Below are 55609 nucleotides of genomic sequence, written 5' to 3'. Positions count from 1 at the left end.
AAATAAGCAAGCCGACAAGGCTACTACAACAAAACGACAATATATGCAAGCCGGCAAGGCTGCTACAGCGACAGGACATTCATAATGATCATGTAGACACAACTGATCACAGCTGAATACAACCCACATACATGTCTACAGACCTCTACGAGTTTCAATAGTGAAATATGACGGGACAGGGCCCCGTCGTACCCCTATACAACATACACATATATACACCAAAAAGGGTCTGTACCAAAATCTGGGCTCCGGAACAACGAAGCTCTCCAAGACAGCAGAAAGGGAATCCTAAGCTGGCGGATCACCCAAGCGAGTATCTGCACCTGCGAGCATGAAACGCAGCCCCCTCGAAGAAAGGGGGTCAGTACGGAATATGTACTGAGCATGTAAAGCATGAAATGCAGTAAACAGGATCATAACTGAAATAAGAAGTACAGAAAACGAGTACAATAACCAGAATACCAAAACGTTTGCCTTTGAAACATAAATCATGCATGTCAATATCATATATCATATCCGGCCCATTATGGGACTCGGTGAACATGGTCGCCACCCCGTCTTTGGCACCATAACACAGCATACTCCAGAACACAGCATAACTCCGTAACACAGCATAACTCCACAACACAGCATAACACCATAATATATATATATATATATATATATACCGTACCCGGCCCTCTAGTGAGGGACTCGATGAACAATGCAGTGAAACAGTGCACGATAACATACCCGGACCGGGACTCGGTGAAAGACATATTGAGGCATGCACGAGCAGAGTAGTGAGAAACCATATGCAATTTAAAACATTATCAAGACCTAGACAGAATAAGAAGAAGAGGTTAACATCTGAGTATCAATAGCGACAATCATATCTAGTATCCCTCGAATGTCATTATAGATCATGTCAAAAGAGCCTTAGGAATCGTAGACATGAATACAAAATAGCTTATAAAAGTCAGGGACATTAATTTTCATAGAGTCTCTAAGAACAGGACTAATAAATCACACTCGAAACTTAGGAATAGAATTACCCCAAAGCTCATATCATTCATCACCTAAATCTAAGACATGCCAAAAGAAGAAAAGGGACAGCTTTACATACCTGTTAGCGGCTATTTGTAAACCCGTTCGTCTCGTCGCTCTTTTAGCCTATTAATATAAGAGTAACGTTATCGTTAGCAGCTATACTTTCTAGTTCACAAATCTATAGCCCATTGTTTATAGGACTTATCCTTTAGCTCGCACATTCTCATTTTAAGGTTTTCTATTAGCTAAAGACTTAACGAAAATCGGGCAGCATTTCCCCTATATATCCGCCTATCCCGAATTTCCAATTACCCTCCTACTAACACAGAAACACCAACAACAACAACAACAACAACAACAACAACAACAACATATGAATATAATCATACCTTCAACTCTTGCAATTCAATAAGAATAACAACATGTTCAGATCAACACGACTCCACCCTTAACTTTCTAATTCTTTCATTCCTTCACCATATAATCCATGATAACAACAACTATAATGCAACTTAAAATTAATTTACCATGTCTAATTAAAGCAGCCCTCTACAGGGCTCAATTTACTTTTCAACATCAACATCTACAACTTCTTACATTCATCACATATTTACAAATTTATACAAGTTTGATCATCTCCAAAACGTGCTAAAAAAAAAGGATTAAATCATACCTTAATAAACTTGGCTTCTTAATATTGTTAATCCCTTGAATGTGCACAACACCACAACAGTTAATTTCTCCCTTGCCTAAGCTAACTCTCGGCTGGAATTCTCCATGGCCGAGAGCTTCCAAGTTTTTTTTTTTTTTTTTTGTGTTGTTGTTTGTTCAATTGTTAAAGAAATGACTTATGAGTCATATAGAAAATATATATATATATATATATATATATATATATATATATATATATATATATATATATATATATATATATATACCATTCCTAGGCTCTACACGTGCCCCCCCCCCCCCTATGTGTCATTTGCTTGATTTTTTTTTAATTAAAAATCGGGTAAGGCCCACTTTTGTAATTAATATTAATTAATTTAATTAATTACTAATTCCCACTTAATAATCTAATCACAATTAATTAATTCCTAATCTCCAATAATATTTTTTTTTACACTAAATGAAATTTATAAACAATTGGTTCTAATTTAGAAATTAAAAGTTAAGGGTTTCTATTCCGTGTCCGAGAATGATCCCATCTTTTAACTTGAGTCGATTCTCTTGCGAATAACTCGACGTATAAAAATACGGGGTATAACATGTTTAATGACTCTCCATCTACCCGCAATCCAAACAGGACTTTCACATCCTGAAGTGTAATCGTGGCCTCACCAGTGCGAAGATGGAAGGTATGTATCTCCGGCTTTCACCGCTCAACCATGGCCGTAATGAGCGCCCAATCATGTTGTACCCGACCAATGGACCCGCAACGATAGATACCGCCCCGAAACAATATCTCTAAGACACGGGGTGGGGGGTGGGGGGGGGCGCTCGCGTAAAAGAGCCCATGATATCTGCAGCCTACGGGGACGGAGCCTAGTCGATATCCCTATAGCACCAGTCCATAATAACTCGGACCTATGATTGTCTTGCAAAGAAAGTACTGATCTGTCATCGGGCCCCGGGTGAACATTCGGATCCATGAAGACTCATGTCTGTTGAAACTAAATTAATCATTATTCTTGAAATTAAAGTGAAATTATATCAACTAATTAATCATTTATAGGGAATATGTGAATTATGTTGTATTATTTTGTGAATAATTATATCTAATTACAATTATTCTGCTAACTACAATTAAAGAAATAACGAACTAATTTATTTAATGATTAACATGGGATAAACAAATAATTAACTTGGGATAAACAATTTCACAAATAAATAAATTAACAATTCCATATTTAACAAATATTAGGATATTACTATATTTTTCTCTAATTAAACAATTCATGAACAATTAACAAATTAACAATTCATAATCAATTAATAAATTAACAATATATAATCAATTAACAAATTAATAATTCATAATCAACAATTAACAACTAATAAATTAACAATGACATAATTAACAAATAGTTGTAGATTACTATATTTTTTCTAATTAAACAAGTGATAAACAATTAACAATTCATAAACAATCAACAAATTAGCAATTCATAATCAACAATTAACAAGTAATAAATTAACAATGACATAATTAACAAATAGTAGTAGATTACTATATTTTTTCTAATTAAAAAGTCATAAACAATTAACAATTCATAATCAACAATTAACAACTAATAAATTAACAATGACATAATTAACAAATAGTTGTAGATTACTATATTTTTTCTAATTAAACAAGTCATAAACAATTAACAATTCATAAACAATCAACAAATTAGCAATTCATAATCAACAATTAACAAGTTATAAATTAACAATGACATAATTAACAAATAGTAGTAGATTACTATATTTTTCTAATTAAACAAGTCATAAACAATTAACAATTCATAATCAACAATTAACAACTAATGAATTAACAATGACATAATTACCAAATAGTAGTAGATTACTATATTTTTTCTAAATTAACAATTCATAATCAACAATTAACAACTAATAAATTAACAATGACATAATTACCAAATAGTAGTAGATTACTATATTTTTTCTAAATAAAAAATTCATAAACAATTAACAAATTAAAAATTTATAATCAATTAAAAAATTAACAATTCATAATCAATTAACAAAAAAAAAAAAAAACAGTGCCAAAAAAGGGGCAGTCCAACAACCAACAAATACAAAAATAACAATGGTTTGCGAAATTTGAGATTATGAAACGCTAAACATGCTTAGGATTATAATATATTTAACAAAATAATTAAAAAGTTAATGGTAGAATACCTTGATTGAAGGTTGTTGTAGGGTTGTTTTAATCGAGTTGTACGTCGCTTTTTTCCAAAATTCGACCTTAGAATCTTGCTCTTTGACTTGGAATATACTGAGAATCTAAACTTTCCAAATGAAATTTGAATAGAAAATGACGTTTTTTGGAAATGGACCCTACCGGTTTTCTCTTCAATGGTGTCTTTTTTTTTTAAGTTTTGGGAGGGACCAGTGGTGGAACCCGATGGGTTTTTATAGGGGTATATAGCGCAGTATTTTACTGCGTTAAAGGTACTTTTGTGCCTCTCTTTTTTTCGGGATATTTTGGTTCGATGTGTCTTTTATTGAGTCATTTTGGCTCCGGACTCTTCAATAACACTGGTCTGTCTCCCTGATGACATTCATGTCCCCTGTTGTATACTTTTACCCTTAAAATCTAAGTCATTCCCTTTAATGTGAACTAACAGAAATTTATAATTTTCATTTGACTTTGTTGTGCATATGTTGATTATGAGTGCTAAGTTCAAGAAAAATTAGATAGTGAACTTTATGGTCAAAGTTGATTATGAATAATTTGGTAGTTCAAAGGGCAATGCACCTATGATAAGGGAAGCTATGTGAGATTCCACTTCATCACAAAAATCTTTCTTGTTTTATTAGTGCTTCATGACAAAATTAACTGAACTGAAATACCATTGTGCCCTTACCCTAACAGATTAGCTTCTAGATCTGCCACAACAAACCTGTAAGTCATGATTTGTGCAATGATCTTCTTCTGCATCAACCTCTAACCAACCATTTGTAACTTAAATCTGGGAGTAAAGACCTTTTCAACTCGGGCATAGAGTCTAGGCATACCAAATGCCTTTTGCGCACTAAATTAGTGAAAGGCATTTTGGTAAAAAAAAATTAGTGGGGTATTTTGGTACCTTTTGTCACTTTTTGGGTTATTTAAGTTGTGAACTCCATTTAAACTATCATAACGTGCCTAGATTTGGTCAAAATCAAAATTTTCTCTTTCGTCTCCATGTCAAAGTCATCATATCCTTATGATCTGATTCAGAGTCATCACGAACAATCCTATCAAACAACTTATCACCAGACCAGCATTGTGTGTATGCAACTGTTGCACATAGTTTTTATCATCAACAACTTTGTCTATCATTTGCTCCAGTTTACCATATTCCGAAGATTTTCCTGCTCCTTTTATCATGAACTGCGGTACTCCACCAATTTTGTTTTCCTCTCTCGTTTCCAACATTTTGTCCTCAAATCACATGCTGCAGGACTCAACTGGCTCGAAGTTTTAGCAAGCCCTTCAAAAGAATCCATCAGCATTCCGCACACGTCATCAACTTTTCCTGGTTCCTGTTCCCCGAAACTCAGGGCTTCCAGTTCACTTAAATCATGTTCTTTCCTACTTTCCATACTCAAATCACATGCTGTTGGACTCAACCGACTCGAAGTTTTAGCGAGCTCTTCAAAAGAATCCATCAGCATTCCGCACACATCTTCAACTTTTTCTGGTTCCTGTTTCCCTAAAGACAAAGATGCATTAAGTTGTTCCCGTTGCGTTTTCAGTTCACTTGAATCAAGTTCTTTCTGTTGCACTTTCAGTTCACTTGAATCAAACTCTTCCTGTCGCACTTTCAGTTCATTCTCTTATTGCTTCAACATTTCTTCTCTGGAATCGAGCTCATAAAGCCGCTCGTGAAATTGCTTCTCTTTTTAATTCAATTTCTCCTCAATCACATTCTCAAATTCCTCAATGATACCTCGAACCGACATCTCTTTCTCCTCCCCGAGTTTCAAGTCATCAGCATATCCTGAAAGTTGGCTTTCTTTATCCTCAATTTCTTCGCGCTTAGTGATTCTCTAACTAATTCGAGTTCGTTTGAGCTTTTGCAGATTGATTCTTGAATAGAACACAAATGCTTCTCTCTGGATTCGTGTTCAGTGAAGCATTCTTTCAAACATGTTCCGGTCATATCTAAGTGTTGTTCGAAACATTTCCATTCTAACATCAATGTTAAAAGTGCTCGACGGAAGACATCTTTGTTGCGTGCAGTCTCTTCAAAAGCATCAGAAATCCTCTTCAACTGACCATCTTTAGTTGCAACAGAACAGTTGTTTATTACTCCTGTGGCATACTTACGTACCACATTTCCTCTTTAGTTTTTCCAAAAAAGGAATCTCATATTTCTATATTTATAAATAATTTAATTTTATGATATGATTTACAACGACATTAATACCTAAGATTTAATTTGGACCACAAATCTCAAAAGTCTTCCTTTCTTTATTAAATTTCGTGTCAAATCAAATGATGCCACATAAATTGGGACCGAAGGAGTATCAAAATTTCCCTCTTAACATTCTCAACAAAAAAAACAAAGAATTTCATCATTTTGGGGAAGAGAAAATGACAAAATAGTCCCTTATCTTTGACAATAGGTTTAAAATAGTCCCTTAAGTATCATTTGAGCAATTTTGGTCCTTTAAGTTTGTCAAAAGTTAGCATGTTTGGTCTTTGTCAGCTATTTACCAAATTCTGATTGTTAAATTTAATAAAAATTGCGAAAATAAAATCTTTAACGAGAACTCACATTTGGAAAGAAATATTTTGTAGTTTATGTGTTTTTTTTAGTTTATTTCAAGAGTATGGGTCAAGGCATCGCTAACAGTCACTTGTCCTGCCATATAGCGCATGAATTTCATGTACTATATATAGGAAGACTCACTTTTTGTTTTGCACCATAAAAGGTCTAAATGGACTTTTTCCCCCTCATTTCGGTTCAGAATTCCACAAATAGCCACTTTTAAGAGGTGATTTACAAGAATGACTTAGTAGGTGGATGGTCTTGAACATTTGGGTCACCTTTCCCCATGGACAAAACTTCAAGTTTAACAAGACTTTTGACCTTGAAGATTTGTCAATGGGGCAAACGGGAGTCAAAAGTTCAAAATCACTCATTTCTAAGGTCATTGAGTGTAATTACCTAACTTTTAAGGTTGCCCTTGAAATATGGTCATTTACCTAGAAAATGACCATAGATAGGAGGTTATGGAGAACACGGATATAGGTAGAAGGTTAGTATGTAGTTGAGCGTTTTCTTGCTTGTCCTTGAATACTAGTAGTCGTAGCATTACTCTTGTAGTTTCTTGTCCTTAGATTCCTATTATTATATATTGTTTCTTGTACTCCGATTATTGTATTGTTTTGTGGTAGCTCCTGTACTTTTTTTCAGACTGCTCTTTCATGCTTTTATAGTATTTTGCCATCACTTATTCACTACTGTTATTTGTACCTAATCAAATAGACGAATTAACCTAAATAGTCATACATCCAATCGCTTAAACAAAAAATAGCAGGCGGGTTTACATAATCGTGTATAATTAATATATAATGTATGCATATCTTATAGGATAATAAATAGTGAATCTGATCGACTATTTAAACAGTGAAACAGACCGGCTTGCGTAAAAATCCCTATAAAGATCCCTGTCATATTTGTAGTCTCCATGGGATGGAACATTTGGTTTAATGATAGGGATTGTTTATTTGATTCACGGGGAGGTGATGAATCTTGATTGTCGAGCATTTATTACTACCATCATTAGTAGTACTTAATTAATTTGTAGTACTATTCAACATCTTGGTTCTTGTATCACTGTTTTAACACTATAACATAAGATTTGCGGATCCAAAAAACATAAAATTTGAATTCACCAAAGCTGTAATGCATGTGTATTTTTTGGGTTCAGACTGTATAGGGTAAAAAGAGCATATTACAGTTGTGCAAATAATGTAACGACAAGTGTCAAAAAGAACAAGGCATAGCTGAGTCAGCTGTTATTGGCTATTCAATGCATATAATTAGTAGGGGCATAATACATGGATCATGCACCCCAATCCCTAGTATAAATAGAGATCGGTGCATAATTGTGAAGGACACGAGATCCAAGTTCATATTACTTTCATATTGATACTCTTTGTACTTTTTATATTGAATATAAACAAAGAATAGGCTTCTAGCCAGTCCAGAGGCACAAGCTATTAGCTTCCCCAAGGATCAGACTACTTCTAATCCATATTTTCTTTTATTTTACTTTGTCAATAATTAATTTTTATTATGAATTACATTGTTTAATTGGTCACTTTGATCCACATGTCTCTGACCACGTACACAAATCTAACTGAATCGAAATTCTGGTAAACAGTTTGGCGCCCACCGTAGGGTCGGGACAATTATGGGTCAATTGTGACCTTTATCTTTTAAGTCTAACTCTTGTTGAATCTGTTTTGCCAAGTATCAATTTAGATACGTCTGGAGTAAATGACAACGTAGACAACACTCAGCTTGGTCTGGATGGCCTACCCTTGCGAGATTCAGCAACAGATCCTTCAATCCAGCAAATAGATAAGGTGGCGACAAGAAGTGAACATACACATGAACCGTTCCCGATGTTACATCAACAAACCTGACTAACGGGAATGGTGCCACCGATGATAAATATGCGGGGATAAGAAACCAGGATGCGTCAGGAAGTGAGTCCGCCTTAGAGAACCCATTCCAAGCACAAGTCTTGCAGTTCATAAAAGAGATCACCGGGAAAATGGACCAGAATGCAAAAAAGGCGGAGAAAAATGCCTTTGGGTTCCAGAAACGTTTGAATCAAATCCCAAGAGCTCCTCCGGTCATAGAACGACCCGACACGAAGAAATATATCCAGTTGGTATATAAAACTGAGGTTGCGCCTGTACTAATCCGAAGAGGTTCAAAATGTCGGACATTCCCAAATATGATGGAACAACAGATCCCCAGGAGCATATAATGGCCTATACTATGGCCGTTAAGGGTAATGATTTAAAAGAAAAAGAAATGGAATCATTCCTGATTAAGAAGTTAGGAGAACCACTTGCTACGGGGGCTCATCCTAGCACAAGAGATCAGAAATTTGGTGTGAGTTTCACGGAACTTCGGGGCATAAGACGATTGATTGTAGGCATCTCCGAGAGAAAGTGGCCAATATACTCCATAAAGGTTTCCTTCGGGAATATTTAAGCGAAAGAGCAAGAAAAGGCTGGAACCACGGAGGGAAATGAAGTTCCTAATGTCCCTCCTCATGTGATTAACATGATTTTTGGTGGATCCATGATCGCCGGCACCACCTTCACCGTTGCCGAGATGACGAAAATCTCGGTGACTCGGGAGAAAAGAGTTTGGGGATTCCCAGATGAAAATACAATTACTTTTACTGAACAACAACAACCCAGTGAAATCACACAACGTGGGGACTTTTATTGATGACGATGCAGCCAGAATTACCTTGCCACATAACGATGCTTTGATTATTATCGCATCCATCGAAAACTTTCGGATAAAGCGTGTAATGATCGATCCAAGAAGTTCAGCTAACATCATACGCCTGAAGGTCATCGAGGAGATAACACTGCTAGACAAAATCACTAAGAATCCTCGCAGGTTTTAACACGTCGGGTGAAACTACGAAGAAGGAAATTGATCTTCCCGTAGAAGTGGGGGAAGTACTTAAATTAACCAAGTTCTACATCATTAATGCTGACATGAGTTGTAATGCTATCTTTGGAAGGCCAAGGCTTCAAGACATGAAGGCAGTTCCCTCAACTTTGCAGTTGCTAGTAAAATTCCTAACACCAGAAGGAATTAAGAAAATCAGGGGACAACAGCCAGCATCACCAGAAATGTTTGCTATTCAGGAATCTAAAACTGGTGAAGCTATCGCAGATGCCAAATAGCATTAACAAAAGTCGTAACCCATCTTTGAAACTTTAGCAAAAAAGAAGGATGATATGGGTCCAGAGAGAGAGCCGGAGGAAAATATCATCTTCCAAGGTACTTCCAAGTACCCGACGACTCTGATGCTACTAAATCAATAGCCAAGGAGCTGGAGAAAATTGCTTTGTATCTTGATCAGCCGGAAAGAAAGGTATTCCTAGGCATGGGGCTTACCTTGGAACTCAAGAGTAATTTTTGAATTATTTAAAAGATAACAATGATTGCTTTGCATGGTCCCACAAGGATATGACAAGTATATCACCATAGGTTACGATTCACAAGCTTGGTCTGGATCTTAACTTCCTATCTGTCCGACAAAAGAAGCAACCAATTGCGAAGGTACGTAATAGATTTATTAAGGAAGAAGTTTCCAGGTTATTAAACAATAGGATCCATACGGGAAGTTAAATACTTAGACTGGCTAGCTAACGTAGTCGTAGTGCCAAAGAAAGGTAATAAATTTAGAATGTGTATTGACTTTAAAGACCTTAATAAGGCATGTCTAAAGGACTTATTTCCATTATCGAGCATAGATCAGATGGTTGATGTCACGGCTGGTCACGAGGTAATGAGTTTTCTGGATGCATACTCCGGGTATAATTAAATTAGAATGCACCCGGAGGACCAAGAGAAAACATCCTTCATTACCAACTTTGAGACTTATTGTTATAATGTAATGCCTTCTGGATTAAAAAATACTGGGGCTATGTATCAAAGACTTGTCAATAAAATGTTCGACGAAAATATAAGTAGGACAATGGAAGTTTACATTGATGATATGCTTGTTAAGACTCTCCATATAGGAGACCATTTGAGTCATTTGTAGGAAACATCTAAATTTGTCGGATATTCAATATGAAGCTGAATCTGGAAAAATACGCCTTTGGGGTAGGGTTCGGGAAGTTTCTGGGTTTCTTAGTATCTCAAAGAAGGATAGAAATAAACCCAAAAAAAAATCAAGGCAATCGAGGACATTCCCGATTCAGTGGATAATGTGAAAGCAATGCAAAGACTACCTGGCCGGATCGCAGCTCTAAGCAGGTTCATATCTCGGTCATCAAAGAAACGTCACAGGTTTTTCTCGCTACTAAAGAAAAAGAATGATTTTGAGTAGACACCAGAGTGCCAACAGGCACTTCATGACCTAAAGTAATACCTATCATCCCTTTCGCTCATATCAAAGTAGAGGGATGGTGAGCAGTTGCTGATTTACTTCGCCATCTCGGTGGTCGGAGTAAGTGCAGTTCTAGTACGAGAAGAGAAAGGTACATAATTTTCGATTTATTATGTAATTAGAATCCTGTCAGGGGCCAAAACCCGGTACCACTTTTAGAACACTTGGCTTTTGCTTTGGTAATGGCATCGCGAAAGCTACGACTTTATTTCCAATGCCACCCTAGAGCCGTGGTGACCATGTTCCCTCTACGGAATGTGTTCCATAGAACCGAGCTCCTGGGTCGATTGACTAAATAGGCTGAGGAGTTGAGTGAATTTGATATACAGTTCAAACCTCGGACTACAATAAAATCCCAAGTCTTGGCAGACTTTTTAGCTGATTTCAATCCCGGTGTAACCCCTCAAGCAGAAAAAGAAACCTCTTTGATCCCCAGGACTACCCAGAGTTTGGATACTTTACACTGATAGAGCATCTAACGTTAAAGGAACCGGTTGAGGGATAGTTTTACACTCCTACTGGAGAAATCTTTAGCAAGATATACATAATGTACCTTTAACTAACAATAAGGCCGAGTATGAAGCTTTGATTGCAGGTCTAAAATTAGCCAGGGGCTAGGCTCCGAGGTTATTGAAGTAAAATGCGACTCCGTACTCGTGGTAAACCAAGTACACAGCGTGTTCGAAGAGAAGGAGGAACGCATGTCACGGTATCTCGAAAAGATGCTAAAATTGCTTTCCAGGTTTTGAGAATGGACAGTGGTGCATGTGCCTAGGCAAGAGAATGTGGAAGTAGATGTTTTAGCCAACCTAAGTTCCTTAACGGAATCGATGGCCCAAACTCCGAGTCAGTAGTCAAGTTGCTTGATTCAGCCTTAGAATCAGTCGGGTATGATGAGATTAATTCCACAAGCCTAATTTGGGATTGGAGGAATGAATTTTTCGATTACCTGAAGCACGATAAATTGCCGGATGACCCGAAAGCTTTGAGAGCTCTTCGAACTAAGGAAGCTCGGTATTGCATCATAAATGATCGATCTACTGTGCAAGAGATGTTTTTACGGGCTAATGGCTCGGTGCTTACGGCCGGAGGAAGCTGACTACGTGATGAAGGAGGTCTATGAGGGAATCTGCGACAATCATTCAGGTGCTGAATCACTCGTGAAAAAGTTAATTAGGGCAGGATATTATTGGCCTAGAATGGATGAAGACTGTTATATCCCGTATTTTTATACATTGGGATATTTTAAGCTAAACGCGACAAGTTAAAGACAAACTATTTTAAGGTACGAGGTAGAGACTTTAACCCCCGATTTCGTTCAAGGCACAAGTTGCATATAAATTTTATTTGGTATAATAATATTATTGGAGATTGGAAATTAATTTACCATGATTAGATTATTAAGTGGGACTAAGATTTAATTAATCACTAATTAAGCCTAAGAGGCCATGTGGGCCCCACCCGAATATAAAAAAAAAGGAAAAATCAAAATCAGAAAATAATAAAATATGAAACAATGCAATGGTGACTCAACCTAGGGGGGAGTACGTGTAACCATAGAGGAAGCCATATATATACTTAAACAAGTCATGAAATGTTCATTTCATGAACTTGCTTCAAGAACTAAACAAACCCAAAAGAAAGGAGTTGAGAGGAGAGGGGTCACGGCCAGATTTCTTAGCCGAGCAGTGGAGGAATTTTTGTTGAAACTTCAAGTGTAACTAATGTCTCAAAGTGTTGTGGATATTTAAGTGATTAGCAAGGTTAAGAAACCAACTTGTTAAGGTAAGAATTGATCACTCCTTTTAAATTTAGAATGAGTTTGAATGTATTGTGAATATGTATAAATGTGAATTGAGTGTATAAAAACAATTGTGCATGAAGATATTGGATTGTTGTTGTTGAAAATTTAAAGTTAGCCGTGTGAATGGCTTATGTGAAGTAATGTTTAAATTTCTTGTACATGTATTGAGGATGGTTTGAATGTTGTGGTGTGTATGAAAGGAATGAAAATATTGGAATTTTGTATGTTTGGTATTGAAGCCGTGTAGGAGCTGATTTAGGAGAATTAATGGACTGTTTTATTTGATGTTTTAGTTGTTATTGTTATGGACATTGTGGTGCATTGTATGCATCATGAATATGTGAGTTGAGGTGTAAAAGAAATGGTATATGTTGAAGTAGGAAAACAGTCCAAACCGTGGACTGTTTTAGTAAAAAGGATGGGCTAATTTATTTTGAATGTTGATTGTTGTTGTCATGGGTTCTAAAATAAGAATAAGGATATTGATGGTTAAAAATTTAAATTGAAATAGTTTGTGGGTTGTTGTAGGAGCTAATATGATGCTAATATGGTTCTTATAATTATATAAATGATGTTGTTAGACGTGTGGATTATTGGTGCATTTCATGAAATTGAAAGAAAGAATGTGTTGTTGTGATTCTTGTAAAACTTGATAGATATGTGTTGAACACAAGGAATTGTACATGGTGATATTATGTTGCTGTTTTGGCCGTGAGTAGGGGCTGTTTTGATCAAGCATGATAGTTAATTTTAAGTAGAATTATAGTTGTTGTTGTCCCGAACTATATGACGAAAAGATTGGAAAGTTAAAGTTGAAACTGTGTTGATACGACCATATTGTCGTTTCTATTGAATTAAAGGAATTGGAAGTATAAGTATGCCCATATATATTGTTATTGGTATTTCTGTGTCTACAGGAGCACAATTGGAAATTTGGGATAGGTGAACCTATAGGGGAAGTGCTGCCGAATTTTCGCCAAAATGTTAGATAATAGAAAACTTAAGTGAGAACATATATATATAGACTGGAATGTAGGTCCTATAAAAGAATGAACTATAGAGTGGCGAACTAGAAAATATAGTTACTAACGATAACGTCACTTTTATATAAATAGGCGAAAAGAGCGACGAGACAAAAAGGATTCACAGATAGTCGTCAACAGGTATGTAAAGCCTACCCCTTCTTTCTTTTGGCATGTCCTAGATGTAAGTAAGATATGATATGATCCTTGGGGAAATTCTATTCTCTCTAATTCCAAGCATGACTCATGATTTTTATTCGTTCTTGAAGTTAGAACTTTTAGGATAGTCGAGCTATTGTTTCGAGTCTATTATATGATTGACTGATAAATGATGTATATGAATTCCTACTCTTAAAGAATTGTATAATTAGAGGTATACTTGACTTTCATAAGCTATATCATGTTAAATTGATACGTGTATATGAATCCTGAAACGTTCCTTGTTATAGTTTGTAATGACATTTAGAAAGGACTTAATATGATTATTATCCTGATACTTGAGAGCTGATTAGTTTACATATCTATTGAGTCTCAAAAGATGATTTGTATGTATGTGGTTGCTTATTACTCTGCTCGTGCTTACCGTTACATCCTTCAGTGAGTCCCGGGCCAGGACATGTTTTCGTGCGCATATTCACTGCATTACTCACTGAGTCCCTCACTAGAGGGCCGGGACACGTTATATATATATATATATATATATATATATATATATATATATATATATATATATGATATGATGACATGATGATATGGGGATGGTGGCCAGGATGGCATATGATCATTATTCACCGAGTCCCTCACTAGAGGGCCGGGACACGTTATATGTACATGTATATGATGATTTTACTTACCGAGCCCCTCGCTAGAGGGCCGGGACACGTTATATATGTTATATACAGAATGAATATTTAGCCATGATTACTAAACCCTATAATGATATGGTTATGATGTTGACACATATGATTTATGTTCAAAGCTAAGTCTTATGGTTTTCTGGTTGTTGCACTGGGTCCTACACTCCTTGTCTCAGTATAATCCTATTTACTATATTTCATGCTTTACATGCTCAGTACATATTCCGTACTGACCCCCTATCTTCGGGGGGCTGCGTTTCATGCCCGCAGGTACAGACGCTCGTTTCGGAGATCCGCCAGCCTAGGATATCTATTCAGCTGTTTTGAAGTGCTCCTTTGTTTCGGAGCCTAGCTTTGTGGTATAGATCCTCTTTGTTGTATATATATGTGTTTGTTCAGGGTACGGCGGGGCCCTGTCCCGTCATAGGATACTGTCGTTACTCTTAGAGGTCTGTGGACATATGTGTGGGTCTGTATATGGTTGCTGTTTCGTTGAGTGGACATGACTTATGTTTGGGGCGTACCCATTTGTAGTGGCAGCCTTGTCGGCTTGCGTATATATATATATATGTTTGGGATGTTGTGTGTAGTGGCGGCCTTGTCGGCTTGCGTAGATATATATATATATATTTGTTGTGGGAGCTGTGTATAATGGTAGTCTTGCCGACTTATGTGCGATATAAACTGTTGAAAGTTGTAACTCCTCATGAGACAGGTGGCTTTGATACGCATATATACGACAGCTTTAAAATAACGTTTTGCCTTTATATATAAATAAGTTCTTACTAAGCTAGCTGTAGATAATTATAGTTAACAGGTGTCTATGGGTGTCCAACTCGGGCACTAGTCACGGCCTACGGGGTTGGGTCGTGACAAAGACATAAAGTCATTCATTCTTAAATGTGACCAACGTCAAAGACAGGCTCAATTACTACACCAGCTCGGAGAAGAATTGCATCCGGTTGTGTCCCCTTGGTCATTCATGAAATGAGGCATGGACATAGTCGGACCTCTACCAGCAGGCTCAAAACAGGTACGATTTGTTTAATTGTGACAAACTAATTTTCTAAGTGGGTTGAAGCAGGTGCTTACCAAAAGATACGTTAGAAGGAGGTGATGGAGTTCATTTGGTAACATATTATCTGTCGTTTTGGGATCCCAAAGGAAATAGCATGTGATAATGGACCTCAATTCATTAAGGCCAAAGTCACCAAATTTCTAGATGATCTAAATATCAAACGTATCACCTCCACACCTTATCATAACAGAGCGAATGGTCAGGCCGAGTCTACAAACAAAATAATACTTCAGAACTTGAAGAAGAAGCTGGAAGATGCCAAAGGAGAATGGCCATAAAAATTACCTGAGGTACTGTGGGCATACAGGACAACAGCTAAATCCATTACCGGTGAAACCCCATTCTTCTAGTAGACGGAGCGGAGGCATTAATTTCGATGAAAGTTGTAACTCCAAGCTAAGGTACCTTCGGGCAGATGATCAGTCAAATTCGAAAGCGATGCTAATTCAACTAGATATGTTAGAGCAACAACGGTACCTTGCATACGTAAGAATGATTGCGTAGAAACAACGGATGGAGCGGTATTACAACCATCGTACCAACCTCAGATATTTTAAAATCGAGGACTTGGTACTCCGGAAAGTTACGCACAACACCAAGGAACTTAATTTAGGCAAGCTCGGATCGAATTGGAAAGGTCCCTACAGGGTTACTGGTGTATAAGGCAAAGGGACATATCAGTTGGAAGAATGAAGGTTCAGCAGCTTCCGAGCAATTCGAATGTCAGCATTTTAAAGAGATATTACGCTTAACCTGGGGAAATTGCGGCCAACAAGGTTGCACTCCTTTTTTCCTATGTTCAGTTTTTGTCCCAATTGAGTTTTTCCGGCAAGTTTTTAACGAGGCAATCACGTATGGTTCATAATGACGTTTTCCCCGGGGTTATTATCCAGTGTTTCGACTCTTATTCTTCACCCCAAACACTTGGGGAGGGCTATATATATATAGACTAAGTTCAAGGGCCAAAAGTCAAAAGTGAAGGCATACTATCACCGGGGACTGCCTGGATTGCCCTAAACACTTGTAACCGAACTAAGTACACTAGATGGCAATTGGACTATTTAAACATTTGCATTGCATTTGTTAATTTGAAGGAATCAATAAAAAAAAATCTTTTATGAAAAAGTTCTTGCCGCGGTAAGCAATGATCTTTAATAGACATTGTCCGTGGCATTACGAAAACCCATGCCAAAATGAAAGGAAGACGTCTTTTCTAAAGCACCCTAAACATAAGGGCCCTCTCTTATTTAAAACCTTAGAAAGAAAAAGGTTGAGTTTTATTGCCAAAATCTCTTGAACAATAAGTCAAATCGGAGTTATAAAATTATCCTGATAAAGACCACAGAGGTCTAAAAGAACACATTTGCCGGACAGATAGTGATTCAAAATTAAAGACCACGGAGATCTAAAAGAACACATTTGTCGGACAAATAGAGACTCAAAATTAAAAATCTTCAGAAAGTGTTAATTAGCAAAGTTTATTTGAAAAATTAACTTATGCTTCCTCTTCTGATAGAATTGAAAAGATCCTTCAGGCTATGCAAATTTGCTTGTAAGCAAAAAAATTCAATGGCATAAGTCAGAAGGAAGGCTTCCTTCCAAGAAGTATAATGTTGTAAGTACGAAAAATAAAATAGCAAAAGCTAAAATTTTTGTGCCAACGGAACGAAGGAGGAAAGCTAAAAGCTCGAACGGGCCGAAAAATCCATCACCATAAATCCGTTTGGGCCCATAAGTGACCCGGAAGTAAAAGAACAATATAGAAAAATGAATAGTTGTTCAAGAAACAAAAGCATAGGAATGCAGGACTGGAAGGAATAGGGTTAAAAATTAAGAAGAGTTTGTTCTCGCATCCGAAGGACCTGCCAAGTTATCACTATTGGAGCTATTCTCATCAGAAGTAGGCAGATTGACCATCGCGGATTCTGCAGCCACATAATCAACATCAGTATTCAGCATAGCCGTGGGAAGATCAAGATGGTTCTCTATAGCCTCCTCAAAGGCATCCCGGCGCGACTTTAGTATAGCCAGATCGCGAGTTAAGTTTGCTCTATGTTCATCGGTAACACGGCGGCTCTGCGATATTTCATGCTGATTCCTGAATTTGTCTCGGGAAATTTTCACATCAGCAACTCCCAGTTCACTCTCCAAACGACGAACTCAAACTTACAAATTTTGATGATCAAGAGTATTGTTCCGAAAAGCTTCTTTTTTTTGCCAGTTTCTGCCTGACCTCATCGTAGCTCAACCGTACGGATTGTTAAGGGATTCCAATTCTTGGAATCTCGGCCTAAGTTTTTGATGCAAGACGAGTTGCCTCAAGGACATTTCGAGGACCGTCCCGGGCAGTCCAAGTGTAGATGATAGCATGGGAGGACAGATTGGAGATAGATGAGCATTGAAGTGGCCAAACCAGTGAAGGAGGGCTATGATAGCAAAAGAGGCTACTTCATAAATTCAAGACTTTCATCTCCAAAGGAAGACTAGCCAAACAAGGCCCTTACTTCATTATGGATAGAATTGTAATAGCATAGTTGTCTTCGTTATTTTCTTAGTATAAATAGTAGGCTAAACATTTCATTACTTAGCTTTTGATGAATTGATGAATATTTTGAGCATTTTAGGGTTATCTCTAGAGAAAGAAACTTGTGAGAGGCCTTTGGTAGGCTCTTGTTGATTATTATTTGTCGAGAGGATCGGTTGCTTGGGAATTCAATTCCCTTGAGGTCATCCTAAGAGTTTGGTGCTAATTAGCATGTAATTAGGAGGTCTTGGTTCATGTAGAACCTTGGTTGCCTAATTGTGTCTAAGTTTCTGTCAAATTATCTATCCTTTATTTTCTCTTGTTTTCCTTGTTATTTATTGCTTCCGCGCATCCGTTCTTGTATCAATTGGTATCAGAGCTTGATTTAGGTTTGTTCCAACAAATCTAATCTTGGGTTTTGTTACTACAAAGAAAAATCTAGAAAGTTTCACCAAAAACCCAAAACAATTGTGTTTGTTTTGTTGATTTGACCCTAGAATCTTGTTCCTTAGTATTAGTAGAGTCCAAATTCCAAGTGTTGTGTCAATGGAATCATTATTAATAAATCTATCATTGTTGAGTTGAAGCTTTGAAGAAAATTTAAGAACACTTTAATGGGTCTTGAAAATTTGGTGAAATTGAAGGTTGATAATCATTGGGCTTTGTTCAACTTGATAAAGGAAGCCTAAATCCGAAGTTTGGAAAAAAAATGAGTTGATTTGGAGATAGATATAAATTTGAATATTCAAATGTTCTTGAACAACCTTCATAAATTTAAGTGAGGAAGAAGACCCAAAAGATTGGGTTTGATCCAAAGATTTTCCCAAAAAGTTTTGAAAAAGTGTTTTTCCACCCCAAAAAGGAAAATACTAAGTTGTATGGGGCCAAACAAGTCAAAGAAAGTCACAAAAAAAAATCAAGAAAAATATTTTGCTGAATTACACCATCCGTGACACAACCTGCATCCAACAGGTTGTGCAGCAGGTACTGACAGAAAGTTGAAGAAGCTTGGAGCACCATCTGCGTCCCACATCTTGTGCAGTAGATGCAACCTGCGTCCCACAAGTTGTGCACATGGTCTAGCGGGTTGCGCACTTCAGGTTTTTGACTCAAATTTCATTTCATTTCATTTTCTTTTCACTTTCTTTGATCATCTAAACTAATTAAACTCTAGTAATTATTCCTACTTGAGGTTAATTAGTTCTTTGTTCGTAATTCATTTGTACTAATTATTTTCATCCTTTTCTCATTTTTACTTCGTTGTTAATTTCTTGGATTAATTCTGTTAGTTTGTATCGAGTCGTCCGCTTTTCATTTATTAAGAATCCATTCCGACCTCAATAGAAATTGTGCATCTTGCATACCACTAGATATAAACAACAATCAACATCGACCGATCCAATTGAGTGGTAAAAGGCAAGAGAGTGTGAGTTCATTTGAGAGGTGCTAGCCGAGTACAAAAGAATATAAACACGAGAGTTGTGAGGTTTGTTTTACTACTAACGTTGTTTACTTGTTTTGTTGAAGTGTCTTAAGCAGGTACCTCTCCATGGATTCAGATTCATGTGATGGCGAATTTGATTGTTATAATGATGACGAGTGTGATTATGATGAGGAGTACTACGGGAACAACCAAGAATGTGACCAAGGGGGTTACGAGGGATATATGGGGAATGATGATATGGTGTGAATTGCTTCCTATGGATACATGTAATTTGTGTTTGGGGTTTTCTTGGTTTGAAGTACATGGGATTCCGTATAAGTAAGATTGGCATCAGTATGTATTGGATAAAAGGGAGAAACTTCTCTTTCCACATATACCTACTAGAAGGATTACAAGTGAAAAAGTGCAAGAAATCAATGTGGAATGGCCTATCTTAACTATGGAAGCTACTGGAGAAGAATATGAGAAATGGGAGCCCATGATGGATGAAATCTTTTCTAGTTACTATTACTCCCAAGGAAAGAAGATGAAATTGGCTATTGTGACTTTTGAGAAGGAGCTTGCACATTATTAGGCGTACAAGAGGGTAGATCCAATTACTACTTGGGATGCAATGAAAGAGAGCTTGAGCATTATCCTGAACCACATCAAAATATTAGGAGCAAAACCGCTTTCCAAAAGAAGAAGCTGAAAGAGAGGAAGCAAAGTGCCTCTGTGGAATGCCACAAACTCAACCTATTCGTTTATCTATGGAAACTCCAAGTGAGATTTGGGAGGCATTGAAAAGGAACTGGAAGTCTTTCTATCCCGAGTCACATATAAGTGAAAATGAGTCGTTGAAGGTTACCTCTTTTGAGGAAACCCCATGCTTGAAGTCAAGAACGTAGGCCAATACCATCTCTTACATTGGTCGAATGAGCTCACCATTGGTAGCTCAAGGCAAAAAAAAAACTTACATGAAGATTAAGGTGAGATAACTTATCCTAATACTCTTGCTTCTTTGAGTGATTTTGATATCAATTCGAGTATGAGAGTTAGTTTGCCTTGCATTGAGCTTAATGATTCTTTGCCATGTATTGATAACGTCATTGTTGAAAGTTTCCCTACACTAGTTGATCCTATTGCTTCTTACAAGGTCGATTTGTGTCCACCTAGTGCTGGCACTTGTGATTTGAATGATAGTGCATTATCAATTGCTAAGCGTGCTCATACACCAGTTGATCCTTTTGATGACCAAGTTGACTCTTCTTGTAAGATCAATTTGTGTCCACCTAGTGTTGACACGTGTGAGTTGAATGGTAGTACATTGTCAGGTGGTGATCATGTTAGATAGTCTTGTGAGCTTGAGATACTCCCAGCTAGTGTTGAAATTTGTGTTGATCAACTTGCTTGTAATGATAATTCACTACTTAAGGATCCTTGTGACGTGCTTAATGTGCCTCTAGTGAATGATGATGTTGCTATAGTTGGTCATTTGAAAGAGAGTGACACCTCATCTTTGTTTGTTTCATGTCAAAATGAGTCCCTTGATCTTGCCTTTATGTCATATGATAAGACTCAAAATTGTGATGGTGGTGTGTGTCATGTAAATAGTCATGTGAGTGAAAGTATGTCGAAAGATGACGTTTCTCTTTGTGAGAATGAAATTGCATGTTTTGACCCCTCATTGTTCATGGATTACTCTCTCTTAAAAGATAATGTCTTATTTGATGCGAAAATGACTTTTGAAAGTGAAGTATCTAGTGGAATGTTTTGTAATGTTGAAAGTGTAGCCACTTTTGGGGACTACATAGTGTTTGCAAATCCACTATGGAGTGATGACGGCCTTCCCTATGATGGATATCTTTCCTTTGGAAATGATAATACACTTGTGGGACAGAGTGTTTTGAAAAGGAAGGTGATACTTGTTCACAAATTGTTACTTCTTCCTTGTGTGTTCAAAATTGTAGTAGTATGCTAGATCTTGTTCTTCAACCTACTAGTAAGGCTACATTTGAGGACACGGTAGATGAAGTTGTTTTGCGTGACACCTTTCTTTACTATTTATTTGCATATGATGACATTCATGCGCTTGTGGGGAGTGCATCTTATGTGGGGTGGGGTCCTATAAGGATACTTAGTTGTTTCGTTGACCATAATATGTGGGTATCTTTCCCTTTTGACCTCGGTGAAGTTTTAAATTTATGTGATTGGTACAATTTGAAAATTGAGGATCATTTGTGTGTCGTGCCAACTTGGTATCTTGAAACCATTGGTTCCTTTAGAATATCCTCATTTCTTGATCTTTGGGATAGCCAAGTCCTTGGTGCTCTACTTGAGAGCTTATTTTTCATGAAAATGGCTGATACTTGGCTATATCACAAATTTATGCTTACTTGGCATGGTGGTAGATTGGTCCACCCTAACACTAACCTTCATTCTTCGAGGACTTGGTTTTTGTTTGTCTCCTTTATGGTGTTGCAAGGTTTAGATTCGAGGACGAATCATTTTAAAAAAGGGGAGAATGATGCAAGCCGAGTTGCCTCAAGGACATTTCGAGGACTGTCCCAAGGAGTCCAAGTGTGGATGATAGCATGGGAGGACGGATTAGAGATGGATGAGCATTGAAGTGGCCAAATAAGTGAAGGAGGGCTATGATGGCAAAAGAGGCTACTTCATAAATTCAAGACTTTCGTCTCCAAAAGAAGACTAGCCAAACAAGGCCCTTACTTCATTAAGGGTAGAACTGTAATAGCATAGTTGTCTTTCTTATTTTCCTAGTATAAATAGTAGGCTAAACATTTCATTACTGAGCTTTTGATGAATTGATGAATATTTTGAGTATTTTAGGGTTATCTCTAGAGAGAGAAACTTGTGAGAGGCCTTTGGTAGGTTCTTGTTGATTATTGTTTGTTGAGGGGATCGATTGCTTGGGAATTATATTCCCTTGAGGTCATCCTAAGAGTTTGGTGCTAATTAGTATGTAATTAGGAGGTCTTGATTAATATAGAACCTTAGTTGCCTAATTGTGTCTAATTTTGGGTCAAATAATCTATCCTTTATTTTCTCTTATTTTCCTTGTTATTTTATTGTTTCCGCGTATCCGTTCTTGTATCAGTTTTTCCACTTCCCTACAAAAACGGCGGTTGTCCAAAGTCAGCAAACTGTCCACCGTGGGGGTCATTGCTCTGCCGGCCGCCTCCATTTGTATGACTCTGTAGAATTTGGGCAGTCAACTGAGACAGAAGCGTAGGCATTTACCTTATGTGCCATGAGGAAAGGAACTATCTCCCGGTTCGATGGTACAAGGGTATGTTGCCAAAGGCTCGGGAAAATCAACTCCCCCACTGGGAACTTCTGGAGGTGCTTTATTATCTTGACGCGGAAAACTTTCTTCTCCCGTCTCATTATCATCAACATTTACCACACCACGGGTGGCCACAGCCTCTTTCTATGCCTAGACAAATGAAGAAGGGAAAACAGTTAATACGGGGAAAGAGAGTTATTAAATCACAACTTAGTGACTTACCGTGGTTCTTTCCCCTCCACCAGTCGGAAGTTAGGTTTTTCCATGTCCTGACAGTATCTGGAGACGCTCGAAGTAGGTCCAAGACCCAGTCAAACATCCCCTGTACGAAGCCGGGCGCTACGGGAGTGGCTAAAAATATTTGGTGACACTAAAGATCATAACTTATATATATATATATATATATATATAAGCAAAAAGGTGACCGAAAGTCTGACTTACTGGTGGCGTTCCAGGTCTCCAGGAATGGTTCCGGAGAGCCACGATGAAGACAATCAGTTCAGATCATGACAAAACGATCACGCTAGCTGCGGTCATAATCATTTTCAGCACTCGTGATAAGTCCCCGAGTCCCCCAGGGAAATAGAGTTGCATTAAGTGGTCGAGGGTGAAAGCCAAACCTGCATAGTCGGCTAAATACCGGATATCATAGACTATCCTTCACAACTGGGGGCAAGCTGGCTAAGGCAAACCTGGTATCGGCGACATAAACCTTCTACAAGGATGGGGACCGAAAGCGTGAACCTTATAGTAAAAAGGTATGTATGAATCATAGAGTAACCCTCAACATGTTGATTCATCCTTCCCTCAACACCAACTGGAAAGGCTACAACGTTAGAATCCCAATGGCAGTCCTCGTATATTGAAGAAAGTTATTCGTTGGTGATAAGCGAGTGATGCCTTCCACAGGCTCATGGTGATTGTCAACACGAATGTCTCCTCGGTACGCACAATCGAGACGGAGAATGTCGGTAGCAAGGGAGCCTAAATCAATATCTTGAGTAGTAGAAGTCACGGGGGATTTCCCTTGCCCCTAGGAGGCGAGACTTTCAGGATGGATAGAAGAAGGAGAGGACGAACGAGACGGATTAGGAGAAGACATGACAAAGGATAATCAGGAATTTCTTGTGAAGGCAGAAAGAAACTTTAATCCTTTTAAAAGGAATAGATACACCAATCATGAGGAAAGAAATCAGTTGCAGGAGTAGGAAGATTGGAAAAAGATTGCTTGGATATATATATATATATATATATATATATATATATATATATATATAAGGAACAAGATCATCTAGGAAAAGGAAAAGTTAAACGTATTCATGAAAAACCAATCGGTGCCGCTCGAAAAAACTCATGGAAACCTTGGGAACTATCGCGTTGATTGATTGATGGGTTGCTTCGATTTCCCGCCAGAAAAGAAGACTCTTCCACTTTCCAGAAACAACTGTTCAAGTTTCCGGGAAGTGGGGGGACTATATATATATAGGGTAAAAACAGCATATTATAGTTGTGCAATAATGTAACGACACATGGAAAAAAGAATAAGTCATAGCCGAGTCAGTAGACAACAGGTACAGAAGACCAAATGTCATACCGGAGGTAGTTTCGGAGGAAAACATAGCCAGTCCGGAGAAGAACATTTCTAGTCCCGGAGGATATAGAATCGGAGAGGCTCTTTGAAGCCCAACGGTCAGCCATTATAGGCACGTCCCACGGGGAATTAATAGGCTTTATTGTCCTCTTTATTATCAGTCTTTATTGGCTATTCAATGCATATAATTAGTAGGGTCATAATACATGGATTATGCACTCCCAATCCCTAGAATAAATAGAGATCAGTGCATCATCGTAAAGAACACGAGATCCAAGAGATACATAGTTCATATTACATTCATATTGATACTCTTTGTACTTTTTATATTGAATATAAACAAGGAACAAGCTTCCAGCCAGTCTGGAGCCACAAGCTATTAGCTTCCCCAAGGCTCAGACTACTTCTAACTCATATTTTCTTTTATTTTACTTTGTCAATAATTAATTTCATTACGAATTACATTGTTTATTTGATCATTTGATCCACGTGTCCCTAACCACGTACACAAATCTAACTAAACCGAAATCCGGGTAAACACAGACTACTACGAAACACTGAAGGATTTTCTACCAAGAAACATCACAAAAAGATTGTAATAAACTTTAATTGACAATCAAATATGATAAACTTTAAAACTGACTGTTTTTGAATTGCACTTCATTCACTATATTCTAGTAACATATTAATTTTAATAGGAATAAAGCGTTCATTTGTCCTCAGTAAACAAATATCATAAAATTCTGTATAAGTGTGTGTTTGAAAAAGGGCATATCGGTGCACAAAATATCACGCGTTAGTAGAATTCGAGGAAAGGCCACACCCCAAAGGGTGTGATGTAGATAACCTAACCTAATGAAAGCATTTTAGACGTGTGCCTGTTCATGTATAATAAATATTATAAAGGAAAAAGAACTCAAGTAATTTGCTCACCTCTATTGCACTTATAGCTGTAGGTAATCCAAACCATGCTTCTATAGTTCTATTTATGAAAATGTTCATCATTATTGTGAGATTTTTAATTTGTCTGTATCTCATTATATATGCAGATATCTAAATAATTTTCCTTGTAATTAACTAGAGTTCCTAACCAAAGAGACTCCGGAGCCTAAAGGGCATAAAAATACACGGTATAAACCAAAAGGGGGCTGCCTTCTGAGTTATATACCAAAACGGGTATAACGTGGACTCCTCCACGTTATACCCCCCATTTTTTTTTTTTTGCAATGTCAGAATCACAAAAAAAAAAAAAAAATTAATGGTATAACGTGGACTGATCCACGTTATACAAAATTACATCCACGTTATACAAATAATTTTGTATAACGTGGATCAGTCCACATTTTACAAATATATGTTGTAAAACGTGGATTGATTTATTTGTATAACGTGGATTGATCCACGTTATACAAAATTATTTGTATAACGTGGATCAGTCCACGTTTTACAACATATATATGTAAAGCGTGGGACTGTCCACGACTCATCCTCATCCCCAAAATTGTTGCCCTAATTTTTCTCCTTTCTCCTCCGCTTCTTCCTCCATTCTTTTCAAGTTTCAGAATCTTCTCCTTCTCCTTCTCCTTCTCCTTCATTTATTTTCTTTTTAAACCCTGCGTTACAGTCTAATTTTTGGAGCAACTTCTTCATCAAAAATCTTTTGTTGCTATCTAAATTAAGGTATTTTTTCTACCTCATATAATATTGTATATTTATAGTAGATGTAGGATATCTGTTTGTCTTATATATCTTGATTGTTATTTTTTATTTGTGTTATTTTAATACCTATAAGACATTTGTTTGTCTTATTTGTGTTATTTTAATTTGAACTTTAGATATGATTGTCAAAAGCATTATTATATAAAAGGTCCGATTTGTTTAGTATCACTTTTGAAGAAATTTGTTGTTATGTTACTGTTATTTTTGTGGATTGTTATATAAAAGATCTTATTTGTTAAGTTTTTCATTGTACCTTTAATGTGATATTTATATAGCCAGAAAAGTGAAACTTAATTGATGCCTCACTAGCCCAAAAAAAAAAAAAAACTTAAAATGTCATGATAATGCTTTATTATATGGGACCTAAGTCTAAGTGGGTGGACAATTATTTTTAATGTGGTCCACTATCAATTTTCTAAATAAGGCGTATGGAAGTTGGCTTTATCTAGCCAGTGCATATTTGTTCTGCTAAAATTGGAATAATATTTTTTTTTAATAGTAAGTTACTCCAAATAGCTTGATCTGAACTTCAATTTTTTTTTCTAAGGTATGGAGCTTCCACGGGTATCCCTACATCCGGGGCCAAAAGTGTACGATGTGTTAACACTCCAGGAGAAGCATCGATCACAAGCTGTGTGGGATGGTGCCTTGAGAGGACCGACCGGATGCCTGTTTCCACGCCGCGCGGATACCGAATTTTGGAAGTGCGTGAGGCGTCATCCTCGCATCCTTGACTACTTTGGCATGTGTGGATTTAGGGGAGTAGTACAGGTAGGATGTGTATCATATGATTGGGCAGTCATCACTGCACTTATAGAGAGATGGCGTCCTGAGACGCACACCTTTCATCTGTGTACGGGTGAGGCGACCATCACATTACAAGATATTGAGCTCATGTTTGGCATGGTTGTTGATGGTAATCCCTTGAATGATGTTAATGCTAGAAATATAAGTATTGTTGGGTGGCAACAATTAATCCATGAGTTTACTGGTTGGGCACCCGGTCTGGATTGTTTTAATGGTGTTAGTAGGTTAGAAGTAAATAAATTAATTGAATATATTAGAGGCTTAGATGACATTACAGATCAGACCCCAGAAATTGATGTGCAACAGCGGGTTAGGTTGTACTTGCTATTGCATTGTGGCGGCACGATATTTCTGGATAAGTCCGGTGACTTACTTAATTTAGAATATTTGCTTGACATGCGTGACCTTAGAGCAATAAGTAGACAAGCTTGGGGAGCGGCTGCATTGTCATATTTGTATACTTGTTTATGTCGCGCTTCGTTGAAGAAAGCCAAGGATGTGTGTGGATTCATTTCTTTATTGGAGATACGTGACCTTTAAAATTATATAATTTTATTTGGTTGTCCTATTTGATAGTTATAAGCTTTTTATTTATTTATTTTAAATTTTTAATATAGGTTTGGGCTTAGGAGCGAATTATACCGATGCAGCCACCACCCAGGGCCCTTCAGCCACGCGCGGCTCTTGCACGAAAGTGGACTCATTGTAAAGCTCGCGAAAATAAGGCACGTGTTGTGCTACCCATATGTAGGGATGTATTGGACAACCTAACAGATGGTTAGGTATTTTATCATAATTATGATTGTTAATGGCATTTTGATATAATAGTTACGCTTATGTGTAATTTATTTATTTTATTATCATGTAATTTTATGTTCTTTCTATCGTAGTTTGTGTGGCAGCCTTATACAGAGGCCATCATTAATAGACTCCCTGAGTGGTGTCAGTGTGGCCGAGCTATTTGGATGGCGCAGGTACCCCTTATTTGTGGGATCTATCGAGAGTGGCACATGGTAGACCGCGTTCTCAGACAGTTTGGTAGGAAGCAACATATTCCAGGACCATGTGTCGAGATTGATCCTTTTCATTACAACGTGACAAGCGATATGCTATAACAGTGGAGGATCAACAAAATTTTATACAAACGGACTTTTTGTGGGAAAATCGTCGACAAAGGATAATTCTGGCCGAGTATGAAACTCAAGACCCAGAGTCATTATCAGTGTATTTTTTTGGTATCAACGTCACTCGCGCACTTTCGTAGAAAATCCTGCGCATAATGTGGATAGAGGATACCAACACATGGCAGGCAGGCATGAGGCACTGGTACGTACATTACATTCCATTAGATGTTTGATGTCTTTATATGTGTGTTAGACCACTATCAAATCTTATAATTTAAATTATTATTTTTTTAGGCTTTAGGACATCAAGAATCGTACAGGTTGGCTCAGCAGACTATCCAATGTCCAACCAAGTGTAATGAAGTGAAGGAATTAGCAGAGATGTTTAGCCACATTAATACAGAGTCCATGGCTACTAACTCTCTGGGGACGATGTTGAGTTTCGATCCCAATTATACACCACCGGCGGAGTATGTTGAGCCGCCTACTATGGAAATTCGTCGTCGTCAACGTCCTAATGTACCAAGACCTGCGGCGCGTGGTAGAGGACGCTAAATAGGTAACAGATGGGGTCGAGGTCCCGTGGATCACCAGTTGATTGATGAGGAAGAGGTTCGTTTTGAGCAAGATATGCCCAGCTTAACGATTCCTGCAGCTGATGATGCATATTACCCAATAATAGATTTTGGTATGTCCAGCTCATCGACGTCTGCTCCCGAGGTCCAATCACCGGCCGTAATCACACGTGAGGGGCCTTTTCAGGCATTCGCATTGTCTGAGCCTATTAGCCTCGCAGCTATGGCCCAACAGTTTGGTGTTCAGACAGGCAGCTCTTATGGGATGACTGGGGGGCCTTTACCTGCATTCACTGGACAAATCTCTTCAATTGGGAGGAGACTGAGTTTTACTGACGTGAGTATTCTAACCACTCAAATAGCTTGTATCTTGTTTAATTTCATTAATGTAATGGCTACCTTATGTGTCTATATTATTTATTTTGCATAGTCTCCCATGGAATTTGATGTTGTATCCTCACACATTCCTGGGCCGGATGTACAGACTTTAGAGCCATAGGTTAGCTTTTTATTCAAAGTATTTATCTATTAAATTAGATTAAGAAGTCTTTAAGGACTAATATGGCGACTTGTGGTTGTTATGTGGTTTTTTGTCTTGGTTGCTTTGGTTGTTTGTGTTGGTATATGGTATTGGAGGAAGTCCTTGTTACAGGGGAGGTTGTCCCATTTTACGTAGACAATTAAATCAATTGCTAAGAAAATTTATCTAAGGAATCCAATCATACAAAAATAACTTCTATTTTTTATGGCATTTACAAGATGAGGGTGTGATACAAGAGGAGGTTCACCAACGTAGATGTGCCGGATGTACAGACTTTAGAGCCACAGGTTAGCTTTTTATTCAAAGTATTTATCTATTTAATTAGATTAAGAAGTCTTTAAGGACTGATATGGTGGCTTGTGGTTGTTATGTGGTTTTTTGTCTTGGTTGCTTTGGTTGTTTGTGTTGGTATATGGTATTGGAGGAAGTCCTTGTTACAGGGGAGATGCTGTCCGATTTTATGTAGACAATTAAATCAATTGCTAAGAAAATTTATCTAAGGAATCCAATCATACAAAAATAACTTCTATTTTTTATGGCATTTACAAGATGAGGGTGTGATACAAGAGGAGGTTCACCAACGTAGATCAAATCGAGAGCGTCGGCAAACTACGTGTGGCGCGGGGGGGAGGGACACTGTAAAAATTGAATTTTTATTAATTATTGAATTTATCTCAAATCTCAATTGTTATGTAATCTTTCAAGAATACATATTATGTTTTGAATAAAGGTCGCATTTGAATGCTTACTAACGTTTTACAACAATTAAAGGTCACATTTGAATGCTTGCCAACGTTTTACAACAAAAACAATTGCATCCTTGATTTTACGACTGCATGGCAGATTTAACGACTGCATGGATTCTCAGCTATAACGTGTATAAAAAAAGTTTCATGCATCAATTACTGCAAAACTGCCAACGTTTTGCAGCAAAATCAATTGTTGTAAAACGTTGGCCTGCCAACGTTTTACAACAAAATGAATTGTTGCAAAACGTTGGCCTGCCTACGTTTTGTAACAATTCATTTTCTCAATTGGTAAACGTTGGCCGGCCAACGTAGCAATAATTGATATTTGAAAAAAAAATTACGCTAGAGAATCCATGCAGTCGTCAAATCACGCATGCAGCTGTAAAAGCAAAATAGTAAAATAATTTGTAATTTTTTTTGGTTAAAGCTGAGAATGCATGCAATCGTCAAATCTGCCATGCAATCGTCAAATCAAGCATGCAGTCGTAAAATCAAACAGTCAATAAATTTTTTCAACATCAGCATTATGACATTCAAAGGTCCGTGAATCATTTTTTATATACCAGTTAAGATTTGTATTCTGCATATCTGTCTGAATTCTCCACTTCTCTCTTGTATTTTGCATATCTCTCTTGTAGACTTCATTTTTCAAGAATTCTTCACTTCACTCTTGCATTCTCCATTCATTTTTACATTTGTATTCTCTTGAAAATAATATGGCGGAAAATTATGTAAGATTTAATTTATATTTGGGTGGTGAAGTTGTGTACGAAGAAGGTTCAGTAAGATATAACTGTCGTCCGGGAGCCATACAAAGGTTTCCAATTTTCCTCAAATACGATCGTCTACAACGTGTTTTCATAAGCAAAATGGCCATAACTGATCCTAACCTTTCAGTGGTTATCACTGGACGATATCCAACATCAATTACGGCTAGGGGATTTCCCATTTACGAGGAAACTCTTATTTCGGACGATGACTCCTTATCGTTATTTCTTCGAAGTCCTGATATATTTAGCAATCATATCAGCATAGACACTTGACATGTATGCAACTGATGAACGCTCTACTAATGTTGAAGCACCCACTGACGATGAGTTTGATATTTGGGGTACTACATATCTTCCCGCTATGGATATTGGGCTTCAAAGAGGTACACTTCGACAAGAAACAATGGTAGGAGTTGGTAGCCAGTCACATAATTTTGGTTGGACTATGCAGAGTTGTGATATTCCTGGACCGAGTAGTGCTCCAGATACAAGTGAATTAGGTGGCGGGAGTATAGTTCGATATCGCCCTACTCAAGTGGAGTCATTTACGGAAAGGTAAATATAACGATGTTTTGTTCGCTTAAACTAGGAGACTTCTAACTAATTGTTTTTGAGATTTGAACGCCTTGAATTTTCCTATGTTTGTAGGTGTAACGATTTTGAAGAAAACCCCGTATTAACTCAACTCACACAAATTGTGATCAATAATGATGTGGCTAATGATCACTCCGATGAGTCAGATAGTGATAACACAGAAAAAGGCCCGGATGATTTTGCCTTCATGAGAGATGACGGTCCAGTTCGATCTGCACTTTGGGATCCTAAAAAACTTGAATTTATTAAATCAGGTTAGTATGGTGGCAATGAATATTCTTTTTCTTTGTTGGCCTATTTTTAGGGGGTTGATAATTTTCCTTGTATTATGCAATTAGGTATGTTATTTCAGAACAAGCAGGAAATGAAAGGCGCACTGAGACAATATTGTCTCAAAGAAAAGAAAGAGTTCATTTGTGATCAGTCCAAAGGTAAATTTTGGAGGGTTATTTGCAAGTGTCATATGTTGGGATGTGAGTGGATGATCCGTTTTAGAGAAATTTCAAGTGGTATGTGGAAGGCAGGCAAAACGGTTCTCTAACACAGTTGTCTCACGGATGATTACAGAAAGGATCATTCCAATTTGAACAGTCACCTAATTGCTACTACGTTGATACCATATATTATGGTCGATCCATATATCAGTATTAAGTCAGTTCAGGAAAAAATAAAAGGATTGCATACTTTTACTCCTAGTTATAGAAAAGCACAAAAGGGGCGTAAGAAAGCTATTGAAATGGTATTTGGTGATTTTGAAACCTCTTTCAAGACATTTCCCCGATACATGGCTGTCTTACAATATTTCAATCCGGGGACTGTTGTTGAGTGGGAGCACCAATCAACTACAATGCAAGATGAACACATCTTCAAGTTTCTTTTCTGGGCTTATAGACCAAGCATCGATGGATTCAAAAATTGCAGGTCTGTCATCTCAATAGACGGCACTCATCTGTACGGTAAGTATGAGATGAAACTGCTAATTGCTATTGGAATTGATGCGAACAATAACATTTTTCCACTTGCATATGCTATTGTTGCACGCGAGAGCTTTGAGTCTTGGACGTGGTTCCTTGTGTTGTTGTGGAGATATATTGTTCGTGAGAAACAAGGAATTGGACTTATTTCTGACCGTCATCAGGGCATCTTGCAATGTGTCCAAACACATGATTGGTTACAACCACCATCCACACACCATAGGTTTTGCATTCGGCATTTGAAAAGCAACTTTAATAAAAAGTTCCTCAACAGTGACCTTGAGAAGCTAATGTGGTTGGCGGCTACAGAGCACCAGAAGAAGAAGTATAAAATGAGGATGGAACAAATCGAAAGAATGTCACCTCCAGCGCATTTGTGGTTAAAAGCTCTTCCGGAGAAGAAATGGACATTGCATAAGGACAACGGTCATAGGTGGGGGGGCTATGACAACGAATGTCTCCGAGTCTTACAACGGTTTATTGAAGAAAGCTCGTGGATTGCCCGTTACTGCCATGGTCCGTTATACGTTTAAAAATCTTGTTGATCGGTTTGTTGAGAGAAGCACCTTTGTTGATTTGTTGATTGCAGATAAAAGGTTTTGGCCGCGCGCTGTTGAAAAGAAGTTTGATGAATATTGGGGGAGGTCCCTAAAGCATACTGACATGCAGCAATACAATGCAGCTGAAGGGGTCTTTGAGATTCTGACATTTGCACACGAAGGTAAGGGCGGAAATATCCATAAAGTCTCTGCCGAAGGGAAAAAGTGTTCGTGTGGGAAGTGGAGAAACTACCATATGTCATGTTCACATGCCATTAAATTTTGTGATATCCGCGGAATTCAACCAAAGACCTATGTTAGCAAGTACTACAGTTGCAGGTTTTACAAGCAAACGTACAGTGAAAATTTTTCACCGTTGGGTAATGAGGCATATTGGCCACCTTCTCCCTTCAGTTTAATTGCAAACACTGAATACGAGCGAATTTCAGGAGCGCGGACTACAACTAGAAGGAGGACTGAAATGGATATAGCTCCTGCTTGCTTGGCTAGAAAGTGTAGTACGTGCAAGCAAACAGGTCGTAACAAGAATCGTTGCCCCGACAGAAATCAGTAGTTGTTGTTGCTTGTTGATTTTTATGTTTTTTCTTAAGTTGTACGATCGTTGTGTCCTTATGTAATCTTCCAAGAATATATAACATGTCTTATGCCGTTTAATAGTTAGTATGTAATTTAACATTTACTACTCAGTTAATGTGTGACGTTTATTTAACTTATATTTTATTTTTTATTTATGTTCGCATATATAAAACATATTTAATTATTGCATATGTATAAAATATTTGTTTGAGTTAATCACTGAAATTAACTGTATGCTTTAAAAAAATCAATAAAAAAAAATTATTAAAAACACAGCCGAATATGATTTAAATAGAGCCAACGTCTTACAAACTATTTTTGTAAAACGTTGGGGAGAAAAATATATATGTTGTAAAACGTGGACTGATCCACGTTATACTACAACATATATTTGTAAGTCCGTGTTATACAAAATTATTTGTATAACGTAAACTGGTCCACGTTATACCATTAAATATATATATATATATTATTATTTTTTGTGATTCTAACATTGCAAAAAAAAAAAAAAAATTGGAGTATAACATGGAGGAGTTCACGTTATACCCGTTTTGGTATATAACTGAAAGGCAAAGGCAGCGCCCTTTTGGTTTATACCGTGTATTTTTATACCCTTTAGGCTCCGGACTCCAAAAACACACGTCAGTCCAACAAAACTTAATTAGAATCAGAAAATACAGTTAACTGTAGCAATTCTGCTTATACTTGACCAAACTAAGTGATGGATCAGAAGAGTGGTGGTCAATTAAACACCTTTTTGTTAGAAAATTATATTGTGTATATAAGTAATAATACCGCGTATCTAGGTCAAGAATAATTAGTTTATAAATACATATTAAAACTTGAACTAGAGGCTCATCACCAACAAACAAAAAGAAGAAGTCCAATAACATTTCTCTCAAAGATGGAACTACTACAAAATGTTCTTTCATTCAATTGCCAATAGGCAGCAGCTTCATAATCTAACCCCTTTAATTTTCAAAAGGGTAGTTGAGCAGCCATTTGAACAGCTCAAAAGTATCCCTCATCCACCCCCCCCCCACCCCCCCCCCCCACCCTTATAATTATATAGATATACATATATATAAGGTATACTGGAAACATGACTCGTCGCTAACTAGATTTAGACTCTCATTAGTCTAAATCTTCGATTAAGCAGATTCAAGGCTTAGCAAACACTTCAATGGTTTCAGCACTGATTTTGCCTGAATGGCGACCACCCAACTTCCCGAATGAGGCTAAGGGTGACAATACTCTCAAGCTGCTACTACTGCTGCTGCTGCCACTGCCTTCAGTAAGACTGAAAGATGTTCTTGATTTTCTTAGTCTTGAAGGACTCAATACCTCTTCGTAAGTGTCTATTTTATTCTGGACCACCGCTAAATGAGTGATATCACTCCGGCAAAAGGGGCATACAGGAACCTTCTCATTATTACTTGCAGGATTAGGTTTGTTGTGGCAGCACAAGGCCAGAGTGCAATGAGCACACATCTGATGGCCACACTTTTGAATCTCAATTGTGCAGGCTTGCTCAAAGCAGATGCAACATAGCTCTAAATCACTGCCCTGTTTGGAAACGAAAAACAGGGAATTGTCAAAAGTAGATTCTTAGTAAGGAAAAAAAAATGCATTTAAAGCTCCATCATGTTCGTTTGCAGATTACTGGAAAAGCAATAATTAATCCAGATGAGTCCTTGATACAAGATAAAAGATAACCACCAACTCAAAATGTATATGCAAAATTATGACTTTGCTTTTTCTGTTCTTTTTGAAAATGCAAAATATTATATTGATCAACAAAAAAGAGTGGTACAAAAACAATAAAAAGTGGTCCGCTAACATTTTTCCAACTACCAAAGAGGATATTCTCTGTCGCATTACCAAAAAAGGAACAAGGAAATGATACGAGCCCATCTGCACATACATAGTGTATCAACCATCTGCCGAACTGACATATCAAAATATTTTATGAGCCCAGACATACAATTGCAGGCAGCTACTGAAGCAGAATAGTTCCAACTGTTTATTTCTTACTCTTATTATTTTATTTAATTGGGCAGAGACTTATTACCTCAAAGTCATCACTCTCAAGGCCAGAATCAGAATGTAAAGATGATGTATTTGAGACAGCCGTCTTTTCCAATATCAACTTCTCTCTATCTTTGTTGGCCTCAATCAGAGCATTTTCTAGCAAAGCTTTTGCCTCAGCATCAAGCTCACTAATGAACTTCAAAGGCGATGGCCAGGTCAAAGGCTCCGGAGATGATGGATTTAAGAGAGCTGCACATGCTCCATGTTTGTACTTCAAAGCAACCATGTAAGGAATTCGCCTGTACAAATCCAATTTACAACTGATCAGTTTCACATTAAAAGATGGATTACTACTTGCAAAGAGTTGAATAACACTACAAACAGAACGGAAAGGATTTGGAAAATGACAGTTAAGGGAAAGGGGTTAAAGAAGCTTGCTACTATGACAGACTTTGTCAGTCTAGAGGTTACTATTGTGCCTCTCCTGAGTCGAGCACCCTTTATTAGAAAAAACTATACTGTCTATATAAGGAATTATACCGAGTATAATAGTATATAGGTCAAAATTAATTTTTATACGTATATATATTAAATCTTGAACACCCTTAGCGAAATTTTTGGCTTTGCAACTGCAAGAAGGCAGAGGTGTAGCTACATATGCCAAAGGGTGGTGTTAGTTGAACACCCCTCATTAGAAAATTATACTACATCTTAGACACCCTTAACGAAATTCCTGACTTCGCCACTGTGCATATGTAAACGCAAACTCAATTTTCCTAGACATTTTTCATCTTGCATTTTTTTTTTTTGGAGGAAAAACAATAATGATAGAGATGGAAAATGTAGAAAATCAACAGGTAAGGAAATTTACTTTGTGATGATTTCATATCCTGAATGTGACGACCTTCATAAATAAAATGATCGAGATGAAGAATGTAAAATAATCAGCAAGTAATTAAGATACTTGCGTTGTGCACATGGTTAGTGCAGAAACCACATTACTTAAAAAGGTGCCCAATCCAATAACTCGAATAAAAGTGCATATGAGCTCACCCAGAAGAATCTCTATAAAGTCGATCTGCACCCCAAGCAAGTAACTCACGTATACAGTCCAGAGAACCTCCTCGAGCTGCCAAATGCAGTGGTGTACTTCCTGGACGGCTGCAGAATTGTTAATGTCAATTGACTTTCAACATATGGTACTTACGTTAAAAACCAATCTGGGAGAGTTTTAATACCCATAGCCACCACTAGAAGCACAGACAAGAGCCTCGTTGCTTAGAAGAATCCGGACACATGCCGGTCTACCATGACGGGCTGCTAAGTGCAATGGGGTTGCACCACTTCCATCTCTTATGTTCACAAATCTCGCAAATCCCCTGCATGCCAATCCAAGTAAAAGAGTACCATTCATTAAGGGGTCATTTGGTTGCAGGATAGAGTTATGCAAGGTTTAGCTACGCATGTATTAGTTATTTCTTCTTTCTATCCTGCATAAAATAATACATAAATTGTCCCATAACTTATACATGTTTTAGTTATGTGGGTAATATGAGAACCAAACACCTTATTTGGTGTGCTGAATTTTATACAAGGCAACTAAAAAGCTACCAGACATGGTATTAACTATCCTATGCTAGTTTAATACATGAATAATTTCTATCCTAACCAACAACCGAACAACCCCTAACAAAATAGGGTAATGCCCCTGATACTTGAATACATGAAGCCCTCTGTAAGGCATAATCGAGATGACAAAAAGGGGACTTTGACAGGGAAGATGAAGAAGAAATCCTGTCTTTAGAAGTACATCTCACTAAACTAGAGTTGGACACTTAACACGAAAAGCAAAGGCGAGCAGAGTCAAAGGAACTGGAAATTTACCAAGATTGAGCAACAGGAGCAGAATGTGCGGATGCAAGGATCGATTGTAGGCAGTCACAGTGGCCATGGTAAGCAGCATAATGCAGACAAGTTCTTCCATGTAGTGAATCAAATGTTAAAATCTAAAACATACGACGAATTAACCAGTTAACTACCCATCTCAATCAGTCAAGGAAACTATCACGAATGAAATTCGCAAAGATTCACATACATTAGCACCTCGCTGAATTAGCCTCTCCACGCAGGAAACATTTCCATGCATAGCAGCTAACATTAATGGGGTCTGAAATAATCCACAATTAAACAAATCAAAAAAAGAACAAATCAATTTCAATGATTATTTTTGCAAAATGCTAAAATTTGACATTTTTGCGATCAATTGCATATCACCAATGAAAATTGAGAATTGGTGTGTACAATTGGCACAATACACTACTCCCTCCATCCCCAAATACTTGCCATGTTTCGTTTTTGATAGTCAAACTACATTAACTTTGACCAACATTTTTAAATGTATTTTTTTTATCAAATTGACATGACAAAAGTTGCAACTTATAGTACTATTTGTATAGTTCTTGAATCTAATCCAATTTAGCTTCGAAGATTAGTCAAATTAACTCTTGAAAAGCGAAACCTGACAATTACTTTGGGATAGAGGGAGTAGAACACATGGATCACAACTACTACTCCCTCTGTTTCAATTTACGTGACTTAATAAGGAGCACGAGGGACAAACTAAATAATGTTCAGTGTGAATTCGGACATAGAATTTTCAAGTTCTTTAAAATAAAATTTACATATTCAGAAATTACATAAAAGTATTATAAGTCACAATAATTAACAATTCAAAATATTTAAAAGTATTCGAAAAAGTTATGGTCAAAGAAAATATCATTTGACTGTCCAAATAGTAAAAATAGTAAGTAAGACAAACAAATTGAAACACATGGAGTACTAATTAGTACCTGTTTGTGGCGATTCAAGATGTCTGGATTAACCCCACGATCCAAGAGCATACAAAGCACCTATCCATAATCAAAACCAATAAGCAAAATGGAAATGGGTTATCAAAAGATCAAGAAGCATTAACACCCCCTACCTTTAAAAAAAAAAAATAAGAATGTAAAGACTAACATTTTTTTATTTTTGAAAATCAAGAAGCAAAATGGGAAAGAACAAAAATGACTTACCAAAGATCAAGCACCATTAACACCCCACCTCAAAAAAAAAAAAAAATTGTAAAGACTACATTTTTTTTTCAAGAAAATGAAAAACCAACCTTTAAATAAACTCATCAAAGATCAAGAACCATTAACAAGATTGTAAAGACTACATTGTTTTTCCAAGAAAATGAAAAACCAACCTTTAAATTGACTCATCAAAGATCAAGAACCATTAACAACACTGTAAAGACTACATATTTTTTCAAGAAAATAAAAAACCAACCTCGATCTGTCCATTAGCAGCAGCAACATGAAGTGCAGATAACTTCCCACGCACACTATTAAGTCTAACCACATTTGGTTCTTCATTAATCATAGCTTCAACTTTATCAAGTTCACCATTTTGAACTGCAATGAATAATCCATTATGTTCATGGTGGGGTTGTTGTTGTACACATGAGCTCAAATTCTGCCCCATAATCACCTCAACCTCACTAGCATTTGAGGTGAAGTAGTGCCCGGAGAGTGGATATCACGCGCCACCCACCACGGCGGAGGGGCACAGTGCGGGGGGTGGGGGTGTGGTGGTGGGAGTGAAATAATGGAAGTGTTAAGGGAGGAGATTTTAAGGTAAAAAAGAGAGTGGAGAAGTAACCTCGGAGTTTGTTCCTGCCCGGTAAGAGTAAGGGCAGGTGCCCGTTGCTGTTTGGTGGATTATCGGGCAGTTGTCAGAACCCCTTTTTTTTTCGGTTCTTTTGTTTTTCGTTTCTACTTTGTGGACTGTGCTTTTACTGATCTGAAAACCACAGTACTGCTCTTTCTGTCCCAAAATAAGGAAAAACAAAAAAAAAACATTGTCTCAAAATAAGTAGGCTTTGGTCATGAAGATCAAATATTTTTCACTTTATTTGGAATTTTAAAGTTGAAGTTGTGTTTGGTTATAATTTTTACAAAGAATATTTGATTGTTCGAATATATTGAAAGTGAAAAAAAAAAAGTAAAAACAAGATTTTAGATGTTTTTTAAATTTCAAATACAATTTCAAACTGTATTTGAAATTTCCATGGCCAAACACTAATTTCGAAATAAAGTGAAAAATTCTCATGGCAAATGGGTCCTTACTCCTTAGTGTCACCTTAGGAATTCGTAACAAAAATTGAAATTATTTTCAACTACACCTTTAACATTAAAGAAGTAGTCATTTTTAATATTGTTCAATTCTCAAATAACATCCACTAATAAATAAGCGGTAATTTATTAAACTCCATATTATATTTATTAATTTCTTAATTAGCGTGATTGTTGGAGTATCTTATTTTATTAAACCTTTTTTAAAAAAAATTCCCTCCCCCTCTGATCTCCTTTGTTGGAACTATCGCAACTCGAACCTATGATCCTTGCATTGTAGGTAGGGGCGTTGACCATCTTAGCACCCCACTCTTATCTACAGTACTAGATGGCTTATGCCCGTGTTGTGCACGAGCCCAACACTTTGGATTATAATGTATATATGTGTATGTAGTTGTGTTTGGATAGTGATATATATATATACTATGTTCAAAACACGATTAATATAACATTGTAGTTTGTGCTTTATATCTAAAAATTTAGTATATTCGTGTTTGCTAAGAATTCAAAGTCGGCAAAAATTTATTAATACTTTTTAAAAGAGAAGACTTGTTTAAAAGGAAACTATTTTCCTCTCTTTGAGATAAAACAATAGCAATATTTAAGCATCAGTTGATACTTTCAATTTTAATTCAATTAATTTAAAAGTGTAAAATACTTATTATTTTTTATCAAATTTTGATTTGGATAATTCTGATTCAAATTATTAAATTAATTTTACATGTTTAAAACGAAACAAAGTAGAAATTGATTTTCTATTTAAACGAAGAAATACTATTTTTAAATTTTTGGTAAATATTCTCGGTTTAACTCATTTTACTTGTTATATTGTCTTTTGCATGATTTTTTAGGAAACGTGAATTAGAATTAGAATTTGACTAATTTACCTTATTCATTATTTGATCTCCATTTGATATTAATCTCTTTTCACATTTATTAGAGTAAGAATAAAAATGAAAAGGTAATTAAATTCTATGCTATTTTAAAATATAAATATTTTAAGTATATTTATTTTAGTAAACATAACAAATAAATGACATCGCGGAATAGCAAATACAACAATTAAATATATAAATTAGATCTAAGGCTAATATAAGAAAAGAAAGGAAATTGTATGTATTTGCCTACTTGACCTTTTGAAGAAAAACAATAATATGGGGTCCATATTTTTTACTGTGCAATAATTTCATTTGCTCCCACTAATAGGTTGATACGCATGTGGCAATGAATCCACTATTATTGACTTGATGAGGATACTTTGGGAATTACATGAATATTGTTTGATTTTTTAATAAATAGGGTGCACGTTTTTTTTTTTTGACATTGCTTTTTTTTTTAATATGGGGTCCACTTTTTTTTCATGAGTTTGGAGAGGGGGGTCCACTTTTTTTCCTTTTTTTTTTTTGTAATATTGCTTGGCGTTTTTAGTATAAGGTCCACCTTATTATTATTTTTTTAAGAGTAACTGACGACGAAGAATGGGTAAACCGATGCTTCTATATAGTAGAAAAATAGTAATATAATAAAGTATTTCTATCTACTTTTTAGAAGAGTTGATAATATAAAGTATAAAATGTCATTTTTTTGCCCTTAAATAAAAAAGTGGGATCAAAGGACGGATGATGATCTTGCTTATAAACCGGCTCTTCTATATAGTAGTAAAATAATATATATATATATATATATATATATATATTATGTTCAAAACACGATTAATATAACATTGTAGTTTGTGCTCCATATCCAAAACTTTATTATATTAGTGTTTGCTACAAATATAAAGTTAGTAAAAATTTATTAATACTTTTTAAAAGAGAAGACTTTTCTAAAAGGAAACTATTTTTCTCTTTTTGAGATAAAACAATAATAATATTTAAGCATCAGTTGATGCTTTGAATTTTAATTCAATTAATTTAAAGGTGTAAAATATTCTATTGTTAATGTATGTAGATTGGGCCTAAACAATACCTATTAATTTTTATCAAATTTTGATTTGGATAATTCTAATTCAAATTATTATATTAATTTTACATGTTTAAAATGAAACAAAGTAGAAATTTGATTTTCCATTTAAATGAAGAACTACTATTTTTTAATTTTTGGTAAATATTTTTGGTTTAGCTCATTTTACTTGTCATGTTGTCTTTTGCACGATTTTTTAAGGAAACGTCAATTATAATTATAATTTCAATAATTTACCTTATTAATTATTTGATCTCCATTTAATATTATTTTTTCTTTTATGACATTAATCTCTTTTCACTTTGTTAGAGTAAGGAAAAAAAATGAAAAAGTAATTAAATTCTATCTTATTTTAAAATATGAGTATTTTAAGTATATTTATTTTAGTGAACATAACAAATAAATAACATGGCGGAATAGCAAATACAACAGTTCAATATCTAGATTACATCTCAGGCTAATATAAAAAAAGAAAGAAAATTGTATGGTTTGGCTACTTAATCTTTTGAAGAAAAACAATAATATGAGGTCCATGTTTTTTGCTGTACAATAATTTCATTTGCTCCCACTAATGGGTCGATACGCATGTGACAATGAATCCATCATTATTGATTTAATGAGATACTTTGAAAATTACATGAATATTGTTTGATTTTTTAATATGGGATGCACTTTTTTTTTTACATTGTTTGTTTTTTTAATATGGGATTCAATTTTTTTTTTATATTGCTTGATTTTGTTAATATGGGGTCTACTTTTTTTTTCCGTGAGTTTGGAGATGGTGGGTTCCACTTTTTTTTTTTTTTTAATATTGGTTGGTGTTTAGTATGAGGCACAAACTTTTTTTTTTAAATATTGGTTGGTGTTTAGTATGGGGCTTACACTTTTTTTTTTTTTGTTTTAAATGATGGACGGACGACGAATCATGAGTGCAAACCCATGCTTCTATATAGTTTAAATATCAAGAATAATGAAGAAGATTAAAAACTAGATTTTGGATGATGTTATATTATGGTGGAAAGAATTAACTGCATTAAGCAAAATTTAATACTAGAAATATATTGTAACAAGGGGAGTATAATAGTGAAAGATTTTGGACGATTAAATAAACTTTTATCATTCTTTTTGTTTATAGAACAAAATATGTCAATCATACAGCGATTTGGTTGCGTAGTGGGATATAGGGATATAACGGTTAGAATTAATTCACACCTCAGCAATAGTTCGGTCAACCAAATGATCAGCTTTTCTATCTACTCTGACTAATCCAGGAATCCATATAATTACTCATTTAAGGAAAAGATGTCGTAGTAATTTCGTCAAATATTAGTTATAGTCAATATTAATAAATGATTTTTAGTTATTCCATGATCGTTCATTTAGGTATATTTTGAAAATAGAGTAAAACAACGGCGTCGTTCGTCTGGATATTTTTTTGCTATTATAGTGAAATATTGTTACAGAGAACAGTACTGGTGGAGATAGGAATCCAATAAGGGATTCAAAAGCAATAATATTTCTTATGCCGAAAAGCAATATATATATGCGGAAAAGGGCCTAAAATACCCTCGAACTATTGAAAATGGAGCAAAAATACCCTCCATCCACCTTTCAGCCCCCAAATACCCTTATCATCTATCTATTGGGTCTAAAATACCCTTATCACCACCTATTTGGTCTAAAATACCCTTATCACTAACAGAATCTTTTCATTAAACACGTGTCATTTTTCTATTGGTTGGATTATAAAATTAATTAAACTAATTAACTTTTGCAATATTGACCAGATAGTGCCCCCACCCCCCGACCCGACCCCCCCCCCCCCCCCCCGTGAAAAAAAAATTTGAAAAAAAAGTTGACTTTTTTTTTGCACCCCACCCCGCACCCCTACCCCCCCCCCCCGACGCAAAAAAAATTAATATTTTTGAAAAAAAATAGGTTTTTTTAGCTGGGAGGGGAGGGGGGCGTACGGTGCAGGGTTTGGGGGGTGGGGGGAGGGGAAGGGTGCGGGGTGGAAAAAAAAGTCAACTTTTTTTTTCAGCTGGGAGGGGGGGGGGGGGGGAGGTGTAGGGTGCGGGGTGGGGTGCAAAAAAAATATTGTTACGCTTCTCAACTTCCTAGTAAAAAGCACAAGTACTGTGAAATGTCTTGATAAATTAAAATGTCTAATGTAATTGAGTTACCAAAAAAAAATATCTCACCCTAAAAAACATGGTATATTTTCAACCAAAAATCTAAAAGGCACAAGTGTAGACTACAATATTTTTTTTGCACCCCACCCCGCACCCTACACCTCCCCCGCACCCCCCCACCCCCCAAAAATCTAAAAGGCACAAGTTGACTTTTTTTCCACCCCGCACCCTCCCCTCCCAGCTAAAAAACCCAAAAAAAACGTCAAAACGTTTTTTTTTCAAAAATATTAATTTTTTTTTGCGTCGGGGGGGGGGGGGTAGGGGTGCGGGGTGGGGTGCAAAAAAAATGTCAACTTTTTTTTCAAAAAAAAAAAAAAAAATTCACCGGGGGGGGGGGGGGGGGTAGGGGGGTGGGGGGCACTTGGGTTATCTGGTCAATTAGTTTAATTAATTTTATAATCCAACCAATAAAAAAATGCCATGTGTTTGACCAGAATATTCTGTTAGCAATAGGGGTATTTTAGACCCAATAGGTGGATGGTAAGGGTATTTGGGGGCTGAAAGGTGGATGGAGGGTATTTTTGCTCCATTTTCAATAGTTCGAGGGTATTTTTTGCCGTATTTACAGAGTATAAATTTTTAACAAATATATTTTCAATTCCCTTACATCCCTCTGCCTTCGTCCCTAATAGAGAACGTATAATATTGTATAATGTAAATTATCGAATTTGAAGAAAACTTGACTATTATAATACGGAAAAGGGCCAAATATACCCCTGTACTATTGGAAAAGGATCAAATATACCCATCGTTATACTTTGGGTTCAAATATACCCCTGTTGTTAAACTATGGGATCAAATATACCCCTCCTCCGTTAAAATAATCCAAGTTATACATCCTATCCTACGTAGCACTGCTATTAGAGGAGGTGGATGCCACGTGGCATTACCACCTCATCACCCCTAACCTATTTTACTTTTCTCACTTTCACCACTAAAATTTACTTCCCTTCCACCACTACCATCCTCCACCACCACCACCATTGATACCATTACCACCATATAATCCTTCAATGGTGACTAAAGCTGAGAGAGAGAGAGCAATAATGGACTTACAATGAAACTCAAATTTTGGGATCATTATCGCAAAATTATTCTTTATCCATTGTTAGTTGAACTCCCTAACCCGAAGAAAAAGCATTAGCTGAATTCAAACAGTTAATTCAAGAAGCTCTTAACAAACACAAATTAACTTCCCCTCCACCTCCGCCGTCGCCGCCGGCAAAGGGGATAGAACCAGAGCCTGTAACAGAGGCAGCACCGGAACCGATAACAGCGACAGTTGAACTAAGGATTTGGAGAAAACAAAGGAAAAAGTAAATCCACTGGTGCCGGAACCAACTCCGATACCGGCACCACCGGACACGACGGAGAAAAAGGTGGAGGCAATTGAAAAATTAAGCAAACAATTGTTGAAGTACCGGCGGTGTAAAAGCCTGTAAAAAGAATCGAACTAGTTAACAATAACAGACTTAAATAGTAGCTATGTGGTCTAGCGTGTGGATCCAAAATATGAACATACCGTCTGCACCGTCATGCGGTCTAGCTGATCCCTAAACGGGAGAAGGCTGTGATGCGTCTCCGCACGTCGGCGAACGCCTCGCGACCATCTCTGCGCGTATGGCATCGGCACAGTAAGATAGTCAGCGGGAGGGTGAGCTGGTATAGGCTGAAAAGGTCTCAACCTAGTCCACACCCATATCTAATATAGTCATTTAAAAAATATTTTATCAGTCGTCGTTTTAAAAAAATATATTTTGTGTTTAATTACACACACTTAAATATATTACCTGAAGGAGCGAGCAAAATGCAGAGACCTCTACCCTCATGCCCATAGAACATCGACATAATCCTCGATACATGTAGCCCAGCACAGCAGCGCCCCAACTATAACATCCTATCTCGGCAAGATCGTCGATATACCGAAGATACCTCAAGCTCAAATGCGAACCCGAAGTGTTCGGGAACAGGATGGCCCCGAATATGATGAGTAGGTATAGACGCGCGCGTCGGTCAACATCAGCTTGAGGCGTGTCCTCTCCAATGGGATGCTGCGTGTCTGTGAGGCGCAAGTGAGCGTAAAGGGCCGACAACAAAAGCCGACTCTGGCTGGAAATGTGACCATCCAAAGCCGCGAAATCGGTGAGCCTAGTCAACTCATCCCGGTAAGGCGGCAGCACAGGAGGCTCCTCAATATACAATGGGCGTCCATCAACCTGTAGCCCATAAATGACCTCCACATCCTGAAGGGTAATGGTAGCCTCACCGGTGCAGAGATGAAATGTGTGTGTCTCCGGTCGCCACCTCTCAATCAATGTCGTCACTAGCGACCTATCGTGCTGTACCCGACCAACTTCGACGCACCGGTAGATACCGCCCCGACGTAGTATATCTAGGACACGAGGATGTGGGGGGCGAGCAGCTAAGATCTCCCATGCTGAGTCTCCTAACCGTGTACGGACCTGAGACTCAGGCTGCAGGTCGGATGTCCATATATGTTGCGACCTATGCTCGGGCTGAAGATACAGTAACTCTCGGTCGAAGGGCCCCGAATAAAGAGGGTGGTGATCCATCTGTTTTGCGCATTTTAAATCAATCATTAACAAATAGTATTAGTTATGTAATCTTTTATCAAAAATTTTATTAAGGATTGTGGTGACCCATCTGTTTTACGTATTTTAAATCAATCATTAACAAGTGATATTAGTTATGTAATCTTTTATCGAAAATTTTATTAAGGATTGTGGTGACACATCTGTTTTACGTATTTTAAATAAATCATTAACAAGTAATATTAGTTATGTAATCTTTTATCGAAAATTATATTAAGGGTTTTCAATCCTAAGCTACGGGTTATGAATCCTAAACTAAGGGTTTTCAATCCTAAAATATAAAGATTAAAAATTAATAAGTCAAATAATTAACAATTAGTTAGCATACAATTAGTATAAATAAACAATTAACTAACTAATCAAATAATTAACAAGCTATTATCATATATTTAATAAATAAACAATTAAGTAACTAATCAAAAAATTAATAAATTATTATCATATATTTAACAAATAAACAATTAATTAACTAATGAAACAATTAAGAAATTATTAATAAATAAACAATTGGCTTAGCAAAAACTAAATAAATAATTAGCCAGTCTAACAATTGAAATAGCTAGTCTAACAATTAATAAATACTTAAGTCGCTAATCGAACAATTAACAAATACTAAATAAACAAGCAATAAATAATTAACAAATTAAAAAAAGGGGGGGGGGGGGGGGGGGGGGGGGACGGGGGGCAGTCACCATTGTGGACTGCCCAACAACGCGCAAAAAAAATGCGCAATCCACCACAGATCCCTACCACCATACCTAAGGTAATAATATATTTAGCAATGTAATAAAAAATTCGTAGTAAAATACCTAAAATGAAGGTGTTTTTGAGTTTTCAAAATGAGCTCCGCGCCGCTCTATTCCAAAATATAACCTTAGAAACTTGTTCCTACACTTCAATATACCAAGAATATTGAATTTTGGATTGAAAAACAACAACAAAATAGCGTTTTGGGGCTTGGGGACCACCTGAAATCGCCGTTAATGGCGGGTGGGGGCGTCACTGTCGGGTCTGTGGTGGGGAAGGAGGGGGCGGCTTTTTGTTGCCCTCCTTCACGCACTAAATTCGTGCGTGAAAGGCCCAAGCTGCATTTTTGCAGTTTGGTCCTTTCACGCACGAAATTCGTGCGTGAAAGGCCCAAGTTGCATTTGTGTAGTTTGGTCCTTTCATGCACGAATTTAGTGCGTGAAACCTAGTAATGTTTTTTTTTTTTTTTTTTTTGCGCTAGTTTAGTTCTTTTTTTTTTTTTTTTTTGTGCCTAGAAAAGTCGCGGATTCAATAGATTTTGTGACCTATTACAAAAAGAAAGACGTTTTATGTCAAAATTCTCAGGAGATTTTTAATATTACACGTAAAACATCTAAAAATAGAATACTAATTTCGTATATCTTTTTTCATTTTAAACTGTGAAGATCTTATGGGATCATTAATTCCTCACGAAGAACGTAGAGATGCACGTTTGGACATGAGCTTTTAGTCCCTTTTTTCAAAATATTTTATGGTTATACATTATTGAAATGATCTTTTGGTAAGGTTTTTGAAGTGGAATTTTTTTTCCCACTCACAAAACTTTAAGGGCCTGTTTGGAAAGCCACCTGGTAATTGGAATTGGTGTAATTACTAGGGTAGTAATTACACAGCCTAGTAATTACACAGTAGTGTAATTACAACGACCTGTTTGTTTGTCATAACGTAATTACAGTGTAATTACAAGCGTGTTATTTGGTTGCACAAGTGTAATTACACAGTCAGTTTAATTTTAAAATAAAATTTAATTATAAAAAATTTAAAATTAATATTTAAAAAATATTGCCTTTATAAATGATATTAAATTAGTTATTTAATAACACATTGTTTCTTGAAAATATATTAATTAATAATCATACATTTGTAACTAATATTGTAACAAAAATAATTGATATATATTTTTCAAATTAATATTTAATTTTAATTAATTATAAAACTTAAAAGAAGACTTTTTTTGTGAGAACGTCATGGATTGGATGTTTGACAAAAAAATAATATTAATAAATATAATGCCATAACATTATTCAGATGTTTGACACAAAAAATCCATCAAATGTAAGTGAAAAATAAACAACATGCAATGTGAAAGCAAATAACTTAAAATTGAAAATATAACCTAAATTCAAAAGAAAAAGTTCAACATAATACTCTTATGTCAAATTCCAACATTACATAAGTAAGTTCCAACGTAACTTAAGTAAAAAATTCAAAAGAAAGGAAAAATATAAGTCTATAACCCCATTCACAATGAAATTATACTTTAATAACGTCACCTGTTATATGTCAAGTTTATTAATAACTCATTCTTTCCAATATTAAGAGGTGTAGTTTCAAATATTAGAATAATAACACGGTTATGCTAAATAAATAAAATTAAAAAATTAAAAAAATACGAGCAATTACATGGAATCACAAGAAGTAAAGGTTGAGAATGAAAAGAAAGAAAATGAAAAATAAATAATATAAAAAGAAAAATACATTTTAAAAAATAAAAATAATAAAAAAGTAAAAATAAAAAATAAATTAAAATAATAGAAATAAAAAAATATTTAAAATCAAAAAAATTAAAATAATAGAAATAAAATAAATTAAAAATAAAAATGAATTAAAGTAAAAAAAATAAACAGACTAAAAAGTAACCCTGTAATTACAAGGTGTAATTACACCCAATTCTCAGCCTCCCCTTGAGAATTGGAGAGTGTAATTACACCCTGTCAATTACACCCAATTCCCACCTAACTGTGTAATTACCTGGTCAAACAAACAGGTCAAACTGTGTAATTACACTCAATTCCAATTACCTGGGTGGCTTTCCAAACAGGCCCTAATTTTTTTCAAGTAAAATACGTGTCTAAATATATCGTTAATTTTCAAATATCATTTTTCTACTTCGCTTCAAATACAATTTTTTTTTTAAATATCTCTTAATTCAATGTAATTAGTACTATCTAGTACTTCTTAATTGTAAAAGCTTTTCGGCTTTTATTTATTTATACCTGCCATCTATAAGAAACATAGTAAATCTAAAGGGAGCAAACCATTTGTTTTTTAGTAAATAAAAAAATCGGATAAATGAGTAGGGCTGCCCATACATGATCGTGAGCATTGTCCATTAATAGCACCAAACAACTAGAAATTCATCCTAGCATGACGACGCAGAAAATACCTTACATTCAAATCTCTCTATTACAACATCATATTATAATCGAAAAAGGATCAAATATACCCATGTACTATTGGAAAAGGATCAAATATACCCCTCGTTATACTTTGGGTTCAAATATACCCCTGCTGTTAAACCATGGGATCAAATATACCCCCCCTCCGTTAAAATAGTTCAAGTTGTACATCCTATCCTATGTGGCACTGCTATTAGATGAGGTGGATGCCGCATGGCATTACCACCTCATCACCCCTAACCATTGTTATGGCTTTGCTCTGCCAACTCATACCGTGATTCTTTTCTCCACACCACAATACTATTTAACATAGTGAATGCCTCTTTCACATTGAAATCTCTGGCTCCTAGAAACTTGAGAAGAATTACATCACTTCTCTCATCTGATAAAAGGGGTATTCCCCATATAGATACTTCTTCTGGTGGTGGTGTTGGTGTTGGTGACGTGTCCATTTTTGGTGCCTCCGCCACCGTGGCTGGTGGCTGCCGGCGTTTTGTAGGGCTGGTCAGCACATGTGGATGTCGCGGTGTCCATTGATACATATGGATATCGTTGAGTATCACGTGCTCGACCGCGTGTTACGACAGTTTGGGTATGTACAGAATATACCCGCGGCTACGGTTTGGGAGCATGACCACTATGCGAGGGACGAGCGTGCGGGCGTCGATGATGCATGGCTACTCTATATGCAGCAGCAGGTCCAGAGTTGGGATGTGAGGATGACGAGCCTAGCGGTGGTCGGACATGACATTCCGATCCATGTGTACATAGAGTGGTACATGCGGATCACTCGCATCATTATTGGCAACCCCTCTAGGCGTCGTCCAGATGGCCTGGGATATGTAGCTCTCGCAGGAACGTACGAGGCGCTAGTACGGACCGTTCAGACGATGCGCTATGAGAGCACTGCCCGTACGGAGGCCCCCGAGACGGCGGAGTATGCAGCACGGATGATTGAGCTTGCCGAGACTGGCATGATACATGCACATGACTTTGAGCGTCTTCATGAGCGTGTTCCCGCTGCCCCACCTGGGGCAGCAGGTGGTCGTGGTCGCCGAGGAGTTGGTGGTCGTCGTAGAGGTGGTAGGGCTGGCAGAGGTGATGAGGCTCCGTCGACTTCAGAGATCCCGCCGAGTTCTTACCAGCCGGCGACTACAGATATCCCATCGACTTCTCATTCCCGGCCGTCGACTTCACAGAAACCTCTATATACGCCGGACCCTTTTTCAGATTATGTGCCCTGGCCTTCATTTCCACATCCACTAGTTCGTGATTCACAGGGTGAGCGGCTGGTTCGTGATCTACAGGGTGGCCTACATCTGCACTTCGACGACTCCATGTTTGAGAACTTCGTGTTTGATACGGCACCATCTGCATCTCCTACACCGGAGGCCGCTCAGGGTCCCTCTCACCAGGCATCTCAGGAGGCCGTCGACACACAGGTTTGACTTTTACAAAAAGTAAAATAATTTATTAATTATTTGTTCATTTTAGAATAAATCTAAATTAAATTGTTTCACGACTTGTATTGCGCACCATTTTAATGCGCAATCTAAGTGTTGATTTGACAACACACCACGCATTACAATTTTGAGTGGTCTATTTAACTTGAAGGCTTGACGAGTGAAAAACTCATCAACTTCATAAGTCTAAGTCTTACAAGTCATTCAAAAAAAATCAAACTTCATAGAAAAAATGTCTTAAAATGCTTCAACTGTTAAGGTTTCACTATTTTGGGATGGAGATATCGTCGAGGACAATTACTCCATTCGTTATAGTATCAAACCAAAAGCCCATGTTAAATTTCCAACAACTTTAAATTATGAAACACTAGTCAGTTACATGCACTAAAAGAATGAAAACTACACCCACTGAGTTTGGAATCTCACTAACTGGCAGATATCCACAAACAATATCAAACGATGTAGTGCGTTATGGCATGCACAATATCAACGATGATGAATCTTTGAGTGATTTTTTGGGATCGCCGGAAGAATATCGTGATTTAGTATTCATTAATGTTCTTGAGATGTATGTTGAAAATATACCTCGAGAAGAAGTCCCTCAAGTCCAGCCTATTCATGGTAACACTTATGGGGACTTTAGTTCTTATGGAGACATTTTGAGTGGTCAAGTGCCGCTGGAAAATCTAAGCCAGCAATTTAATCAAGCTTACAATGAAAATTGGTAAATATGGATTTTTCATATTATTATTATGTGTAGTTGCACGTGTTTGTTGTATGAATTGGTAAATAACCAGTTTTCAAATCTTTATAGGAACTATTCTCAAAACTCGCCAGTGGTACCAAATATGGATGTTGGTCAATCCTATCAATTCGGTGGAGTTGATCGTTCTCCACACCATGACAGTGCTTATGAACAACAGTAAGTTCATCACCTTGATATTAAATTATTTGTGTGTGTATATATATATATATATATATATATATATATATATGATGTTGGTATTTAAAATATGTTACTTTTCGTGTAGGAGGATGAATGCACTTGATAATGAAGATTTTCCTAATTATTATGAGTCATCATCAAGTGATGACGATGAAATAGCTAATAATGCAGAGGTAACCAATGATGAAGATGATGATGATGTTCAAGTTGGTATGACCAACAATATTCCTCAAAGCCAAAACCAACAAGAACCAATGCACCACCACATACCACCACCGATGGCTGAAATCCCAACTTCTGAAAGCCCAATTCAGTGGCATTCTAACAATATCCCTTATCTTGACAGCCTGCAGGGTCGTGATGATGCATTTGTCTTCACAAGAGAAGATGATGATAGTCGCCTAAAAACCTGGATTGAACCAAGGGATCTCAACAAAGATCAATGCTACCTTGCAAAGGGAATGTTGTTCACATCCAAAAAGGCGTTGCAACGGGCTGTCAAAATTTATTGTTTTAAGGACATGAGGGAGTTTAAGGTTGATCAGTCAAACACAAAGATATGGAGGCTAGTTTGTAGACGACGGTATCAAGGCTGTCAGTGGTTGCTTCAGGGAATTGTTAAGCCTGATGGTATGTGGGCTATCACAAAATTCCGCGAAAGACACACTTGTGATATGGAAGAAAATCGAGCAGATCATTATAATTTAGATACAAACATGATTGCTTAAGTGTTACTTAAAGACATTGCCGAAACGCCAAGGTAACTTATCCTACCTAGTACATTATATGTCTTATATCAATTGAAAGATCATTACTAAATGTTGTTTGTTTAAACTTGTGCAGGTTCCCCATCAAAGATTGTATTCGAAACGTTCAAACGGTATATAGTAAAACTATAAGCAACAGAAAGGGATTTCTCGGGCGTAGACGCGCTTTTGAGATGGTCTATGGAAATTGGCATACTTCTTTTCAATCGATGCCAAGGTATATGGCAGCTCTACAACATTTTAATAATGGTACGGTTGTAGAGTGGCGGCTTATAGAGAGTAAAATCTTCAACTTCGTATTTTGGACATTCAAACCATGCATTGATGGTTTTGCTCACTGCCGACCAGTGATATCCATAGATGGTACGCATGTATATGGTGCCTACGACATCAAGCTCCTAATTTCAATAGGAATGGATGCCAATGGGTCAATATTTCCTCTTGTTTTCGCAATTTCCGCTAACGAGAGCAACGACACATGGGGGATCTTTTTGACCCATTTGAAAACTCATGTTATTAAGGATCGTACCGGCATATGCGTGCTATCTGATCGTCATAAAGGCATATTGCACAATATGGATAATTTACCGGGGTGACAGCCTCCCTTTGTTTACCATCGCTATTGTTTAAGGCACTTGAAGGCAAATTTGCAATCAAAGTTTCACAATGGCACTCTAAACAAACTGATGTGGGGGGCTGCGATGGAGCATCAACAACGAAAATGGGCTGCAAAAATGGATCTGATCAGGGCAGTGAGTGAACCCACATACGTTTGGTTGATGAAGCTCGAAGTTGAAAAATGGACGCTTCATGCTGATGGAGGCAAAAGATGGGGCATGCTCACAACAAACAGCTCAGAGTCTTTCAATGGCTTGTTGAAATCTGCTCGAGGACCACCTGTCACCGCAATGGTGAGAATGACTTTCAAGCAGGTTGTGGAGAGATTTGTTGTTAGGACAAGGCAGGTCAGAGCAATATTAGCCGACGGCGGGACATGGATGCCAAAGCCCTTAAAAAATATGGAGCATTATAGAAAAAAAAGTGAGCATCACCAAATGACCGAGTATGACCCAATTCAACATGTGTATGAAGTTAGGATGGGTTATTACAACGGTAAGGGTGGAAACGTGCATACCGTTTATGAGGCAACAAGAACATGCACTTGTGGTAAGTGACAAACGTACCACATGCCGTGTTCTCATGCTGTCAAGTGCTTCGAGAGAATGAGAAAAACAGTAACAAGTTATGTGGCGGGGGAATACAAGGTCCACAGTTACCTTAGAGAATATTCCGTCCAATTCCACCCACTTGGTAATGAAGATTATTGGCCAAACGAGCTGTTTTCGATGGTTGCTAACAAGGATTACATCAGGAAATTGGGCATTAACTCACGGAGTCGTAGACCCAATCAAATGGATGTTAGTGAAAGAACTTACTCTCGCAAGTGCTCTACATGTAAGCAATATGGCCATGACAAGCGTTCGTGTGGGCTACAAGGCCGTGGTAGTACAAGCACGTCTCGAAGTAATAGAGCCTCTAGAACTTGAAGATTGTATTGTTATTGTAATTTATTATTGTGTTGCTTTGAATTAGTATTGTAATTAAATGGAATGAATTATTTTTTAATTAGTATAAACCTCTCGTATTGGATGAATTATTATTAAATCAAATATTTATATTTGTACATTCAAATATAATAAAACACTTAAATTAAAATCCTATAAATATGAAAAGTTTCAAAACTTACTTCAGGGCACTTTAGAACCCCTAAAACGACGATCCAAACATTCAGGTGGACTTGATGTAATGAGCCGACATTATTGTATGCAAAAAAAGATATTAAGTTTTATATAAAATATTGATATTTTGGGGTTTTAAAACATGATTAATCTTTGCCCAAAGTATGAAAAAAAACATGGTTTGAAAGGTAACACCAAAAAAAAAAAAAAAACGGAAGACCTCCTTCACGCACGAAATTCGTGCGTGAAATGCTCAAGTTGAATTTTTGCAGTTTGGTCCTTTCACGCACTAATTTAATGCGTGAAAACTAGTAATGTTTTTTTTTTTTTTTTGCGCTAGTTTGATTCAATTTTTTTTTTTCTAGAAAAGTTGCGGATTCCAACCATCATTTGAATCCAATTTGTGGACGACTTTTATTTTAGTCAATATTATACGGCTTGAAAGAGAATCTTTTAAAAAAAGGAAGAAAAGGCACGAGGGCTGCTTTTAATTAGTCGATTTGATCCCATATTCAAAAATTGGGAATTACACTTATCTTTAATAGTATTTTAAGCTGAAGAAAACGATAATTAGCAGTGACATTGACAAAGTTTTAATTAAAGAAATGCGTTTCAATCAAGAAAAGTACTCTTATGTTGAAAGTTGGTCACTTCTTCTTAGACCTAAACAACTATATTTGACAATTAATCTAAGCAGATATTTAATCAACATCATACCTTCATGTGTGGACAAACCATCGACAGATGATCCCAATTTCTTATCGAACATAGAACTACACAATTAGTGGTCGTTTGGTTCATAAAAAGAGTTATATCGGGATTATAGATATTATATTAATATTGCGGTTAATAAGAATTAAATTGTTAAGTGCGTATATATTTTGACAAATATTTGATTCATTGCACTGAAATGAAAATATACCGTGCATAATGACAATTTGGCAAATATAAGTTTGCAGGGTTGACTTTTGAGTGAAGTCTCTAAAACCTCTCAATTTTGGGGATCCCAT

General features: G+C 36.7%; 1 protein-coding gene across 2 annotated transcripts; it reads right to left on the bottom strand.

Annotated features, from left to right (window-relative positions):
• Window positions 1-34377: 34377 nt before the first annotated feature.
• LOC132630304 (putative E3 ubiquitin-protein ligase XBAT31) lies at window positions 34378-39293 on the bottom strand. Of its 2 annotated transcripts, XM_060345891.1 has the most exons (9): window positions 38868-39293; window positions 38387-38446; window positions 37633-37704; window positions 37422-37543; window positions 36776-36916; window positions 36591-36698; window positions 36409-36441; window positions 35578-35836; window positions 34378-35072 (listed from the first exon to the last, which is right to left on the bottom strand). In XM_060345891.1, exons 1-9 carry the CDS (start codon window positions 39060-39062, stop codon window positions 34668-34670), a joined length of 1395 nt encoding a protein of 464 aa, XP_060201874.1. In that variant the 5' UTR covers window positions 39063-39293; the 3' UTR covers window positions 34378-34667. The 2 variants fall into 2 exon arrangements, with proteins under 2 accessions (XP_060201874.1, XP_060201875.1); XM_060345892.1 differs by lacking the exon at window positions 36409-36441 and having other exon boundaries at window positions 38868-39277.
• Window positions 39294-55609: the final 16316 nt, after the last annotated feature.

The sequence above is a fragment of the Lycium barbarum genome, chromosome 3 (assembly GCF_019175385.1).
Source record: "Lycium barbarum isolate Lr01 chromosome 3, ASM1917538v2, whole genome shotgun sequence".
NCBI classification, from domain to species: domain Eukaryota; kingdom Viridiplantae; phylum Streptophyta; class Magnoliopsida; order Solanales; family Solanaceae; genus Lycium; species Lycium barbarum.
This window is presented reverse-complemented; position numbering and strand designations above follow the sequence as displayed.

Excerpts from the sequence above, each read along its gene's own strand:
- LOC132630304 (XM_060345891.1), bottom strand. The coding sequence starts at position 39,062 with ATGGGGCAGAATTTGAGCTCATGTGTACAACAACAACCCCACCATGAA. Across the intron at positions 37,544-37,632 it reads TAATTCAGCGAGGTGCTAAT|ATTTTAACATTTGATTCACT; the intron begins GTATGTGAATCT and ends CGTATGTTTTAG. Across the intron at positions 35,073-35,577 it reads TTGAGAGTGATGACTTTGAG|GGCAGTGATTTAGAGCTATG; the intron begins GTAATAAGTCTC and ends GTTTCCAAACAG.